The sequence below is a fragment of the Pantherophis guttatus genome, chromosome 2 (genome assembly GCF_059756535.1).
Source record: "Pantherophis guttatus breed Tessera chromosome 2, ASM5975653v1, whole genome shotgun sequence".
Taxonomy (NCBI): domain Eukaryota; kingdom Metazoa; phylum Chordata; class Lepidosauria; order Squamata; family Colubridae; genus Pantherophis; species Pantherophis guttatus.
Genome location: NC_142064.1, coordinates 18,778,508 through 18,833,326, shown reverse-complemented (window position 1 = coordinate 18,833,326; position 54,819 = coordinate 18,778,508). Strand labels below are relative to the sequence as shown.

Sequence of the window (54,819 nt, the reverse complement as noted above, 5' to 3'; positions counted from 1 at the left end):
AGTTTGCCACATGCAAAAGTTATTTAGATGGCTACGGTAGGATATACTCATTTACTTCCTCTGTCTATTCAAAGGAGCTACTGATACAAAATTGAGAATATATGCAAAAATTTGGTCATCAAAACATTCCCTAATCAGTTAACCTGTGCAGGTAAAGGTTTCCCTTGCGCATATGTGCTAGTTCCCGACTCTAGGGGGCAGTGCTCATCTCCATTTCAAAGCCAAAGAGCCAACGCTGTCCAAAGATGTCTCTGTGGTCATGTGGCCAGCATGATTAAATGCCAAAGGTGCACAGAATGTTGTTACCTTCCCACCAAAGGTGGTCCCTATTTTTCTACTTGCATTTTTTACATGTTTTAGAACTGCTAGGTTGGCAGAAGCTGGGACAAGTAACGGGAGCTCATCCCGTTACACGGCACTAGGGATTCGAACCGCTGAACTGCCGACCTTTCGATTGACAAGCTCGACGTCTTAGCCACTGAGCCACCGTGTCCCTATGCAGGTACCTGTAAATTGGCATAATTAGGCAAAATGGCCCAATACTGATCTGGACGTACCCTATGATACTTTGTTATGCATCCCGATTGGACTAATCAGCATATCTGCATGTGTTGCCCAAGCATCTGTGTGTGGGTGAGGGTCTATTCAGGGTTTTTTATTTGTGTAGCATATACATTTGAGGGTCTTACCTATGTAGATGCATGTATTGCCTCTGTGTGTTTCTGTTCTCCCCTGGTGTTGTGTTTGTGATTCCTTCCATGTGTATATGCTCCATTCTGGATCTTGGCAACATTTCAAACTGCTCCCGCATCTGCTTCTCCCATTAAGGTGCAAAAGAGGATTTCCTGCCCCGCCCCCCACAAGATTCCATTCTGCAAACCGCAACCAGATCCAACTTATTTTTTTACCGTGATCTTTATTTTGCTAGTTTATCCTGCCAGACAAAATTTCGTCTCTTTCCAATCTGGTTTTGAACAGATAAAAGCACAGAAGGATAACGCAGAAAGTATCTCAAAATCCTTTACACAATTTCTTTGCAACATTCTGTTGCCTTGGAAAGGATAAAGTGCCCTGCATTGTGTGCATGAAGAGGAAATAAAAACCCAAGTCAAGGAATTCTTCAAAACTCTTATATTTGGATTTTGGTGAATATCTTAAATTAAATTAAGAATGTTAAGAAAAATAGCAAATACAAGAAAAAGCCAGAACAAGAATTCATTTCTTTACTGGATATTTCCAAACCTAATTTTGGGGACAGGCCAATAATTATCAGTAAATACTGTAAATGGGATATGGATGAAGCTGCTTAAATAACTAAAGTTGACCTGATATCTGAAATAGAATTAAGAATAAGTATGATCTGGAAGATATGCTTGGTCCTGGGAGATGCCATCTGTTCTGGAATTTCTGATGAACAATTTGAGGACAGACAGGATCCAGCAGAAACAAAACCTAGAATATTTTGGCTGTTTGGGGTACTGGAAGAACTAAATCTGGACCAATCATGGAAAGACTTTGGAGAAGATTCCTTGAAATACTATGGCCAACCGAGAAAGCAAACAAATGGCTCATCAAACTAACTAATTCAGAATTTTCACCAAAGGCAGAAATGACCAGATTCAAATTAACCACACTTCAGACACATTATGCAAAGACCTAGTTCTCGTAAGAAAGCTGTAATGCTGGGAAAGGTGGAAAAAAGGAAGGAAGGGGGCAGATCTTATCTTACCGATTTTCTTACTCAACTGCCACCACCATCTCAGTGGCCTGCACACTGAACAGTAAATTGAGAGCAAAGGAAGTTGGTGCTCAGTATCCCTTAACTTCCTTTAATATCCACTTCTTTGGATTGAAAGATCATTCTGTGATGGCTCCTTTTCAGATTCCATAACAGGCAGTTTATCTTCTTCCTCCCAAAATGTTGCTTACACGTATGCCTGTTCTGTCCATCGGGATCACCTGATTTTCCGGACTATAGAGCTGCCATGGCACAATGGTGAGAGTGCAGTATTGCAGGCTATTTCTGCTGACTGCCAGCTGCCTGCAATTTGGCAGTTTGAATCTCACCAGGCTCAAGGTTGACTTAGCCTTCCATCCTTCTGAGGTGGGTAAAACGAGGACCCAAATTGTTGGGGGCAATAGGCTGACTCTGTAAAACCGCTTAGAGAGGGCTGTAAAGCACTGTAAAGCGGTATATAAGTCTAAGTGCTATTGCTATCTGCTATTCTCCCTCGCCTCATTGCCTGGTGAAGTGGAAGTCTGGTATCATAACTCCTGTAGGCCTCTCAATCAGCGCATTAAAATTTCTGTATTTTAAAGACTTCTGCTTAGTTTGTGCTTATTCTGACAATCAACGTGCTGAGTTATTAGGAAGTCATGTCCCACAGAAACCTAGTCTGCCTTTACCAAATTCTTTTTCGTCTTCCCCCTCACGAGGGATAATATCTGGGGATGTTGCAACTTTTATTTCTGGTTGTCTGAAAACATTTTTAACTCTTTTTCTCCCTCAGCCAAGGACTGTAAGCCCAACGCATGGCTCCAGACCAAGATGTCACCGGGCCTCAGAATTTCATCCCAGGGCAAGGCCATTGAAAATGCAGTTCCGGCCTACAAAATGAAGCTGGCTAAGGCTCATGAGATAGTTTTAAACTTCCCGAGAAGTCAGATTCGAGTTCATCTGTGGTCTCCACAGGAATATTGCTCAGGTCTGAATCGTATGAATGTGACCACTTTGATTGCCATGCAATTAATCTGTCTGGCACCATCCTGCAGTGGCATCTTGGCGACTGCCTCAGGCTTTCTATAAGAGAAGGACTTGATTGGACAAAGCCTGTGTAAGAATGCGGCTGATTAAGCTGAGATGGGCAGAATCCAGATGCTTCTGTGGCCAGTGATTGGGCGGAGGTAGCGCCATTAGGCAAAGGACAGCTCTGGAAGCAGCTGCACTTTCCAAATCCTTGGTGAATGCGCAATTTGGCAACCAGCGGTTTGCCAATGTTAACCGCCTTTCGTTCATCCACCGGGTCCTCGAGTCCCATGTATTCATAATGCAGGCAAACGGTGAATGTTAAATCTTCCTGTGATTTAAAGAGAGATACATTAACGTCGATAGCCTTTTACTGCCAGACATTCAACCCAACAGAATATAATGATTGCAATCAAAGGATCTCTGTATTCCTATCATGAAATTCACAACATGGAAACATTTAAAAAAAAGGATACTGGCCATCTAACACTCAACTCTGAAGCTAGCCTGACCGAGGTCATCTTGGAGGCTTTAGTACTGCCACAAGGATGCTGAGGGATAGGGAGAGGGGAATAGAGATAGCTGGGGTTTTGCAGCCAAAACAAAATAGTTTCCCCTGTGAACCAAGGACATTCCCACAAGTGGCTGAAGAGAGGAGGAGTGAAGTTTTCAAGCAACCGGACAACACCTTGCTTGGACCATGTGACTGATTGTTTGGGGAAAGGGGGGGGAGGACTTTTAATTAGGTGAAAACTGCGGAAACCTTTAGAGTTGGTTTTCACCAGCTTGTGCCAATGTGATACATCCAATAAACATGTTCTTGCAAATGGAAACTGCTTGCCTCACAGTTCTATTTGCTATGAGTATATTAATTGGAACCCTGACACTAACTTCTAATATTCTGTCATCACCATGTTACGCTAGATCAGGTGTCTCAAAACCTGGCAACTTTTAAGACTTGTGGACTTCGACTCCCAGAATTCCTCAACTCTGGGAGTTAAAAGTCCACAAGTCTTAAAGTTGCCAGGTTTGGAAAGCCCTGTTATAGATATTAGAGATAGATATGATGGTCTTATGCTGGCTTGCTCTCCACTAGAGAACATATGGAACCTGATTGGCAAAGGAATTAAACAGAACTAATTTGCATTGAGAGGTAGACATTGCATAAAAAATCAAATCAAGAACTAAATATATTTTGCCCCATCCAGTGTGACTCAAGGTAGATCAGTTTTCTCCAAAACGAAGCCCCTCCAGAGTACAGAATTAGAAACTCCAGTAGTCTCATTTTATAGAAGGAAAGTTGTGCTGGATCACCAGCCATTAGGGTGATTTGCAAATCAAATTACATTCTTTTTTTCTGCCAAGTCAGAACGCAGTTTCAATGGGCAATTTCTTCTTTCAAAATAGTACAGGGAGTCCTGGACTTATGACCCCAACTGCAAGCACAACTTCTGTCACTAGGCAATGAGGTCGTTAAGTGGGTCATTACATGACCACACCTGATTTTATGACTTCTTTTGCCACAATTGTTAAGTGAAACCAGCTTTCTCCAATGACTTTGTTGGAAGCTAGATGGGAAGGCTGAAAAAGCCAACCAGGACACTACAACTATAGTAAATACCTGTTGGTTGTCAAGTGCCTGGATAATGATCATGTGATTGTGGGGACTGCAACAATTTCAGCGCAAAGTCCATCATATATAATATTTTAAAGTTCCATTGTAACTGAACGTTGCTAAACGAATGGTTCTACATTGAGGACTATCTGTAATTATACTTCATTTCCGAATCATTTCTCGGCCCTACGCATATCTAAGACCTGTTACAGAAGCCAGTATCTCCTACTATTTCTTTTCCCAGCAACTTCCCCATACACTTTGTTTTACTTTTCCAGAGACCACTGACCCACCTCCAGTGAATGAAACCTGAAACATTTGCAATTTGGTAGCCTTCAATACCCCCTATTTTTCATTTTATGATCTTGTAATCCTTTTTATTGGGGTGGAGTTGGGGTGACTGAATGGACCTGAGCATTTACTGGCTGGATGCCCTTCCTGACACCTATGCGGAGTTCACAGCAGATGTTTTCACTTTGCTCCCTGATAGAGAAACATCTGTCGCTGCCTAGGATTGAACTCTCAACCTTCCAAGTGGGAGGCAAGCGTCTTCACCTCTAGGCCACCCTGCTGCTCCTTCAACATACATACACCGCTTTTAAAGTTGCAAGCCAAGGATAACCTTAGTAGGTCTAAACAGTAATTGAATGGCATTGCTGCCACTCAGGGAATGTAGAAATATAAGAAAGCAAACCAGATTTGCCTGCAAGTAATTACCTTTAGCTTCTGTAGTGAACTTATTCTAGTGTAGAGGCAGTGTTTGGGCAAATCTTTTGAAAGCAAATAGCTGCCAGTTTCCTCAGGAGTTCCTTTATTTGCTTCTTTAGGATCCACATCCAATTCCTGTGGACAGTTAAAACAATAAAATGAAAATGAGGAGGTGGTTAGATTTTGAGCCCCCCTTCTCCATTTCCATCCTTTATATGAGGGGTCAACTTTTAAGACTTCGCAGCATGGCTGGCTGTGGAATTCTGGGAGTTGAAGTCTGCAAGTCTTAAAAGTTGCCAAGTTTGGAGACCCCCCCGCTTTATATCACGCCAGTTGTGTTTCATGTTTAAAGCATGATATTTCTGTTTTGTACATATGGTCTTTCAAACAATAAATGTGCCATCTTCTGAGACTAACTTACAAGAGGAAAATCAGTGACGTAAGCGTTGCAAACGGTTATTTCAGTTGGCTTTGTTACGATTCTTGTGTAGATGATCATGACGTTGGAGAATTCTGCAGCAAAACCAAGCTGGATCCGAACCCCGCATTGAAACTGAAGGCACATACTTTCAGAAAGTTCTGAAAACAAGCACATTTTTGAAGGTGGTGATCCATACCTGTTTCTCTTTAAAAACAGCTCTGCAAACAGCATTGCTCTTCATGCCTATAAGTCATGATCTTCCCCGAATTTCAGAAGTTTATTTTAATAGTTCCCCAGTTGCAGATATAGGGAAGTGGTTTCCAACCACTGGAAGATGCTATCATGTATTTTTGTACCTTGCCCTGTAATCCACTGTTCTTTTTTCCTCCTAAAATATGGGCCCATGTTGAAAAAAACCACCTTGTTTTTTCATTTACTACCCTGTTTCCCCCAAAATAAGACATCCCCTGATAATAAGCCCAATCGGGCTTTTGAATGCATGACAATAAGGCTAAGAGCTTATTTCAGGGTTCAAAAAGTATAAGACAGGGTCTTATTTTTGGGGAAACACTGTTAACAGCATCCTATATCAACCTGTCACTCCCTTGAGCAGAAATGAACAATTATGGCCTCTTTACGACTTGTGGACTTCAACTCCCAGAATTCCTGAGCCAACAATTCTGGGAGTTGAAGTCCACAGGCTGTGAAGGGGCCATAGTTGCCCACCCTTGCCCTTGAGGGTCTCAGATTGTGAAAGGTTGCCTTGTAGGAATAAAAGTGATAATGAGTAAATCTGAAAATAATTAAGCAAGGTGGGGAAACCATAGCTAGGAACTATATTTAATAGTTTAAGGAAGGTGTAACATTAGAGGTGGGGTCAAATACAGGTATTTATTTATTATTTATTTATTTATTGGTTCGACTTATATGCCGCCCTTCTCCGGAGACTCAGGGCGGCTTACAATGCGTTAAGCAACAGCCTTCATACTTTTGTATATACCTGCTTAGTAGGGCTTTTGGCCCCCCCAAGCGGTGTTCTTTTTTATACAAAGTCAGCTTATTGCCCCCACAATCCGGGTCCTCATTTTACCTACCTCGGAAGGATGGAAGGCTGAGTCAACCTTGAGCCTGGTGAGATTCGAACATGCAGTAATTGCAGGCAGCTGGCAGCTAAGTGCTATTTAACAGCGCTTTACTTCACTGCTCCACCAGGTTCCTAGATAGTACTCAATTTACAATTGGTATCTTAGCAACCATTTGAAATTATGACAAACCTCCCCATTTAAAGGAACTTGTTCCAAAGTTGCAATGCTTCCCCCCCCCGCTTCGTGGTCACATGACCACATTTCAGGAGCTTGGCCTGTATTTAGGGCCAACTGCAGCATCCTGCAGTGATTTAATCACGATTTACATTTCTGCTGAAAATTGGCATTTAATTCCAGATTTTGGCAAAATGCCCCATAGCATTTTAAACACAGTTTAACAACTGTGGTGATTTGCTTAATGACCTCTGTAAAAAAGGTCATAAATCAGGCTGGTCAAATAGGTGACCTGCTTTATGACCGTGATAATGTACAACTACAAGGGGCAGGCTCCATTGTGGCCTTAAGTCAAGGACTTCCTATAAATACAAGTATTGTAGAGGTGGGGGTTATTTATTTTTATCTTTATTAAAGCTGCACCTGTTGCAGTTTTTCCATCACAAATGGACAGGAAGCCAAAATTCTTCCAGGAAGCTACCAAGGAGCCTTGGTAGTACAGTGGTCTAAAGCACCCTGTTATTAAGACCAGCTGCCTGCAATTACTGCAGGTTCGAATCTCGCCAGGCTCAAGGTTGACTCAGCCTTCCATCCTTTCTAAGATAGGTAAAATGAGGACCCAGATTGTGGGGGCAATAAGCTGACTTTGTATAAATATACAAAAGGATGAAGGCTATTGCTTAGCATATTGTAAGCCGCCCTGAGTCTCCAGAGAAGGGCGGCATATAAATCAAATTTAAAAAAAAAAAAAAATTCAGTACAACCAAAGAAAGTTTGGGTAGGTGGGGGACAATAAAACAATTGCCAGCTCCTAAGTTATGAGGTAATATTGACAAAGTACATTAAGCAAGGAAATAGTGATATATATATATATATATATTTCATTTCCTTTGCTCTTTCCCTCTATCTGTTATGACCTCTGTGCTATGAGAAACTAATACTTCAATACAAATAACTTAATTTTTTAAGTATGTATTTTAGGGACATAAGGGCTACAGATTTATTTACTTAATTTGTTTCCTGCTTTTATTATTCTTACAAATAAGGCAGCAAACTTATCTAATCAACCGTTCTCTCTTTATTTCCCCCACAACAATAACAACCCTGTGAGGCGAGTTGGACTGAGAGAGACTGGCCCAAGGTTATGGCTTTCTCATAGCTAAGCAAAAAGGTTACTTTCACATTTACTGTACCATGCGCTTTTGCCCACTGTAGATTTCGTGCCAAAGCTTCTGCTGAGGTTACAGTTTGCTGAATAGGATCAGTTAACGCTCTCTTTTCAGATAAACTGCTGCGAATCTCCAAAGCTTGCTTGCCTTTGGTAAGATGACACTTTCCCATATCTAAAAATAAAATACAAAACCCAGAAGCTTATTTTGATTAATAATTACCATGCCCTTTCTTCCCTCTAAAAACATTTCTTTGGTACAATAATTTCCATACTGCTAATTTCCTTAGGATTCTAGGTAATACACATTATAATGAAACAATATAAAATAGGTAACCCAGTTGCCTCAGTTCAGACATTTTAATAGATGATGGTCCCAGAATACAGCTTAGACATCAAATTGCTGTTTAAAATGGATTTCCCAACTTTTTCTTGAAGGTCAGAAGAGAGCTAGACCTACAGGTAATCCTCAATTTACGACCACAATTGAGCCCAAAATTTCTGCTGCTAAGCGAGACAGTTGTTCAGTGAGTTTTGTCCCATTTTACAACCTTTCTTGCCACAGCTGTAAAGTGAGTCATTCTGTCATTAAGTGAATCTTAATGTCAACCCCATTGACTTTGCTTCAGTAGTGGGTTGCCCCCAGTTCGGACCGGTTCTATAGAACCGGTAGTAAAACCAGTGGGAGGCTCCGCCCTCTGACCCCGACGTCATCAGGAAACTTCTGTGCATGCGCAGAAGCGCGCACAGCCCCGTTGCGAACCGGTAGTAAAGGTAAGTAGAATCCACCCCTGCTTTGCTTGTTGGAAGCTGGCTGGGAAGGTTGCAAATGGTGGTCACATGATCTCAGGCCATAAATAGATGCCAGTTGCCAAGCACCTGAATTTTACATGATTGTGGGGATGCTACAATGGTTGTTAATGCAAGTTCAAATCTCACCAGGCTCAAGGTTGACTCAGCCTTCCATCCTTTCTAAGGTAGGTAAAATGAGGAGCCAGTTTGTGGGGGCAATAAGCTGACTTTGTATAAATATACAAAAGGATGAAGGCTATTGCTTAACGCACTGTAAGCCGCCCTGAGTCTCCGGAGAAGGGCGGCATATAAATCAAATTAAAAAAAAAAAATTGTAAGCCGCCCTGAGTCTCCGGAAAAGGGCGGCATATAAATTGAACCAATAAATAAATAAATGTACAAAAATCGGTCATAAGTCACTTTTTCAGTGCTGTTGTAACTTCAAACAGTCACTAAACAAATGATTGTAAGTTGAGGACTTACACAATGTGGAGACTACCAAAAAAGTCCTTTAACCTGTTCCAGGATAGGTCTTTGAATATGACCGGAGACTGGATCAAAGCAGCCTCTTATCAGCACATTAGATTCATTAAAATATTTGTATTATGATTTAGATATAAAGGATGAACCGTTGAGTCATTTCTGCAAATAGAAACTCCAAGAGTCCAGTAGTAGAAATTTCCATAAAATGCAAAACCCAACCAGATTAGGAAGGCACCCACTCTTCAGGCCTAACTTTAGGCCAGGTGGAGGATAATTCTCAATAACTTTCAACCCTCTGAATCCAAAAGCTGCTAAGAAAGAAAGAAAGAGAGAGAGAGAGAGAGAATTATTCCACTGGATGGGGCTTGGATTCAGCAGGGTTTTGAGCTCAGCTGAGTTTATAAAGGAGAATATTTGTAGCTCCGGGTTGAAATGATGTTGGTGCTCTCTGAGCTTGGTTGGTTTTTTTGTTTTGTTTTTTGCAGCTATTTCGTTACCCAAACAAGGTAACATCTTCATGTTGCTGCTGATGTTACCTAGTCTGGGTAGTGAAATGCCTGCTAGAAAACAACCAAGCTCAGAAAGTCTCAAGGAACCTCAGCTGACCTTCGTTGCCATTTTGTCTACTTACGGCAGAGCCCTTTCTATTCTATTCTGAATGGCAGGGGTTTCTACGACTAGGGTATGAGATGAAGGCGGCCTTCCTCTTTATAACGGTAAACACTGACTGAGCATTTCTGTGTTTGTGGATGTGTCATGTTGCCTTGTCCTGGTGTTCTTTTTTCTATTCTCTGTTTAGTAGGCAGGCTTGGAGTTCCCAGGAAATCGACTATCAAAGAAATAACTGACAGCTGCCTAGCTTCCTATTTAACTCCCTACCTAATACCAATACCTGTTGCTTACGTACCTGGCTCCCTGCCGCGTGGCAACAGCCCTACCTGAGCTACTCGACGTGATAGCCACGGTGGCAGTAGATACACCCAGGCTTTTAGTCATGGGTGATTTCAACTTGCCATCCGTCGGTGAAACGTCTGAGGTGGCTCGGGAGTTCATGGCTTCCATGACGGCCATGGACCTGACCCAGTTAGTTCATGGCCCTACTCACAGGGGAGGTCACACTCTGGATCTGATTTTTGTCTCTGGCCAGTGGTTGAGTGGTCTTGTTATAGGGGATATAGACATGGAACCCTTGTCATGGTCTGACCACTCACTCCTTCGCCTAGATCTTCGAACCGCGACCCCTCGCCGCAGGGAGGTGGATCCAATTAGATGGATCCGCCCCAGGCGCCTGATGGATCCTGATAGGTTCCAGACGGAGCTTGGGCCATTTCCTGAGGATCTAGCACATGACTCGGCCGAGGACCTGGTAGCCGCCTGGGATCGGGCGGCTGGTGGGGCCTTGGACCGAGTTGTGCCTTTGCGGCCTCTGACCCGATGCCGATCCCGTGCGGCTCCTTGGTTCACTGAGGAGCTGAGGGAAATGAAGCGCCGGAAAAGACGCCTGGAGAGCGGTTGGAGGGCCAGTCTCGCTGAATCTGATCGAACACTGGTAAGGTCGCATATTAAGGCCTACCTAGTGGCGATAGAGACGGCAAAGTCTAACTACTTTTCCGCCTCTATTGCGTCATCAGGGAATCGTCCGGCTGCCCTGTTTAGGGTGACCCGCGCCCTGCTCCATCCAGGAGTGCGGGAGGATCCCTTAGAAGGCAGGGCGGAGGATTTCGGACAATACCTGTATGACAAAATCGCCCAGATCCGGGGGGATTTGGACTCTGACTGGGTAGATCAGGGCAGGGTGACGAGGAATAGTCTTGAGAATGTTATCTGGGAGGAGTTTGATGCTGTGACTCCTGATGATGTGGACAGGATTTTGGGGAGACTTAGTGCGGCCACATGTTTACTGGACCCGTGTCCCTCCTGGTTGGTACTGGCTTCCCGGGAGGTTACACGAGGCTGGCTCCAGGGTGTTATCAACGCTTCGTTGAGTGAGGGTTACTTCCCCACCGCCTTGAAAGAGGCGGTGGTGAGGCCTCTCCTCAAGAAGCCGTCCCTGGATCCGGCAATATTGGCCAACTATCGTCCTGTCTCCAACCTTCGCTTTATGGCGAAGGTTGTTGAGAGTGTGGTCGCACGACAGTTTCCGCAATTCCTGGAGGAAACATCTTATCTAGATCCGTTCCAGTCGGGTTTCAGGTCTGGGCACAGCACAGAAACGGCATTGGTCGCGTTGGTTGATGATTTCTGGAGGGCTCGGGACAGGGGTTGTTCCTCTGTTCTGGTCCTGTTAGACCTCTCAGCGGCTTTTGATACCATCGACCATGGTATCATGCTGCACCGGCTGGAAGAGTTGGGGGTGGGAGGCACCGTGTTGCGGTGGTTCTCCTCCTTTCTCTCCGACCGGTCGCAGTTTGTGTTGGCAGGGGGGCAGAGGTCGACCTCGAGGCCTCTCATTTGTGGAGTGCCGCAGGGATCGGTCCTCTCGCCCCTTCTGTTCAACATTTATGTGAAGCCGCTGGGTGAGATCATCCGTGGCTTTGGGGTGAGATACCACCAGTACGCTGATGACACCCAGCTGTACATCTCCACCCCAGGCCACCCCAACGATGCCCTTGAAGTGATGTCCCAGTGCCTGGAGGCTGTACGGGTCTGGATGGGGAGGAACAGGCTCAAGCTCAACCCTTCCAAGACTGAGTGGCTGTGGCTCCCGGCATCCCGATATAGTCAGTTGACTCCATCACTGACTATTGGGGGCGAGTCATTGGCCCCCACAGAGAGGGCTCGCAATCTGGGAGTCCTCCTGGATATGCAGCTGTCCTTGGAGGAACATCTGACGGCTGTAACCAGGGGGACCTTTTGTCAGGTTCGCCTGATTCGCCAGTTGCGGCCCTTTCTTGATCGGGATTCCCTGTGCACAGTCACTCATGCCCTCGTCACCTCTCGCCTTGACTACTGCAACGCTCTCTACATGGGGCTCCCCTTGAGGAGCACCCGGAGGCTCCAGCTGGTCCAGAACGCAGCAGCGCGGGTAGTGACGGGAGCAGCATGGCGCTCCCATGTAACACCGCTCCTGCGCGAGCTGCACTGGCTCCCAGTTGTCTTCCGGGTGCGCTTCAAGGTGTTGGTTATCACCTTTAAAGCGCTCCATGGCATAGGGCCTAGCTATCTGCGAGACCGCCTGCTGCTACCGACGACCTCCCAGCGACCCGTGCGCTCCCACAGAGAGGGCCTCCTCGGGGTGCCATCAGCCAAACAATGCAGGCTGGTGACCCCCAGGGGGAGGGCCTTCTCTGTGGGGGCACCTACCCTCTGGAATCAGCTCCCCCCAGAGATAAGGAGAATCCAAGACCTCAGTGCCTTCCGTCGCGCCCTTAAAACCCATTTATTTAAACAAGCCGGGCTGGCTTAAGATGAAATTTTTAACTGTTTTTAAATGTTTTAAACGTTTTTAATTGGTAAATGAGTTTTAATTGGGCCAAATTTATATATCTTTTAATTGTTTTTAATATTTGTTCTGCATGTTTTTTTAATCTGGCTGTACACCGCCCTGAGTCCTTGGGGAGAAGGGCGGTATAGAAATCCAATATAAAATAAATAAAATAAAATAAATACATTTAGTACCTAACTCCTTGATTTTCCGAGATTATCAGAGAAATTAGTTCTAGTAAAAGAAATGGCAACAAAATAGCAGCAGACTTCATAAACAGCAGTTGTGACCAGCTGCAGAATCTATATGAAAGAGCAAAGATCGAGGTATTTCCTTCTCCAATCCTTTCTTACTTTGCAAACAAACAAAAACCTAAAAACAACCTCTAAATAAATGAAGGCACATTAAACATTTTTCATAATGCTAGCAGCAAATTCTCTGACAGGCTTCCTTTTTGTTTATAAAAAGCTGCAAAAAGGGATGATTTTGAATAGAAAAATGACAGGTGCACACTTCACTAATTCTTTCCCTGCCAATAATGTTTCCACCAAAATTGCACCATTTCCCCAGGCTGTTTTACTCACAGGCTTCCAGATGCTTGTTTAAAATGTGTATCTGTATTCCAATATGGCAAAAATCCATTTGAGGGACAATTTTGAGCAAAAAAACCCTCCTCCAGGTTGATAAAGAAACAAGTAAGCTTATATAAACAAGGCATACCTAGCTTTTCACAATCTTAATCTCTTGGTGTTAGAACCAAATGAAATACCAAGTGAGGCCATGCAAAAGAATTGTTCTTATGGGTGACAATCGTAACTAGTGAGTCAGATATAGGAAAGAATTTATGAACTGATCAAAACCTAAATATAGGGTAATTTCCTGGAATGCATTCTTGTATATCAATAGTACTTAAGTTTCCAGTCCACAAAACCCTGCCAAATAAAGCCTTGCTTGTAATTTTCCTTCTAAGTAGAGTATATAAAATACTAGCTGAATACCCATGGTCCATTACGAAACTATGTGATGAGGCTTGATAAATCGACAGAGTTTGAAAATTAATGAGTAGTTATGATCGGCCTCTCCTCTCCCCTTCTCTCCTTCAGGCTGGCCCTATAGATCCTCTCCTCTCCCCTTCTCTCCCTCAGGCTTGCCCCATAGAAGCCTCTCCCCTTCTCTCCCTCAGGCTTGCCCCACAGAAACATCTCCTATCCTATCCCCTTCTTTCCCTCAGGCTTTCTAGCCCCTTCTCTCCATGAGGCTTGCCCCACAGAAGCCTGTCCTATGCTATCCCATTCTCTCCAGAGTTATTTTCAAGTTGGGAGGGGGAGTAGAATGTCTAACTAATTAGCATCAGAGCGTGGAAATAGGTAGGAAATACTAATGCTCTGATGGTCATTTTTAAAAATCCTTTCTTGGTGAGCACCTAGAAGCCGAGAGGAACATACATGGCAAATTTCAAGTTTGTAGGCTTTACGGTTCTGGAGATTTCGTGATTAATGCGTGAGTGGTTTTCGCTTTTATATATATAGATGGGTAGTCCTCACGTAACGATGGTAATTGGGACAGGCAACTTAGTCACTATCATAAAGTATGATGTCACATGAATGTGCCAGCTTACAATGGCATTTTTGGTATTTCTGATTGTGGTTAGGTTTATCTCATATGGTTGTTAAACATGTCGTATGGCAGTGATGGCTAACCTTTTTGCCATCGCGTGCCAGGAGGGGGGGCGGGGGAGGGTCACGCACACATGTGCCCACGTACATGCGCGTGCAACCCTCCCTCCCTGCTCCTGGCACATGATGGCCTGGTAGGCCCGTTTTTCTTTCTTACCTGGTTCCAGATCCTCTCTGTTTATCTAGGAAGGGCGAAAATAGCCTTTCTCACTCTCTCGAAGGCCCTCCAAAGGCCTGAAATGGCCCATTTCCCAACTCCCGGTGGGACAGGAAGTGACATTTTTTGCTGTCCCCAGCTTCCAGAGCCTCTCTAGGAGTCTCTAGGAGCCTCTCTAGGAGTCTCTGGAGGCTGGGGGACAGCAAAAAATTCACTTCCTGTCCCACTGGGAGTTGGGAAATGGGCCCTTTCAGCCTCCGTAGGGCCTCCAAGGGAGTGGGAAAGGCTGTTTTCGCCCTTCCCAGATAAATAGAGAGGATCTGGAGCCAGGTAAGAAAGAAAAACGGGCCTTCCCCATCCCCCCACCCCCAGGCCCTCCAGAGGCAGGAAACAGCCTGTTTCCCTACTTCTGGTGGGCCCAGAAGGCCCGAAAATCAGCTGGCTGGCACGCGCATGCGCCCCAGAGCTGAGTTGGTGTGCCCACTAATATGGCTTCGCGTGCCACCTGTGGCACGCATGCCATAGGTTTGCCATCATGGTCGTATGGTCACTATTTATGACTTTCCACCAGCTTCCCCATTGACTTTGCATGTCCAAAGTCGGCAGTGAAGTTTGCAAATGGCAATCATGTGACCGTGGGTTGCTGTGATGTCATAATTGCAATCCAGTTGCCAAACACCTGTGACCACATGACCACTGCAACAGCTGCAATAATGAGAACAAGTCATGGGCTGTGATATCTTTAAATTGTCACCGAACAAGCAATTGTTAAGCAAGGACTATTGTACAATTAATCCATAAACATCTCTTTTTATTTCTGGTAGGTTTTTCTCACCTTCTGCCACACCATCCAGCAGCACAGTAATTTTCTTGTCCTCTAATAAACGTTCCTTCAAAAACTTCATGAAAATCCCATTGGCCAATCCAGACTGCTGAATTTCAAAAGCTTCTGCCCCTTGGCACCTTGACAATACGTAGAGAGCATGTTAGCACCATAGATGGGAGAGGCATCTGTATCATGTAGCGTCTAAACTACAAAGGTTAAACTTCTGAGGTAGCGTTGCTTCAGATGGTACAGCAGGAATATTTCTAATTGTTCAAACTGATCAGACAGATGGAAAAGAATTCATCATGTCAAGAAGCCACAGGCCATCTAATTGACTCTTTCAATGGATGGATGGATGGATGGATGGACGGACGGATGGGCGGACTGATGGACTGAGTAAGTGACTGAGCAGGCCAGCTTCATTCTTCACAGTGACTTTGGCACACAGAGAAAGAGTCTTTGAAAAAACCTATCTACGCATAATAGTATTTCTTCCTGAGGTGGAAGCCAATGGTGAACCCTTCCCACATATATACTGTCTCATAAGACAAATTTGTAGCCATGGTGTCAGAGGACATAGCTGCCAAGTCTGAAAAAAGAGTCCTCCAAGTTCTGAGAGCCAACAGTTTCCATAAACAGGATCTTATCTGGATTCAAGCCCAGCTCTTGTCATAGATACATTATGCGGCCTTAAGAAATCTCCCTCCATTTGTCTTCTCTCAGGAAGAATAATAGCTGCTATTTAGAATTCAGGGGATTTCTCAGCATAGCTGAGACTTAATGTGTTCTTTTCTTCAACACAGGGAGAAAACAATGTAGGTAGTAAGATGTCTCGCACTAAACTAAATGCAATCTCCTCAGTCTTAAAAGCAAGTTTTTCATCAAGTGGCTAAAAAGATGCTAATATTCAGATCAAGAAATACAGTCAGTTATTTCTTTTGCAAGGAAGAGGTGAGACTTATGAGTTTAATATTTCAATATTTTATAATACTGAAAATCATGTCCATGACTCAGTGACAGAGGAATGAAAAATATCTCTTGATGCCCACTCAGTTTGAATAATGATCGTGAATAAAAACAGATTTTAACCTCTAACATGCATTATAAAGCATGGCTAAAGCCTAATCAGAATCTTATTCATGTAATACCCAAAGATAATAGAGATTATTATTAGTTAGAAATTAAAATAAGTTACCACACTTTTAAAAAAATAAATACTTTAATAGCTATTCTTACGTGGCATATCCAAAAACAATGTTAGCTGTAACCTTCAGGGCATCCAAGACGAGAACAGTATTGTCATATTCGTTCCTTCAATAAACACAAGAATCAAAATGATCAAAAAAGCCTGAATCAGAATAGAATATTCAAACAAGAATAGAACAATTAATGTTTTTATGACTCCTGCATGTTGTTATTTATTTCCAAATCTTTTTCTTTCACTCCCTTGTGAAAGAATCTGCCAATGGATACCTGGGCAGAAGTGTGAAGTACTTCCATCAGCTTGGTAAACAATTCATGCTGTTTTTTAATTAAAGGAGAGAATGAAGGCAAGTCTTGAAAAATAGGACTGGAATCTGAAATTCAGTCTTTTAAGCCATTTCATATATGCTACAATCTTTGGACATATTGACATATAGCAAGGACCCAAAACTCTCTTTAAGTCAGTGAAGAAAAGAGATTTACAATATTGGATAATCACATAATTAAACAAATGCCTCTGGATTGATTATACTATGCTGAAAATACTAGGAGACTGGCTTTTAGAAGCAATCTGATGATTCCAGTTTTCTTTAACAAACAGATTGTTGTCTTACTTAGTGCTTGCTTCACTTCTAGACCCTTATAAGCCCTTTTCCATTATACATTTATCATTCTTCTACATATCACAGCAGTTGGTTGAAATAGTGAGCTATATCACCATTTCATTGTCTGGTTAAAATACTGTTACAATCTATTTTTATTGAACTGGTGTCCTGGATGGCTTGGTGCAATCACTCATGTCTGCTTTACTACAGTATCTTCAATGTCCTTGAAGACACAGTTCAGAAGCTTCAACTAATTTAGAATACTGTTATTATGGTGTTCATTAAGTGGAGTCATATTATCCCTGAGCTGACTGTTTATATGTTTGGCTGACTGAATAGCACTGGTCTTCAGAACTTAACATAGTATAATAGGGTTGGAAGGGACCTTGGAGGTCTTCTAGTCCAACCTCCTGCTTGAGCAGCAGACCTTATACCATTTCAAACAAATGATTGTCCAGTCTCTTCTTGAAAGCCTCCAGTGATGGAGCATCCATAATTTCTGATGGGTGCCCGAGTAATCAGGAAATACTACTCAGTAGTTACTGGCTGAAATTATAGATTGAGCAACAGTGATTATGTGGTGGTGATGATCAGGGGTGGATACACAAATCAGAATTCTTTCTCTAATGATGCCATCATTGCTGAGCTGCTTGCCAGTGGTAGTTTGGCAAATATCTTCCATAGTTTAGTTTCATAAGATGCAAATCAACATTATCCTGAAAAGGGCAAAGCTAATTTTATATGTTACTAGAGCAATATGGCAGGAAATATATACTTAATGAATAGAGACATATTTGACTATTTTTGACAACTCTTGCAAAATGTTCATTCCTCTTCTGCTGGCTTTTCTAAACTTAACAATTAAGAAAAACTTTTAAAAACACCTCTAAATATAAATGTCTCTGCATTGCATAGAAACCAATGGGCTGAATTAATCATGACTGACTTAGATCCCACTATTTTCATTGGCTTATTCTAAAGATGAGTAAATGATAGTAAAGTTGCTCAGAAACAAATGGTTTGAGAACTGATTTACAGACTCTTTGAAAATGTTTGAGTTGGACTTAATTGTGTTAAGTTGTGAACAAAGAATAATCAATATATGCAACTTATCTTATGGACCACAAAAGAGAAGAGAGGTTGGCCTGTTTAGAATTTTGAAGACCAACTCCTTAGTGAAGAAAAACAGAGTTGTTGGATGGGTGATGCCACACAGGACAAGCACAGTTGCCTTTCCAGCTAATTCAATGTTGAGAAAAGTAAAGTCCTACACTTAGATAAGAAAAACTAAACGTACACATATAAACTGGGTGAAACCAGGCTTAAGAGCAGTGACTGTGAGAGGGATCTTGGAGTCTTAGTGGACAACCAGCTAAATATGAGCCAGCAGTGTGCAGCGGCAGCCAAAAAAGCCAATGCAATCCTAAATTGCATTAACAGAGGGACATAATCAAGATCAAGTGAGGTACTAATACCACTCTATATAAAGCCCTAGTAAGACCACACCTAGAATACTGCATCCAGTTTTGCTTACCACGCTATAAAAAGATGAGACTCTAGAAAAAGTGCAGAGAGAGAAACCAGGATGATTAGGGGACTGGAGAATAAAACATATGAAGAACGGTTACAGGAACTGGGCATAGCTAGTCTAGTGAAGAGAAGGACCAAGGGAGACGGGATAGCAGTGTTCCAATATTTGAGGGGCTGCCACAGAGAGGAGGGGGTCAAGCTATTTTCCAAAGCACCTGAAGGCCAGACAAAGAATAATGGATGGAAACTGAGCAAGGAGAGATTCAATCTAGAAATAAGGAGGGACTTTCTGACAGTGAGAGCAATCAACCAATGGAACAGAAGTTGCCTTCGGAAGTTGTGGGAGCTTCATCACTTGAGACTTTCAAGAAAAGATTGGACAGCCATTTGTCAGAAATTGTGTAGGGTTTCCTGCTTGAGTGGGAGGTTGGACTAGATGACCTATAAGGTCCCTTCCAACTCTGTTAATCTGTAATCTGCAAAAGTCTTCTAGTAATATGAAGAGAAGTTGATGGATCCCTGCAAGGGATTACTATAACAGCAGTGGTGGGATTCAGCCAGTTCGCACCACTTCGGGAGAACCGGTTGTTAACTTTCTGAGCAGTTTGGCAAACTGGTTGTTGGAACAAATCATTAGGGCAGAGAACCGGTTGTTAAATTACTTGAATTCCACCACTGTATAACAGGGATGTCCAACCTTGGCAATCGTAAGACTTGTGGACTTCATGGCTGGCTGGGGAATTCTGGGAGTTGAGGTCCACAAGTCTTAAAGTTGCCAAGGCTGGACACCACTTTGCTATAGGAAAATAAACCTCTGTTCTATAACACTGATTTTGAGCTTTTATCTGCTGGAAGGAAACATTCAATGTTCTTAAAGAGCTTTGGTTTGCATCTGGTAATCATGTTATGTCTACCATTTAACTTTGAAGGCAGATCAAGTCTCTTACACAACAGCAAAACATAACTGCCCAAGAAATACTTCTTTAAAGGGAAATATTTGTAGCTCAGGGTTGAAAGGAGGAGGTTCTTGTCTCAAGTCCAGAGTACACCAAGGACCCCTTCTTTTTATTCTGTATTATTTTGCATTTATTTTGAAAACCAAGTTTAAAAAAAAAAAAATTTCCCAAGAACTGGAAAATTGTGAAACCTGTATTCAGCTAGCTGATTTAACATGCTTCTTCCTGTAGAATCCATACAGCTACTTATCTTGGGCCCTGAATTATCGGGATTGAATTCTTCAGTGTTGAAAGCAATATCATACCTTTTTCTGCACATATCCAGTAAAAATACATTGAGGCCAGTATCCTTTTCTTGCATTAGTTTGAGGATATTTTGTACACATAGACAGTTTGCAGCTCGATAGGGATTTGGAGCATCAATAGGAACCATAAAACTATTACCATAATTTTCATAGCCATGCCCAGCATAATATAATAGACCTGGGGGGGTGAGAAAACCAAAACACATTTAACAATTATACTAAGCAAGATTGCTAAGCAAAACAATTCATTTAATTTCACTGCTAAATAAACAAGGAATCTAGGTCGAGATATTAGGATAAGATAGAATGCAGATAGAAAAGAAACCAGAACATTTCTTTTCGGGACTAATGGAAAAAGAACTGGAGAAAAAAATTGGAACTTTGTTACTATACATGTTGAGAGTAGCAAGATTATTATATGTACAAAAATGGGAAGACACTTTGATACCTACCATGGAAGAAATGGTTGCAGAAGTTGATGGAGTGGCAAAACTGACTACTCTGATTAAAGAAAAGAATATACCATATTTTTCTGAGTAAAAGACGCACCTTAGTTTTTGGGGAGGGAAATAGGGAGAAAAAAAATTCTACCTACCAGGTATTCATCTGGCTAGTTCCAGCACATTAGTTCGCTCACTGGTTTTGAGGTTGGGGCTGTGCTTCTAAAGTACAGCTGATTGTCGGAGGGAGCAGCAATTAGAAAAGCAGGCAAAGCACGGAAGATGCTTCGCTGGTGTTGGGGCTGAAAAACAGCTTCAAAAGTACAGCTGATCCTCGGAGGCAAAGCACAGAAGGGGTAAGAGAAGGCAGCAGCTGTTCCAGGTAGCCATTTTGGGCACTGCGCATTACTTTCAGAGTATAAGATGCACCCAAATTTTCAGCCTCTTTTAGGAGGGAAAAAAGTGTGTCTTATATTCTGAAAAATACGGTAAATACTTTTGTTTTCACATGGAAACTGCTTCTGAATTTCATGCTTGATGTGGAAAAGAATGTAACTTTGACTTTGGGTTTTACAGATAAGATTGATAGATCTTTATAAAAATGACTTGTTTATATTATTATGGAAAAACAAAAAGTTGTGACTTGAAGTTTTATTTTACTGCAACAGAGGGAGTCAATGTTTCTTTTTCTTTTCTTTTTCCTACCCTTCCTACTTCCGTTTCCTCTTTCCCCTCCTTCCTTAATGTTCCTCTATTTGCTTTCATATTTTGTATTTTATAATATTTAATAATTTAATAAAAAATGTTTGAGATATTAGGATAAGGACCTACTTCGGCTGGTTGCAAAGGATGTTGTGCTTTAATGCAGCCTTCTCAACCCAACATAGTGTTGCATGAGTTTAAGGATGTTTTGCATTGAGTCTCAATGCTCATAATGCTCATAACCATCACTGCCGGTGGTTGCTCTAACATCATCTTCCCTTGATTCCTTTCAGAGTGTGCAAGGAATGTTCACTCAATTAAACAAATAGCAAGTCAGAAAAATACAATGCAGAAGCAAACCACTTCCGTATTGCGGTCAAGAAATCCGCCTGCAAATATCTGTTAAGTGCCCAGGAGTCAAGCTTATTTTGACAAAAATGCTCCTTGAAAGGAAGTGGTATTGTATCTTTACTTTTTCCCCCCTGAACAATGTATCTTTACTTTTTTTCCCCTGAACACTTATTTTAATAAATGGAAGAGAAACTACTGAGTCTTTAAAAAAAAAAACCAAACCTTTAGCTATTAGCTGTACAAGATTTCACAGGTTTTAGAGAAGTTTACAATATTTGGCTATGCAAAACATTATTTTGTTAAATAATTTCTAGATAACACCATCATATGGATTCTGAATCAAACTGTTCATGATAAGAAACATGGTTCTCTTTCTGCCGTGTTTGGATTTTCATAGGTTGTGACCTAGAACTTTCAAAATATTTCATTAAAATATTAAAATATTTTCTTATATCTACCCGGCCCACCAGGACAGGAAGGCAGGACATGCTATGGGTTTCCTTGATTAGGGATTCCTTCCTACCATCAATGGGGCCATGAAAAAAGGCCTTCTCGGTGGTGGCTCCTTCTTTATGGAATATCATTCCCCCTGAGATATAGTTCCCCCATCCAGGGGTGGGCTTCAAAAATTTTAGCAAGGGGTTCTCTGCCCGGTTGCTGGGTGGGCATGGCCATGGTGGGCGTGGTCGGCCTCCTGCACCATGGCAGGGGGGGCATTTTTGCCCTCCCCGGGCTCTGGAGGGGTGAAAATGGCCTCCCCATGCTCCAGAGGCCCTCTGGCCCTACTTCCGGTAGGCTCGTTTTTCGCCCTACCTGAGCCTCCGTGTGCACCCTGCACTTACCTGCATCCAAAACGGGCCACATGTAGATTCCTGGGAGGGGCTAGGCAGGGCCAGCCAGGAGTGGGATTTGGGGGTTCTCCGAACTACACAGAATCTTAGCTAGAGGTTCTCCCGAACCCCTGCAAACCGCCAGCAGCCCATCCCTGCCCCCATCCTATTGCTTTTCTGAAAAGTCCTAAAAACATAGCTTTGTCAGTAGGCCCGGTACCCACTAATGGAGAGGGATCCGATCAAGTGGCTGATTTTATGGGTTGTTGCTGCCAAGGGAGGTGCGTGTGGGGTTTTTTTAAAATGAGTTTTATTATACCGTGACTTTTTAAAATTTTGTAAGCTGTCCGGAGTTACCTATGTACGGGTTGGGCGGGTATACAAATTCAATCTAAAAATAAATAAATAAAAACACACCCACAGTTAATGGATTCAAGCACGGCTGATCCTGATCGCGAAGCAACTGCAACATCCCATCGACAGCCGCGAGTGATCTGAATGTTCCTAACAAGCCGCTGCTAAAAAGGATTGTCAAAGAATGCTGCGGTCTGAAAAGCTGTGAGTGCTATTACAATAAATCTTCCTGTCAAGAGCGATTGTTGGCTCAGTCACATGAAGAGTGAAAGGCATTCTGAATGTCAGATCAGGAGGAACTAAGTGAATCAAGCATTGAGCCTCTGAGCAATGAAAAAGCTGCATATAGAACCACTTCACATTGTGTGCTAGCATCTATTGCGGAGACACGTCCAACTCGAACCAATGCGTGACTATATTTATGTACTATTAGAAGCTGGGCTCTTCCTATCCTGGCCTGGTGAAAAGTATTTGTAATGACAACTACGAAAAATAATATACTGGTGAGATTTCAGAGACGTGCATTTTTCAATCAGTTCGAAAAAGTAATAGGCGTGTAAAAGGAATATCGATGATTTGAGAGGTTGTAGCCCACGGCCTCTTCATTTAAAAGATTGAGCGATGGCAAAAAGAACATGAGAGAGAGGTGCACTGGGTAGAGCAGACTATGCTTGATTAAACAGCAAAAGACATTTTCACATGCGTACACAAAATGAATAGGAAAAAAAATTACAGACTGAAGGCCACGTTCCAACTTGAAAACAGTCCTAAACACTACATGACCTCATTTTGGCTGTTTGGCAACTGGTCCCAACAGCTGGTTGCACCATTCCATGGCCATGTGACTGTGATTTATGACATTTTTGCTTAATATCTGCCATAATAAAGTCATAAAATTAAGTCTGGTCACATGAGTGCCTTGATTTACAACATCATGTCTTGCAACAGAAATTTTGGGCTCCATTATGGTTGTAAGTCGAGGACTACCTGTATGTTTCAAGTAGTCCTCAACTTACAACCAACGTAACGTACATTTTTTATGTATTTTACAAAGTGATGCTTTTTGTTTACGTTATTAGAATCAGAGAATCACAGTGCTAGAAGAGGCTGTTTATGCTATCCAGTCCAATTTCCTCCTCATTGTAGAAACCCAAATTCGGCCAAATAAAGTAACCATGAAAGATACATTCTGGCAATCAAACTGAAACTCAGCTTGATTGGCCACCAAATCAAACTCTTACCATAGACACCTTTGTCCAGGAGCAGTAAGAACTCATCCACTGCATTCCTCATCTCAGGTTCGGTCAGATCCAGCAAGGAGACCACTTTAAAGTCCATCTGCCTCAGCAAGTTGGTCAGCTCGTAAACATCAACTAACGGAGCCTTGAGTTTGGGATGGTTATAGTAGCTCATGTTCCCCATCAGTAGTGCCACTTTATCTACTGCTACAAAGGGAGAAACCAAAGCATGTTTCTAAATAGATTTTCCATAGTATGCATGCAAGGAAATTAACATGCATGATAATTCATAGGAAGACTTCATGGTATCTTTTACATAAGTAACTCCCCATTAAAAAAATGTGTAACAGCACTAGCACTTAGACTTATATAGCATTTCGCAGTGCTTTACAACCCTTTCTAAGCGGTTTACAGAGTCAGCATATTGCCCCTAACAATCTGGGTCCTCATTTTACCGACCTCGGAAGGATGGAAGGCTGAGTCAACCTTGAGCCTGGTGACATTCAATCTGCCAAACTGTGGCAACTGGTGATCAGCAGAAGTAGCCTGCAGCCACCACAGCTAATGAATGCGTAATGAAGCGTATTTGGAGAGAAAGAGGCAAATCACATTAATATCAACTACAGAAGCAAGGGCAAACATTAGTCCAAAATTTGATTCAAGTTCAGGCTCACTTCCTGCCTTGTTTTAACAGAATAACAGAGTTGGAAAGGACCTTGGAGGTCTTCTAGTCCAACCCCCTACTCAGTCAGGAAACCCTACACCATTTCAGACAAATGGATATCCAATCTCTTCTTAAAAACTTCAAGTGTTGAAGCACCTACAACTTCTGGAGGCAAACTGATTAATTGTTCTAACTATCAGGAAAGTTTCTCCTTAGTTCTAGTTTGGTTCTCTCCTTGATTAGTTTCCCCCCATTGCTTCTTGTCCTGTCCTCAGGTGCTTTGGAGCAGCAGTCACCAACTGGTGGTCCGTGGACCACTGGTGGTCCATGAGAAAATTTTGGTGATCTGCAGAAAAATCTTTGCATTTTTGCATTTTTTATATTGCACTAAGTCAGGGATCCTCAAACTATGGGCTTTGGGCCGGATACGGCCTGCCAAAGCAATTAATCCCACTTGCTGATGGGATGGGGTCCTTCAGGCATTTAGCTTGGCTGCCTGTTTAGTAGCTCCAGCCCCTTCCTCCCTCCTTGGGAGTCCAGATTCTTCAATGAGCGGTGCACAAAACTTCAGCCGGGCTCCTCAAGAGAAAGAGTTTGCAAGGGGGGAGGCATCTAGCGCCCGGGCTGGCTACAAGACAAACATTCATTCTTGGTTGTATTTGAGATTCCTAGCTGCAATGGACAACAAAACTAGGGTTGACCCCGGGTGCTTCTCTTTGTTAACAGGCAGCCACACTAAGTGCCTGAAGGACCCCATCTCATCACTAATTCATATTAGTGGTCCAGAGGATTGAAAGTTATGAATTTAGTGGTCCCTGAGGTCTGAAAGGTTGGTGACCCCTGCTTTGGAGAATAGTTTGACTCCCTCTTCTTTATGGCAGCCCCTTAGATATTGGAACACTGATATCATGTCACTCCTAGTCCTTCTTTTTCATTAAACTAGACATACCCAATCCCAGCAACCATTTTTATATGTTTTAGCTTCCAGTCCTCTAATCATCTTTGTTGCTCTTCTCTGTACTCTTTCTAGAGTCTCAACATCTTTTTTACATCATGGTGACCAAAACTGGCTGCAGAATTCCAAATGTGGCCTTACCAAAGCATTAAAAAATGGTTTTGGTATAATAAAAATTAATCGTTTTTCTGAAACCATTGCAAACCAATTTCTTTGCATTGGACTTATATTTACTGTTTATCCTTGTAGCTTTAGGGATTGAACACATAGTTTATAGATGAAATACAATATATCAAGATCTATTTCAATGACAGCCATTTCACGGAGACAGAGTTACAAATGACCACACACTCTCAAGAGTTCAATTATCACTTGTTTGGGGTGGTTAATACAACACAGAGGGATTTAATACGGACCTTTTTTACGGATAGCATAGGATTTCATCCAAAGAGAAAGTATACATTAGCAAAATGGGCTGCAAACTGCCAGATGTAATACAAACAACAGACAGCATGAATTGTACTTCCAGTTGGGAATTTTGCATTTTGTTAAATGCTCTCTTGCTTTGCTATCTCATTGCTTGTCAAACTTGTGAATAGGAATTCCAGATTCTTGACTCATCTTTGAATAAGCTCAGCTTTCTTGAACAGTTTTTATAGTAATGGTGGGAGTATCACTTTTAAATCACATGTGCTATTACAATATGTAGATTTTATCCTTCTTTATTATTTATTTAGATCAAGGTTGTCAAACTCAAGGACCGGAGGCTGCATGCAGCCTGCGGGCTGCTTAGATCTGGCCCTGGGGCCACCTTGGAAACAGAGAAGGACCGGCCCACGGTGCCTCTGCCAGTGAAAATGGCCTCCCAATTGCCGTTTTCGGCTGGGATGGCCTCCTGCAACCCTCTGCTAGCAAGAAAGGAGCTTGGGAGGGCCTCATGTGGCCCGCCCAACCTCTGTTTTTGCTGGCAGAGGGTTGCAGAAGGCCATCCCAGCTGAAAACGGAGATTGGGAGTCTGTTTTCGCTGACAGAGCGCTCGGGCCACCATAGGTGCCCCCAATACGAATGACATCGAGTTGGCCATGCCCACCCTGGCCATGCCCACGCCAGCACCCCAAGGTCAAACACAACCGTGATGTGACCCTCAATGAAATTGAGTTTGACACCCCTGATTTAGATTTATAATTTACCTTTCTTTCAGGAATTTAAAGTAGCTTACAGGGATATCACTCCATAGCAGGACAACGAAAGAACTCTCATCCAATTTAAATTTTCTTTACACAAACTTGACACATACAATGGTGGGAGAAAGACTGATGGTACAAATTCCGAATTTGCAGGAGCAAATTCCAACATTGCATTTGTTTCATATAACTGCAATAGCCCAGCTAGTTTCCATTGCACTGAGGATGTTTATATAGCATCATACAAATAGTTTGCATTTTATTGTGCTAAGGAAACACACTGACCTTTTGTTGTTCACATCTATATTTAAATCCCTTGTATAAACAAATGTTCTTTGCCAAACAAATAATCAAATTCTAATGGAACCTTTCCCAGAATGAGCTTAAATACCTTTTCTGGAAAGCCAAATTTCAAACAAAGAATGAAGCAAGAAATTAAGCTTGTCTGAATTAATTACTTAATTTAACTAATTAGTAGTTCTGAAGTTACAAGAAAGCATTTTTTAAAAAATAAACTATTTTTAGACTTCAATAATTCTTGAGCAATGATGACGGGTATTGCCTATAAAGGAGCATGTATGGTTTAAAATTTAATTTAATTTTTGAAATTTAAATTAAATTAAATTTAAAATTTAATGGGCTGCTGCTGCAATTATATTAAACAAATGTAGTCAATGATGGAATTGGCTCCTGCAAATTCAGAATTTGTACCATCAGTCTTTCTCCCACTGGTGTACCCTTCTGGATCTGTCAACTTTGTGTAAAGAAAATTTAATTTGCATGAGAGTTCTTCCATTATGCTGCTATACAGTGTTACTCCTGTAAGGCTAGCTATCTTAAATTCCTGGAAGAAAGGCAGAATATAAATCTAAATAAATAATAGGGAAGCATAAATCTACATATCTAAATTTGTATACCTAGAATAGAACTTGTTTCCTTATCTTCTTACTGCTAAGCAAAGACAAAATTGGGAGGTAAGAGGAAGCTGCAGTCCAAATCATGGAACTGTGAAGATTTCTATGGTACCATAAAACATGAAATAAAGAGATTTGGGTTAGATAATATATAACATGGCTAGAATATGCAGACTGCATCAGACAGCAATCGCAAACTACAAATACAGGGTTTTCTTCTTTTAATTTACAGAATTCTTTTAATTCATGGTTAAATATTGAAAATACTGATTTTTTTTTTGTAAACTTGGCCAGAATCATATTGCCCTGTTTCTTTTTGCTTGTATAAATGAATAATCTGGTATTGAGAAGTGAATATTTAGAGAATGGGAGAATTTCTATAATTTGTTGAAAACAGGCTGAGGAAGGCTTTTGTCTTGGATCAATGTTTCTCAACTTGGGAATTTTAAAATATGTGAACTTCAACTCCCAGAATTCACAGCCATTCATATCTTAAGGCTGCTAAGGTTGGGAAACACTACCTTAGATATACATCATCTCTGTATTATAAAGGCTCGGAATTGCTGTATTAGTGAGATGGGCAGCATTTTAATAATAATAATAATAATAAAAAAATAAGGATTTGCCTGGTTGGAATGTAAAGTACTTACCAAACTGTCTCTCAGTTGGTTGTTCAAGATCTGTTTTGTAAAGAAAGAATGAAAAAAGTTTTGGATTCACCAATGTCAGAAAAATTTACAAATAATAACAATAGCAATAGCACCAGTGGTGGGTTGCTACTGGTTTGCTCTGGATCTTGCGAACCGGTAGTAGCAGCGGTGGGAGGCTCCGCCCTCCCACCCGGACGTCATCACGGGTGTTCTGCGCATGCACAGAAGCGCCGCGTGTGAACGCTCCCATTGCAAACTGGTATCGAAGGTAAGTGGAACCCACCCCTGTTTAGCACTTAGATTTATATACCTCTTTACAGTGCTTTACAGCCCTCTCTAAGCAATTTACAGAGTCAGCATATTGCCTCCAACAATCTGGGTCCTCAAATATTCTTCAGCTTGGATCACTCTTGCTCTTAACAAGGGAAATGTTTGGGTTTTAATTTTTAAAAAAGGAATATCCTGTTCCTTGGAGTTATCCCAGTTTTACTTCCTGATGGAATTCTGCTTAGGTGACTTTTAAAACTGAGCATTACTAGACTGATCTGTATTATAAATTCATAAGGTAATTGATATGTATTTTAGGCAGTCCTCAATTTACAACCAAAATTGGGACCAGAATTTCTGTTGCTAAGCCAGATTTGGTTTTTAAGTGAGTCATGCCCCATTATACGTCTTTTTTTGCCAGTCTTTTTTAAGAAAATCGCTTCATTAGTTAAGTGAATCACATGATTCTTAAGCAAATCCGGCTTCCCGCATTGACTTTGCTTGTCGAAAGCCAGCTGTGAAGATTGTATATGGCAATCATATGACCCTTGGATCAGTTGTGGGTTGCCCTCGGTTCGCACCGGTTCTATAGAACCAGTAGTAAAACCGGTGGGAGGCTCCGCCCACTGACCCTGATGTCATCAGAAGCTTCTGCGCATGCGCGATCCCGTTGCAAAACGGTAGTAAAAGTAAGTAGAACCCACCCCTGCCTCGGATGCTGCAACTATTGTAAATACAGGCTGGTTGCCAAGCACTCAAATTTTGATCATGTGACCATGGAGATGCTGCAATGAACATAAATGTGAGGATCACTCATAGATCATTTTTTTTTGGGTGCTGTTGTAACTTTGAATGGTTGCTAAACAAATGGTTGTAAGTCGAAGATTACCTATATGCAGGTTACAAAAATAAAATTTCAATCTTCCCTACTGAAGTAATTATAATTTTCTGGGCTTGTTAGAAGTAGCTGTCTGGGTATTTTTTAGCGATCTGCTAGAATTAGTATTTTAATGTAATTAGTACATTATATTAAATAATGGAATAAGTTTTGGAATTTCGTGCAATGTGAGTAAGATAAAATCTGTTCAGAAAAACCAAACAATGTTCCATTTATCAGAGCATTCAATGTAAACAGTCAAATAAAGATCCCATAATAACAATAGCAATAGCACTTAGACTTATATTACTGGTCCAATAGTGTTTTCCAGCCCTCTCTACGTGGTTTACAGAGTCAGCCTGTTGCCCCCAACAATCTGGGTCCTCATTTTACCAACCTCGGAAGGATGGAAAGCTGAGTCAACCTTCAACCAGTGAGAATTGAACTCCTGGCTGTGGGCAGAGTCAGCCTGCAATACTGCATTCTAGCCACAATCTGTGTCCAACATAATTTGTGAAGCTCTCTTTTGATATTTTTATCTAATGGTGGAGAGAAATATTCCTAATACTTAACATCTTGGAATTTTTACACTTCTGTTTCTAGAATGATGAAAGCAGGATTATGCTCCCAGAAATTAAAAATTGGATCCTAATACTACAATCTTGCTGTTCCCAAGTGTTCCTAAGCGAAGGAAACTCCTTGCAAAATCATTTACTTTCCTCTTATCAGTCATGAAAATATTCCAACAATGCTACCCACAGAGAACTGACTATGAAAATCAGAAATATCTTTCCAAGCTCATTATATAAACCTAATGTAGCTTTCAGTGATTCTAATTCCTGCTTTTGAGCTAGTAAAAGATTCTTGGCCATTGGAAACTGAAAACCAAAACATTTTTGTTTTTCGTTGTTCTATTATTACTACTGTGCAACTTACAATCTTAAGGACAAATACACACTCACAAAGACATTTCACGCAAAGAAAGTGGCTTAGAACCCAGAGCAATACTTGTCAAAATTCAAATATGTAAGAGAACTGACATGATTTTTAGAGAGGGAACAAAATACTTGGCATAATTCTTAATGGAAGTATCATTTGATAATTCTTTGGATTTAGCAAGCACCTGATTATATATCTGTGCTAGTTTTAGCATATCAATCAACAGTATGATTCATTTCATACTATCTTCACTTAGTATCTGAATCATCTTATCATGTATAAATAATACAGTAGTTGATATACATTAATAGCTGATACATATTTATGATGCCCCATGGTTAAAGAAGAAAGAGATATCTACCTATACATAGCCACCAGTGGTGGGATTCAAAAATTTTTTATTACCGGTTCTGTGGGTGTGGTGTGGCTTGGTGGGCGTAGCAGGAAAAGAATACTGCAAAATCTCCCTTCCCTTCCCACTCCAGGGGAAGGTTGCTTCAAAATTCCCATTTCCTCCCGATCAGCTGGGACTCGGGAGGTACAGAATAGATGGGGGCGGGGCCAGTCAGGGGTGGTATTTACCGGTTCTCTGAACTACTCAAAATTTCTGCTACAGGTTCTCCAGAACCTGTCAGAAGCTGCTGAATTTCATCTCTGGTAGCTGCTCAACATCAAGTCTTTAGCTACTGGAGGACGATTCTCATAATGAATTTAGGAGGTCAAAATAGATATGATTCAGCTCACCACATTAAATAAACCAACTTATTAAACTTATCTTGTAGCATTGGCTTTCCACCTAATATCTACTTTTAATTTTTATAGCAGGCCAGGGAAACATTTAAACTATTGTGTAGCATGAATAATTACATATATACTGTAAACATTGATTATAAATTCAATGATATATTTAAAAATTGAAAAAAATAATGAGCACCATCAATAACAATATTAATAGAAGCAAATTTCTATTAATGAGCAAAGATCCTAAAGATTTTATATATGTTGTCCAGTATATGAGCATACATAAAGAAAGAGCTGCAGTTTTTATGTTATCCCGTATAATAAACTTACCAGGTCTTGCAAGGATATTTAATTCATCTGAAAGAAACAAAGAAAAATTAACATACAGTTTAAATAAATATATGAAAAGGGATTTATGAGTTAACTAAAAATTAAAATTAAAAGCAGAAAGAAAACGATGTTTAATTATTGCTGTCTTCAATGCTTACAAAGTTAGTGACAAAGGAAAGGACTAACTTTGTACAATTAGTAGAAGATGTAAAGAAGAAATGAACAGCTCGTGCAAGGATATGGCATCACATTGGCATTCATACAGCACAACATTCCATTCCAGCTATAGATCCCAGAATCACCAAATTGTCATTATTTTAGGTTTTATCAGAAAGCTGTACAGTATTTGATTAACGTTACCTTCCGTGCATTCTACTGCAACAGATTTTCCACCTTGAGTTTCAAGAGAAAAGAATGCTACAGTGAAGCTTCTGATTTTATTCGTGACAGGCAAAGAATACACATAGGGGGTAGGTTATATTTACATTTCCAACAAGTCCAGAGCCAAGCATTACTGCATAATTCATACTTAAATGTGTGTCTGCCAAACTGAGAGAAAACTGGATCTATTTTTTTTTTATTTGCCTAAGGATCTAATAAAGGCAGATGCATATGAGGATATTTAAAATCCCAAACTTGGAAACCAGGACAGGTTTGAACAGAATATGTGTGTAGAGGGTTTTTTTTTTTTTTTTTTTTTTGGCAACAAATTCATAAAGGGCATACATAATGAAACATTGAAGGCATTTAAAATATTCCTTCTTCATTGTATACTTTTATTTTTTCTAAAATCATGGAGCCAACCTCATATTTATAATAGAACAGCGAAGTCAGTTATTCCTCTGCCACTGTTCAGAGATCTAAAGGGAGCTTACGCAAATCACGTTCTCTGCAAATCACGTAGACAAACACAGTGTAGAGGGCATGTGGAGTAACCCTAAATAGAATTGCTATCAGTGTAATAGGCAGATAAGAAGGCATCAGCCACGATCAAGAAAATAATGAGTAAATCTTTCAAACAGGCTCCTCCCTAATTCACATGAAGAAGGGAGAGAAGGGGAAATGTATACAGACTTGCAAGATTCTATTACTATAGCTTTACAATAATATTAGAACCAATCTACATGGCATTGGTTTCCTAGTCTGGTATACCTCGAAGGGCTGATACATATAATTTAGCATGTCTAGCTGAGAGCGATCAACAATGGACACAGAATATTGAGCAGGGGTCAAAATTTTTCACTACCGGTTCTGTGGGCGTGGCTTGGTAGGCGTGGCAGGGAAAGGATATTGCAAAATCTCCATTCCCACCCCACTCTGGGGTCAGCCAGAGATGGTGTTTGCCGGTTCTCCAAACTACTCAAAATTTCCGCTACCGGTTCTCCAGAACCTGTTAGAACCTGCTGGATTTCACCCCTGATACTGAGGCTTTCAACCAATAGTGACCACGGCACATTATAAACTTAAAAGGGCTTACAGAACAATAAACTGTTCATAATGCAAACAACTTGCAGTGTTTTACGGAAGGACAATATAATCTCAATTCTATAGCAGGTTTTGACTGTCTACCTACTAGAAATCCAGTCTCTTTCATGCAATTAGAAACTAAAAACGGAAATGAGGCCTGGTCGTAGCCTGACTTAAAATTAATCATATACATTTTATATAATCATTATATGTAGATGTGTTATACTACATATAGTGTTTTCCTTCACAGCGCATAATACATTTTAAAAAGTTAAGAAAAATGAAAATATTAAAAATGAAAATTTATGGGTATCTTATCCCAAAGGTGCTTTTCCAAAAGGCAATTGGACTGTCTTGGTTTTTCCTTGAAAATTTTTCGCTTCTCATCCAAGAAGCTTTCTTAGTTCTGTTACTGAAGTGGAGAAACTTCTTGGATGAGAACTGTAACCAAGTCCAGTTGGCTTTTGGAAAAGCACCACTGGGACAACCATGATCTGGATTATTGAGAATCTTCTGACATTATGCATAGCCTACTTATACACCCCCAGCAGAATGCAAATAGTGGGTAACATTACTGATATATATATATTCCTTTCCCACACAGCATGTATAAGCATCAGGAAATCAAGTGAATATGGTAGCAGGGTTAGAAATTTGATAAATAGCACAGAGATCTTATCATTTCCCCCCCCAGGACAATGATGGCTAACTTTTTTGCTGTCATGTGCCAAAAGCAGGGGGAGCGCGGGGGGAGTCATGCATGTGCGTGGCCACACCCATAATTCAATGCGCCACGCCCCCCTGCGCATGCGCATGTGGCCCTCCACGTTACCCTCGCTTTTGGCACGTGATGGCACAGTGGGCCTGGTAGGCCCGTTTTTTGTCCTCCCCAGGCTCCAGAGGCGAAAACGGCCTCCCCCCTGGAGGCCCTCTGGAGCTGAGCTAGGGCAACACTTGCATGCCCACCGATATGGCTCTGCCTGCCACCTGTGGCACGTGTGCCACAGGTTCAGCATCATGGCCCTAGGACATAAAGCTTATCCTATGTTGGTGGCAATCTTGACATTCAGAGGAACACAATAATTACATAGTTTGAACAAGATTTTCTGCAAGTGAAAAAAAATCTATAAAATAATGAGGAGCCTGAGTGGCATAGGAGGCTAATGCCTCCTAAGGCAGCATTTAACATCCAGCTGCCTGCAATTACTGCGAGTTCAATTCTCCCCAGGCTCAAGGTCAACTCAGCCTTCCATCCTTTCTAAGGTAGGTAAATTGAGGACCCAGTTTGTGGGGGCAATAAGCTGACTTTGTATAAATATACAAAAGTATGAAGGCTATTGCTTAACGCATTGTAAGCCGCCCTGAGTCTCCGGAGAAGGGCGGCATATAAATCAAATTAAAAAAAAAAATGACTGTTACAAGAATGTCAACTGCATTGGGGTCCAGCATCAACAAATAAGAACCTAACTAAGTTCAGACCTTAATTTTCCAAGGGATAATTTTTTAAGTTACTGTATATAGAAAACAAGTCCCGTAAAAACTGCCCTGTTAATTATAACCAATCCCATTAGTAATTTCTTACACTGAAGAACATAAGCAATGCCACATTGAACTACATACCACTTTACTGCTTAATTAAATTTACTATTAGACTCCTTACCTATAGTTACTTCCACTTTTCTGCTTTCTTCATTTTCTTGATTATTGTACACGCGACACCAATAGGTTCCTTGATGTTCAATGTCTACGCAGGATACCTTCAAGAGTACCACACATTTTCTAGTAAGGGCAGTCACCAAAGTTCATTCTTTTTATTACAGCAATACTATCGAATACATTTCAATAACGTTTGCATTCTGGCAACCTGAATCTGAAGCTACAAATTCTGTAGCCTAATTCACTGAGAAGAGAAACCTTTCAAATTGCAGACAAAGACTCATTTAAAAAAATCCTTCCTCAGAGAGAGAAAAAAAATGTGCTTACGGTTAGTCCTCGACATATAACCAAATTGAATGCAAAATGTCTATTGATAACAATAGACAGTTGTTAAGTGAATTGTGCCGCATTTAAAAATCTTTTTTACCACAGTTGTTAAGTGAATCACTGCAGTTGTTAAGTTAGTAACACCGTTGTTAAAGGAATCTGGCTTCCCCATTGACTTTCCTTATCAGAAGGTTACAAAAGGTGATCACATGACCCCAGAACATGGTAACTGGCCATGTGTTCAAATTCTGACCATGGGGATGCTGCAATGATTGTGTGGAAAAACAGTCATAAGTCACTTTTTTTAGTGCTCTTATAATTCAAACGGTCACTAAATGAATGGCTGTAAATTGAGGACTATCTATATATCGTAATAGAGATTGCTGGTGTCTATTTTTCCTTCTAATATTTACACTATGTTAAATATATTCAAATCTTTCCAAACTTTGATTCCATCTTTCTTGAACTGTCTTCCCACAAAAGAAAAAAGGTGCTCTCTGTGTTATACAAATTTAAGGGAAAATACAGGTAGTCCTTGATTTACGACCACAATTGAGCCCAACATTTCTATTACTAAGTGAGACATTTGTTAAGTGAATTTTGCCCTGTTTTATGACCTTTCTTGTCACAGTTGTTAAGTGAGTCACTGCAGCATTAGTAACATGTTGTTAAGTGAATCTGGTTTCCCCATTCTCTTAGCTTATCAGAAAGTCATAAAAGGTGATCACATGATCCTGGGACATGTGACCCTTGTCATAAATATGAACCAGTTGCCAAGTGTCTGAATTTTAATCACATGACCATGGGGATGCTGCAATAGTCGTAAGTGTGAAAAACGGTCTTAAGTCACTTTTTTCAATGGCGTTTTAACTTCGAACGGTCACTAAACAAACTGTAGTAAGTCAAGGACTACTTGTAATAACTTTCTACACTCAACATTAATGCCCAAGAATAATAGTATTCAATTATTGTTTGTAACTTATGATTAATTATTGTAACTATGACTATGACCTATTACTTGTTGTTTATATATACACTGTGAGTTTATGCACCAGAGATAAATTCCTTGGGTGTCTAATCTCACTTGGCCAATAAAGAATTGTATTGTATTGTATTTCATTGCATTGCATTGCATTGTATTGTATTGTGTTGTATTGTATTATTGTATTGTATTGTATTGTAATAGTAATTGTAATTGTGCTCAGAGAGCACAAAGGACCTTTTATAACTGGGAAATCTACCAAATTCTGCAGCATTATTCTGTTCTGTTCTGTTCTGTTCTGTTCTGTTCTGTTCTATTCTATTCTATTCTATTCTATTCTATTCTATTCTATTCTATTCTATTCTATTCTATTCCATTCCATTCCATTCCATTCCATTCCATTCCATTCCATTCCATTCTATTCTATTCTACTTTATTCTATTCCATTCCATTCCATTCCATTCCATTCTATTCCATTCCAAGCATTTCATAAAACCAATACTAACTTAATGGAGGTCATTGCGTTAAGGCTCATGCATAGTCTTGCGTCGACTTTGCAGTCATGCTAAATAATTAAAAGCCTTGGGTTTAGCCTCTCAGCCAGTAAATACTTTGGGATATAGGATACAAGCAATTAAACTCACTTCAGAGTGCAATATTCCACAGAGAACCATGCACCTATTATCAGCATGCAAATGGCAAAACGTTAGGGGGTTAATGAACATGTTATTTTATTTACTGAATTTCAGAGTTACTCTTGAAGAGTTTACTTCAAGGAGGCTTTGAATGTAAAACATGTCATCAATTCCTTATCAGTGTAGCTGAGGGGGGGAAAAAAAGCCTCACCACATAAGCCTTTTTCTCTCCATTAGGAAGCGGGGATTCTTCTTTGTACCACTGGTACTGTGGCATGGGATTTCCCGTGGCTTCACACTGAAGAATTAACATTTGTCCAACCATCAAGTTCTGAGATTGCGGTTGCAGGTAGATGTGTATTTTCTTTTCAGGCAACTCGAAGTAGCTTCCTTAAATGGAAGAGGTTTAAACATTTGTGAGATAAAAATCTTGTCCGCAAAGCAACAGAGATAGGCCAGATTTGCAGAGCAGAAGCAAGTCAGCAAAGAACGATAATTTCTTCGCCGACAACTGGGTCCTCCCCAGTGACTTCCTCATTTATTTGCTGCAGCTAATTTAAAGGAAGTGGATGGTTTTGAGAAGAAAGCAATAAACAGCGTGCACTTGTACCTTTAGAGCAAGGGTGTCAAACTCAATTTCATTGAGGGCCACATCAGGGTTGTGTTTGACCTTGGGCAGGTGGGGGGTGGCATGGCCAAGGTGCCGAGGATCACACATGGCCCTCCCAAGCTCCGTTTTCGGCTGCAACAGCCTCCTGCAGTGCTCTGCTGGTGAAAACAGAGCTCAGGAAGGCTGTGCAGAGGCACCACGGGCCAGTCCTTCGCTGTTTCCAGAATGGGCCCGCAGGCCAGATCTAAGCATCCCGCGAGCTGGATGCAGTCCGCAGGCCTTGAGTTTGACATCCCTGCTTTGGAGCAGGGGTGGGGGACGATGATCCCTTTATGACCTGTGGACTTCGACTCCCAGAATTCCTGAGCCTGCTTTAGAGAGTAAATTCAAAATACTAAATTTAAAAAGGTGCTGCAGATCGTTCTCAAATTACAATGGTTGTTTAATGACGATTCAAAGTTACTACACACCCCTCAAAAATACTTACAACCTGGTTTCGAGATTTGGATGTCTGCCCCCCCTGGTCACATGACTGCATTTTGGATGCAGCCCACATTCACAGCCATTTTCGGTACCTCGATTTATGGTGTTTTTGCCAGAAACTGGCATTTACTTCCAGTTTCTGGCAAAAAATCACCCTAGAGTGAACAATGGCTTTGCTTAAAAAAACTACATTCACTTTATGACTGCCACATTTGCTACTACTACCCTGTTTCCCCGAAAATAAGACATCCCCTAATAATAAACCCAATCGGGCTTTTGAGCGCATGCTCTAAAATAAGCCTCCCCCTCTAAATAAGCCCTCCCTGAAAATATTTAAACATAGAGCTGGAAATCAGATAAGATGGCAAGAGGAGCCCCATCTTGCTCCACATGCCCCAAAATAATAAGACCTCCCCAAAAATAAGGCCAAGAGCTTATTTTGGGCTTCAAAAAATGTAAGACAGTAATAGTAACAGTAACAGTAATATAGGAGTAATAGTTAAAATATTGTTTAAACATTGATAACAATTGTAATGATTTGAATGTTTGAATACATTTAACTAAACCTTTTTTTTATTTTTTATTTTATTTTTATTTATATTTTATAAGATTGTAATTTGTGGACATGTGTTGCAGTTTGTCAGCAGAAAAAAGGCCCAGAAACTTGTGAATGAGATTTCACAGAACCTAGGGCTGTAGAACAACTAAGTTTACGTAGGTAAAACCTGGCTAGAAAGAATATGCATATATATATATATATATATATATATATATATATATATATATATATATATATATATATATATATATATGTTTTCTGAGGTTTTCGTGGGTGTTTGTATTATATATATATATATATATATATATATATATATATATATATATATATATATATATATATATATATATATATATATATATATATATGAAGTGGTAGCTATCTATCATTTTCTAGGTAAGAAGTTACCTATTTGAATGTAAGATCTACAAGCAAACAAACAAGCTCAGAGAGTGCCAGGGACTCCCCGGTTCAATTCTGGGCTACAAATATTCTCTTTTACTGGAAAGCAATACACATACCTCAACCTTACATCTTTTGGAGTGGCTCCAAGTGTTATTGAGCTCAATTCAGGATGTAAATCTTATCAACAAAGCTTTAAATGGATTTAAATGCTTTCTTGAGGGATCAGAGAAGCGATTTGTTACTCAGTTTCCAGTGAGAGATAAAGACTTTCCTGATTCATTCAGCATTAAGTGGTTTTTAATATATGATCTAAAACATGTGTTTTTCAGAAAGTTAACTGAATTGCTTTACTGTGAATGCTTATACTGTGTTAAGATACTTCTGATTAAAATGTAATCTAGCAATACTTTTTAAAAGTCACTAAGAAACAAGCAATGAAAATTTTCCAGGTAAATACTGAGAAATAATACATTTTAGGCTTTAGCAAGTCTTTAAACTTTCATGAACTTGTGCCCTCGCTAAAAGTACATAAAAGCTGTAAAGCATTATCTCCAGGACAGATCACAGATGCTTTTAACTCTGCTGTTGTGGTCAAATATACCAGCATGAACACATTAAAAGTTTTCAGGAATCTATTGTCGTTATAACCTGACAAGAGATTTAAGAATTGTGTTTCCTGAAACTGCAGCCATAGAGAAAGGGGAAAATTCTGGGATGAAATGTAAAATTTGTTACTACCGGTTCTGTGGGCGTGGCTTGGTGGGGGGGGTTAATGTGACTGGGTGGGCGTGGCCAACTTTTTTTAAAAAAAAACTTTTCAAAGCATTTTTTCTAATGCTTTGAAAAGCCTCTGCCAATCAGGCAACTTAGCTGGGATCCTCAGAGAGGCATTTTAAAAAATACCTCTCTGCCGATCAGGCAACTCAGCTGGGAGTTGCCAGAGACTTTTCAAAACATTTTTTTAACCACCTCTTCGGCCAAGAGATTGCAGAAAAAAATGCTTTGAAAAGCCTCTGATGATCCCAGCTGAGCCGCGTGATCATCAGAGGCTTTTTTTTTTTTTACTTTTAAAAGCATTTTTTCTTTGGAAGAGGTTGTAGAAAAAATGCTTTTAAAAGTAAAAAAAAAGCCTCTGATGATCGTGCAGCTCAGCTGGGCATGGTGGGGGCAGGGGCGCAGGGATTTTCGCTACCGGTTCTCCGAACCACCCACCACCATCGCTACTGGATCGGTCCGAACCGGGAGCATTTCACCCCTGGGAAAATTCCATAATTAGAGATTCTATGACTTCGTAATCAATCACAACCATCCCTATGCCAAGAGAAAGAACTGCAGAAATCTAAAAACATTATTGTTACATTAAAATGAAAGAAGAAAATCAGTACGCCTCCTATTTACACCTTCTTGCCGTTTCTACCATGTAAAAAGTTTGTAACCCACCATCAGCATCTCTTTGGCTATCACAAACATCCAGCTGTGCCCATTGGCTGAATTCATAGGAAGAATCGCTGTTCACTCGACATATGTATAATCCCGCATCTTCTGCAGTTACTTGATTGAATATCAATTCTGGGGAATTCCCATATGGGACCTGAATTAGGATACAACAAAAACACATTGCACACATTGCCACAATAGGGAAGATTTTGGAAGGTGTAATACAATAGTATTTACCTATATTACACACAAAAGCTGGTTTTGCTGATTGTTGGTTTAAACTAGAGCCGAGGTGGTGCAGTGGTTAGAGTGTAGTACTGCAGCTACTTCAGCTGACTGCTAGTTCAGCAGATCAGCGGATCAAATCTCACCGGGTCAAGGTTGACTCAGCCTTCCATCCTTCTGAGGTGGGTAAAATGAGGACCCAGATTGTTGGGGGCAATATGCTATTTAGTATACTGTCTTTGGTGTAAGCCGCCCAGAGTCCTCGGAGAGTGGGCAGCATAGAAATATGACAAACAAACAAACAAACAAACATAGATTGATTGGCGAACTCAGCCATTGTTCTATGTTGAGCATTATTTTAAACCAATAGAATAGAGTTTCAGCAAAGATCAGTCTGGAGTTCAGGCCTATTCATTCCCTGTTTGAAACAGATTAACTACGAAAAATGAAATCTCAAGTCCTCAAGATTTTAAAATTTGATTGATTGATTGATTCAATTTCTATACCACCCGTCTCAATCCAACTTACTCTTGTTTTACCTTATCTAACAATTATATTGTTATGTTTTCTAATAATTTTCATTCTGAAAGACTCTCAGCATAAATATTATCAACACAACAATATTGTTAAAATGGATTAAAATGGAAGGCAAAGTAAAGGCTGCCTGATAAATTTGTAGATGAGCAGGGAGTTAGTCTCTCCAATTCAGGACCAAGACTAAGAACACAAAGAGGAGCTTCTAAGGCATTATTGAGATCTAATGTGTTGACTTTTCATTGACTGATTCATTAATTGACTGACTGATTGACCGACTGATTGAATCATTGATCGACTCATTCATTCATTCATTCATTCATTCATTCATTCATTCATTCATTCATTCATTCATTCAACTACCTTACAACAGTTACAACAGTAACTTTAGGCAGTTTACAAAGTCACAACCGTAACTCTAGGCAGTTTACAAAGCATGAATAATTTGTAAGGCAATGCAAGGCAAGAGAAATCAAGCAAATAACAGTAAGACTGCTAAAATCCACAAAACCAGTAATACACCAAAAGACATAGAATAGATCAACAAGTATAAGAGCCTTGGTGGCGCAGTGGACTAAACTGCTGCTGTTAAAGTAGCACTTAGCTGCCAGCTGCCTGCAATTACTGCGAGTTCAATTCTCACCAGGCTCAAGGTTGACTCAGCCTTCCATCCTTCCGAGGTAGGTAAAATGAGGACCCGGTTTGTGGGGGCAATAAGCTGATTTTATATAAAATGGAACACCACTCAGGGGGGCCAAAAAGCCCTACTAAGCAAGTATATACAAAAGTATGAAGGCTATTGCTTAATGCATTGAAGGCACCCTGAGTCTCCGGAGAAGGGCGGCATATATAAATCGAACTAATACATAAATAATAAATAAATAAATAAGTATGGTCACAAAATACTCTGCAGAAAAAGCCAGACTTGACGTGACCATGGGACACTGCAAACAGCCATAAACTCAGCCCATTTCCAAGCCCCCAAAGTGAGGTCATGTGACCATGGGGAGGGAGCTGATCATTGGAACTTCAAATCTGAGTTCCAATGTGCCACTCAGGTAGGCCTGTGGGAACTTTGATTAGTTGCAGGTCGAGAACTGCCTATAAAGATTGCATACTTAGAACTTAATATAATAATATATTTCCATGCACACATCATAATGTTAATTCAATTAATTAAATAAATACCTATGTTAGATGTGAAGTGTACTTTTGAGAATGGGAAAATTTCATACTATATAGACCCAGGTTAAAATAAAATCAAAATATTACACGAAGAGTACTTAAACTTCAACAATAGTAAAATTTCAAGTTCTGCCAAATGCAAGTGTTTACCAGTAATGGAATAATTTAATATCCACAGGTCCTTATTCAATGCTGCTTAATGTCATAGAAATGTTTTGTCCAAAAAGAAACCAGTTAAATTCATATTTTAGTTGCATACTATAAACACCCATTCAACATTTTTATGAGTGCTGCCAAGATCCCTGCAATATACTGATTTTCCCTGTGAAATTACTATTCCTCAAATATGAAAAACATGTTTCTTTTAAAAATCATGGGCACTGAAAAAATGGTATGTTGGCTTGAAGAAATGGGGTTATTTTACCATACATTTTATCCCACTTAAGTTTTCAAAATAACTTAAAAATAAGAACTTGGGAACTATTTTGTAATAGGCCTGTGGCCAGTATAGTATCATGATGTTAATCCTTCACAACTTGTGTGAGATAGATGGCTGAATAAACTGGTTTAAATAAAATAAACCCCTCAAATATAGACCAGACTAGGCAGGGGTGAAATCCAAATTTTTTCCCTACCGGTTCTGTGGGCGTGGCTTGGTGGGTGTGGCAGGGGAAGGATATTGCAAAATCTCCATTCCCACTCCAGGGGAAGGATACTGCAAAATCTCCATTCCCTCCCCTCCTGGGGGAAGGATATTGCAAAATCTCCATTCCCACTCCACTCTGGGGCCAGCCAGAGATGGTATTTGCCAGTTCTCCAAACTACTCAAAATTTCCGCTACCGGTTCTCCAGAACCTGTCAGAACCTGCTGGATTTCACCCCTGAGACTAGGAGGCTAAAGTCATGCAGTTTTATATTACTTTTATTGATGTAAATATACTACAGGTAGTCCTCAACTTACAATTGCAATTGCGCACAAAATTTCTGTTGTTAAGTGAGGCATTTGTTAAGTGAATTTTGCCCCATTTTCCAACCTTCTTGCCTGAGTTGTTAAGTGAATCACTGCAGTTGATAAGTTAGTAACCCAGTTGTTAAGTGACTCGGGCTTCCCCGTTGACTTTGCTCATCAGAAGGTCGCAAAAGGGATCACATGACCCTGGGACACAGCAAAAGTCATAAATATGAATCAGATGCCAATCATCTGAATTTTGATCACATGATCATGGGGTTGCTGAAAAGGTTGTAACTGAAAAATGGCCATAAGTCACTTTTTTTCACAGCCTTTGTAACTTTGAATGGTCACTAAATGAACTGTTGTAAATTGAGGACTACCTGTAGCAGAATCTTTCAGGTCTTAATAGGCTTTCATCCTCCCTCCCTTTATCCTCATGACACCTAGGGAAGCTTGCCTGAGATGTTTTTCTCAAGTTACAATTCTGCCCAGTGCACAATTGAGATGTGGTCACGAAGATAAAATCTGGAAACACTTCTGCATACAGCATGTCACACTCAGCTCACAAAAGAGAGGTGGGATAAACAGCATAAATAGAATAAAAACATTTTTTTAAAAAAAATTCTTATTCATTAAATTTGTTGCCATCTATCTTGCCCAAATAATAAATAAGATACAGGTAGTCCTCTACTTACAACCACAACTGAGCCTGAAATCTCAGCCATTGAGTGAAGCAGTCATTAAGCAAGATGCCGTGTGACTGCTTTGCTCAAAAAATGCAATCCAGGCTATCCCAGTTGTGATCGTTAAGTGGACCATTGTAGAGAGGGCCTGGATGAGAGAGAGAGAGAGAGAGACCAAGCTTCCCATCCAGTGGTGGGTTGCCCCCGGTTTGCACCAGTTCTATAGAACCGGTAGTAAAACCGGCGCGAGGCTCCGCCCACCTACCCCAACGTCATCAGAACGCTTCTGCGCATGCGCAGAAGAGTGTGCGTGTGCACGAGCAAAGCGAGCACCCACACGTGGCCCCGTTGCAAACCGGTAGTAAAGGTAAGTAGAACCCACCCCTGCTCCCACCACACCCAGAATGGGACAACTGTCCATAGCCAAGTCACCATGGCCAAGTCACCATGGCCAACTTGCTGCAGCCAAATCGCTGCAGGACAATTCAACACGAGATAACTCAAGACAGGGACAAGTAGAATTGCAGCTCTCCCCAGCTTTGAGGATGTCTAACTTGAGAAGGTTCAAACCTGACACAAGACTAGGCCCGCTGCAATTCTACTTGTCTCTCTCTTGAATTATGCTGCATTGAATTGTCCCATGGCGAGTTGGCCGCAGTGAGATGGCCGAGGCAAGTCGGCTGTGGTGAGTTGTCCATAGTGAGTTGTCATAGACCCCACCATACCAGGCAGGACCAGACCCTCTCCTGCCCCACCAGGAGGGAGAACAATCACAAGAATGCTGATTTGAAATCTGTCCCTCTAGCACAGGGTGTCAAACTCAAGCCCTGCGGGCCGGATCCGGCCCATGGGGTGCTTAGATCCAGCCCGCGGAGCCGGCCTAGAAATATCAAAGAATCAGCCCGTGGTGCCTCTGCAAGCCAAAACAGGCTGCGTGAGGCCGCCCACCCCCGTGGTCCATTTTCAGGTGACACCGTGCTGCAGGAGGCCGTGGAGGCCAAAAATGGGCCACAGGGGGGTTGCATGAGCCCCCCCTCCATGGCTCATTTTCAGCCAGCAGGGTGTTGCAGGAGGTGTCCGTCCCTTCTCCCCACCGCCCCGGCCCACAGAAGAGAACTACAATGCTGATTTGGCCCTCAAAGAAATCCAATTTGACACTCTAGCTCTAGTGTGCTTAGGAATTTCGTAAATCAAGGATTATCTTTACATAGAATACATAGGAGCCTAACATCCCCAAAAGCCTTATGTTGTAAGGAAAAGATGAATGAAAATTATATTCAATATGAGATTGGAAACCTTATATGGACCTTTTGTTCAATGAAAAAAAAGACTGAATTGATGATTTATGTGTTTGGGAATGAAAAAGGCTTAAAGAGGGAGGGGAAAATTAAAACGGCAAATACTTGATAAAAAGAAGGTTAAAAGTCACAATTCTATGCTTGCTTGTTTTTTTATTTTCCATGTCTTCTTTTTTTCCTTTCCTTTTATATTTAATTTTATATACTTTCAATACTTTTATTGTCCTGAAAAGTTTTAATAAAAACATTAGAAAAAGAACATTGCATTCAATACAGTCCAAAATTTTCTACATTTTAGAAGCTACCACTTACATTCTAGTATATTTATTTACCATTTTTTTCTCTTTAAACCACTGATAATATAGGAGAGGATATCCTGTTGCCCAGCAGCTTAGTTTCACCATCTGGCCAGATAAAACAACTTGGGATTCTGGTTCTACCATGATCTTTATACCTATGAAAAAGATAAGACCAATCTACATTTAACAAAAAGGAAGCTAATTATATAAACACACTGAAGTTTGCTTGCTTGCATATTTAATTGTGTGTTGGGTTTGTAAGACTGTCTAATCATTTAAAAAAAATCCTCAAGACAGCATACAGGACAAATTGAAAATACAATATAATAGTAAAGGGCTAAGGAAATCTGTAAGAGCTGGAAGATGTGATCTCAGAACCACTGAAGAAAATATTTCAGAGATCCTGGAGCAGAGGGGAACTGCCAAACTGGAAAAGAATTGATGTCATTCCAGTCATTCAAGAAGGGGAAAAAGTGGATCCAGGAAAGTACATTTTAACATCAATAGCTGGGAAAATCCTAGAAAAGATAATTAAGCAACAATGGAAGTGGTGTTAACGTCAATATCAAAAATTCCGGGTATCTTAGATAACACCTTATTCAACAAAAATAATATTTCATTAGACTTATTAGACTCCACTGCATTTATATGGAAAAGGCATCCTATTGTTTGAGATGCAATGAGATTAATGTTTCATTTAAGCATATGTTCATATAGTGTTCTATAATTGTTACATTTGGAAAGGAAGTTACTATATGCATCTACTCAACTATGAAATAAGATGCAGAATTTGTTGACGTTTACATTCTTTTGAACTATATTTATATCATTTGGAAATTGACTTTGGGACAAAGTAGGTGCTCCATTATTGAGCATTATAAAAAAATTAACTTTTTTTTTTTTTTTGCAATCTATGCAAAAAAAGAATCGATTTTATTAAGCAACTTATAAATGAATCACTTGTCTATGTAGATTCACTGTGGATTATCATGTCATATGAGTGTGACGTTTAATTCACAAAAAGCAATTTGACTCTTCACTGGCAGAATCCCGAAGACTCTTTCTAACAGGGAGGCAGGGCTTAAATAGATGTACACTAAACTGGAAGATGTACAGGTAGTCCTCAACTTACGACCGTAATTGAACCTTCAATTTTGGTCACAACTCGTGATGATCATAAAGTAAGTCATGACGGTGTGCTCCCTTTTACCACCTTTATTGTGGAAGTCGTAAATCAAATGCAGTGGTAGTTAAGGCGAACCCACTGTTTGCCACGGGGCATTTTTTTCTGGAAATTGGAAATAAACACTGGTTTCAGGAAAAAATAAACATGGTCATGTGACTGCAGGATGCTTCAAACAGCTGTAAAGGTGGTTTGGTTGCCGAGTGTCCAAAACGCAGTCAGTATTGTGGCCCACCAGCAGCCAACAGAGTTGGCAGCAGATTCGGACAGTGAGGAGGTTGGGGAGGAACGTGGGCCATTCCTGGCGACTGGGGAAGGCTCGGATGATGGCTCTGAGAAGGAGGCAGAGAGGGGGCCAAGGCCATCTGGTAATTCTTTGCTGCCTCCGGAGTCTCTGGAGTCTGACATCAGCGAGGCAGAAGAACAGCGGGAGCCTGTTCCCATTGTGCGCATGCGCAGAGCTGCCAGGAGACAGGAACAATTAAGGAAACAGGGTCGACTTGGGAGTAAGGCTTGGAGATGATTGGCCCCTCCCATAAGACATAAAAGAGAAGCGAACGGGATGTGAGCTTTTGCAGGAAGCAATTAGTTCATCTGTCTGATTCCAGATTTGAAAATTCTGTTTGTGACTCTGTGCCAAGCTTGGCCCTGCCCTGCATCTGGAAATTAGCTCTTTGGCAGCGTTCCACGTGAGATAGGTGGGTGTTGATAACCTTCCTCTGCAAGACTGTTTATCAAGCCTTGCGGACTGTAAATGAAAGTAATTCATTTAGCCATATGAATTAAAGAGGTTTGCCGGGACTAAGTCTGTGCTGTTTAATTTCTAAGGAAGCCTAGGTCAGAAAAGTCATGTGACTGCATTGTAAGCCACCCTGAGTCTCTGGAGAAGGGCGGCATATAAAAATAAATTAAAAAAAATAAAAATAAAAAAATGGGTGGTTCCATGTCAGAACTTCGAATAAACATCATGAATCCTTTTTTTGGGGGGTCCATTGTAACTCTGACTTGTTCCTAAGTGACTGGTCATAAGTTGACCACTGCCTGTCCAAGTCACAGAAAGGTTGTCATCTTTCCTTCCTTCCCTGACAGACTGCAAAGTCTTTTGGATTCGTTTAGTTATTAGATGGAAGCCAATATAATTGCATGTTTTAAGTCCAAGATGCAACTTGTAGTAACGTGATTATTAAGAGGTGGCCTAGGCTGAGAACTTAAAACTCACTTGGATTGAGCAACTGAAGTGCCTCGGTGTGTTGCAAGGACTGCAACAATTCTGTCAACTCCGAAACGGTACAGCCTCTTTCACCCATTAGCTGAAGGAGACTCCAGCTGGGACTTCCTTCAGGAGCCAGAACTTGCAGAGAACAATGCTCCAACTCAAGAGAACTGCAAAGAATGACAACAAATAACAATAGCAATAATACGTCTTTCTGTACATACAGTTAATTATGTGTGAGATCTAGATCAGTGTTTCTCAGAGTGGTAATTATAAGATGTGTGGACTTCAACTCCCAGAATTCTGGCTGGGGAATTCTAGAAGTAGAACTCCACACATCTTAAAGTTACTTAAGTTTGAGAAAAGACTGGTCTGGAGTAAAATTGCAACTTTAGCACCCAGAAAGAATACCATAGACAAGAAAGAGCAAGTTGGCCTTACATAATAGTCAACAGAATGAAGATCTGTAGGGAGTTGCCTTCTCCTCTCCTTGCCCAACCCAATTAACTCCTCCAATTGATGAAAAACAGTGCTAGGCCAAGACTTCCTGCAATGATCTAAGGGAGGCTAGAAAAAAAGCACCAGGAAAACACAGATCAAACCTTCTTAAAAAGCCCCCATTAGCTCACACAGGCATGTTGATTTAGGAAGTAGGTGCAAAATTTGAGAATCCTCAAGTGGATGATTTCGCTCATTGCATTTCAACAGATAATCTTTTATTTTATGTACACTGAGAGCATATGCACCAAGACAAATTCCTTGTGTGTCCAATCACACTTGGCCAATAAAAATTCTATTCTGTTCTGTTCTGTTCTGTTCTGTTCTGTTCTGTTCTGTTCTGTTCTATTCTATTCTATTCTATTCTATTCTATTCTATTCTATTCTATTCTATTCTATTCTATTCTATTCTATAAGAATCTCTGGGCAATAGAGAACATAGTGTAAGTGTAATACTATATCATCAATGAGTGTGAGAACACATCAATAAAAGCAAACACAGAGTAAAACCAGAAGCAATAGCTAAATGGTGGCTTAAATATATAGAGAGTTTTTAAGGCTGTCACTTGAAAAACTCTTTCAACAATAGCCATGTGCTCCAACTGATCTCTAGGAATCTCACTGGAAGATGATCTTAGATTATTTTGGTCTTTAGGCAAACAATAATAAAGTAACTACTCAGAATTAACCCAACACATTGTTCTTGGGCTTGATATCAGCCAGAGTGTAGAAATTTCCAATATAAAAAATAAACAATTTCTACATCTTGCACCCTCAGTCACCTGGCAGCTGCTAATTGCACCAGTTGTGATACCATATATCCATGATGGCGAACCTATGGCACGTGTGCCACAGGTGGCACGCAGAACCCGCTCTGCGGGCACGCCAGCTGTCGCTCCAGCCCAGCTCCACCACACATATGCGCGCGCCTCCCGCCGGCCAGCTGGATGTTGGGTCTCTGCTGAGCATGCGGGGGGGGAGGGTGTATGTGGCGGATGCGCATATGCATGTGTGGGGGGCGGGGTGCATGCATGGGGGGGCACTCGCATTGCATTTGGGGGCCTTGCACGGTGCCCCCGCGCCCCGTTTTTGCTTCTAGGCTGGTGCAGGAGGCCTTTCAGGCCCAAAATGGGGCGCCCCTTGCACCAACCTGGAAGCAAAAAATGGTTGAGGGGGGGAGCGGGGTGCATGCAGGAGGTCACGCGGGCATACGCGGGGGGCATCGTGTGTGCATGTGCGATGGCGAGGCACGCAGGGGGGATCACGCATGCATTGCACTATAGATGTGGGCGCATGAGCGCGCTATCGTGCACTCACGCTTTCGGCACTCAACGATAAAAAGGCTAGCCATCACCGTTGTATATGGATACCTTTTTAAAAAATAGTTTTTATTCGTTTATAATATAGCCTACAAATAAAATACAAAAGTAAATAGTAGGGAAAATAGGGAAGGGAAAGGGGAAGGGAAAAAGTGAAGGAAAGAATAGAATAGAATAGAATAGAATAGAATAGAATAGAATAGAATAGAATAGAATAGAATAGAATAGAATAGAATAGAATAGAATTCTTTATTGGCCAAGTGTAATTGGACACAGAAGGAATTTGTCTTCGGTGCATAAGCTCTCAGTGTAATAAAAGATATAAGTGATAAATCATGATCATAGTCCTCATAAATACATTCATCATGAATCATAAGATAAAGGGGAAAAAGAAAAAAAGGCATTGACTTCCGACTCCCTTTGGTGCAGTAGAATAAGGCATTAACATCAAACCTCAACTTTTTACTTTTACATAATTGTATTAACGAGCCATTCCTCTGGAAGACAAGAGTTTGGCGCTAGTTCCTAGTTCCTCCACTGGAGACAATGGATCCCCCTAGCCCTGTCCGGGCTACCACAGGTGCCCCCAACACATGTGACATTGAGCTGACCACAGCCATCCTGGTCACACACCCCCAGGTCAAACACATCCCTGATGAAGCCCTCAATGAAATTGAGTTTGACACCCCGATCTAGTCTGACCCTCTGGAATCTATAAAACCTTTCCAAACATTGAAACCATCCCTGAGAGACGGCTGCCTAGCTTCTTTTTAAAACCCTCCTGAAGTAGTGTTGTAAAGAACTTTTAGTGCAAGAAATCCTCAACTACATTTAGCAACTGGCGTCGACTGGCGGCCCCCAGGGGGATAGCCTTCTTTGTGGGGGCACCCGCCATCTGGAATGAGCTCCCCCCGGAGATACGGAGGATCCCGGACCTGCGCGCTTTCCGCCGTGCCATCAAAACATTTCTTTTCCAGCAGGCCGGCCTGGCCTAACCTCTCTTTTAAACTGTTTTTTAAAATTTTTAAATTTTAAATTTGTCTTATGAATATGGGGCGTTTTAAATTTCGTTTTCCGGGCCAATTATTTAATTGTATTTTAATGGTTTTTTTAACATTTGTATTATATGTATTTTATTTGGCTGTTCACCGCCCTGAGTCCTTCGGGAGTAGGGCGGTATACAAATTCTAAAAAATAATAAATAATAAAAAAATAAATAACTGTTCAAAGCCACAACAGCACTGAAAAAAGTTGACTTACGACTGATCCTCGCACTTGCAACTGTAGCAGCATCCCCAAAGTCAAAATTTGGGCACTTTGCAACCAGCATGTATTTTACGATGGTTGCAGCATCCTGAGATCATCACTTGGGATCTTCCCAACCAGCTTCCGACAAGCAAAGTCAATGGCGGAATCCGGATTGACTTCAACACTACCAGAGCCTTGGTAGTACAGTGGTTTAAAGCACCCTGTTATTAACACAGCTGCCTGCAATTACTGCAGGTTCGAATCTTACCAGGCTCAAGGTTGACTCAGCCTTCCATCCTTTCTAAGGTAGGTTAAATGAGGACCCAGTTTGTGGGGGCAATAAGCTGACTTTGTATAAATATACAAAAGTATGAAGGCTATTGCTTAACGCATTGTAAGCCACCCTGAGTCTCCGGAGAAGGGCGGCATATAAATCAAATAATAAAAAAAAAAAACACTGCATGATTCACTTAACAACTGCAATGATTCACTTAATAGCCATGCCAAAAAAAAAGGTCATAAAATTGGGTGTGATTCACTTAACAAGCACCTTGTTTGCTAACAATAGAAATTCTAATCCCAGTTGTGGTCATAAATCAAGGACTACCTGTATGAGAGACTTTTTCCTTCTAGTTAAGCAAAATAGAGATAATTGCAGCTTGCGCAATTTCTTATACTAGTTCCTCTAGCAAAGGTTGCTAGATTATCTTTTTTTATTTATTGCATTTTTATCCTGCCTTTATTATTTTATAAGTAATCCAAGGCAGTGAACATACATCTTCCTCGTCCTATTTTTCCCACAACCACAACAATCCTGTGAGGTGGGCTGGACTCAGAGTGCAAGACTGGCTCAAAAATCACCCAGCCAGCTTTCATGCATAAGAAGGAACTAGAACTCGATCTCTTGGCTCTTAGACCAGCATCTTAACTAAACTGACCAGTATGTAATCTAAACTGTCTTGTATACAGGCAAGTCTCAGTTCAATCCAGGGTGGATAAAAATCAATGATTTTTTTAAAAAAATAATAAAAAATCAGATTTTTTTGATTTAAATCGGATTTTTTTTATTTAAATCGAATTTATTTTAATAAAAAACTTTATTAACTATCGTTAGATAGTTTTCTATTTAAGATACATAAATAATTTAGTTTATTCAGCATGAAATGGAGCTTAGTTATGTAGCATGAGGCTGTATATTCTGCAACATTGGGACTATCGGTGAGTCAACAGTGGGTCAAAGGAGTAGCAGAGATGACAGTTGCTCTTTAAAAATTATGATTTAAATTGAGTTGATTTAAATCAAGCCTTTTTACTAGTGATTTAAATCTTGATTTAAATCAAACCACCCTGCCAGTATGTAATCCAAACTGATTTGTATACAGGCAAGTCTCACTTCAATCAGAATAAAGCTGGAGATCTTCTAGTCCAGGGGTCAGCAACCTGCGGCTCTGGAGCCGCATGTGGCTCTTTCACCCCTCTGCTGCGGCTCCCTGTCACTCAAAATATGCATCACAACAGCCAATGTGCAACACCCACTGGGATGTGATTTATTGAGCTTTTCAACCCCAGGTAGGCCAACCATGGATAAAAATCCAAGAAAAGAAAAGTTTCAGAAGAAAACAGAATGTTTAATTCAACTATCTATGCTAGTTTTGTGGCCGCTCAAGAAATAGTCAGGCACGGGAAGAGTTTTGTGGCTCCCAGTGTTTTCTTTTCTGTAGGAAACAGGTCCAAATGGCTCTTTGAGTGTTTAAGGTTGCAGACCCCTGTCCAGTCTCTTCTTAAAAACCTCCAGTGATGAAGCACCCACAACTTCTGAAGACAAAGCTGTTCCACTGGCTAATTGTCCTCACTGTTAGGAAGTTTCTCCTTAATTCCAGGTTGCTTCTCCTTGATTAGTTTCCATCCATTGCCTTCTGGTGCTTTGGAACATAAGTTGACCCCCTCTTCTTTGTGGCAGCCCCTCAAATACTGAAATACTGCTATCATGTCACCGCTAGTCTTAGTCTTCTGAGCACCTATGATTGACGCTTTCCTGGACCGCACTTGTTGACTGTTTTGGAAACCGCCTACAGCAGTTCCTTGACTTCTCACCAAGGAAGAGGAAGTAGTGCCAAAATTTACTAGAAGCCTATACAGAAATGTGGAAATCATTCTGACTGGGACCAACAGAAGTTCTCTGTAGGAAGCCCTCAGCCCAGGTGGAGCCAGGCTCTTCTGTTTCTAGCTCTGAGAGGCCTTCCACCCAGACCCAGGAGACAAGACACAACCAGGAGAACTAACAGATTAACAGAGTTGGAAGGGACCTTGCAGGTCATCTAGTCCAACCCCCTGCCTAAGCAGGAGACACTACAACTGCCTCTACCTAGGACCGAACTCACAATCTCCTGATTGGGAGGCAAGAGCTCCACTGGGTCTTGTCTAGCTGCCCTTCGTCTTTATCCCAGGATCTTCAGAATCTCTCAATTTGATGGGAGGTGCCATCCTGCAGCCGTGACTCCAATCAATCAATCAATCAATCAATAAAAATTTTTATTTCTATACCACCCTTCTCCCGAAGGACTCAGGGCGGTGTACAGCCTATTAAAAGCACAAAGACAGACATCAATTAAAAATAATTAAAATTATTAAATAATTTCGGCTCAGATTTAAAACCCCAAAAATTTAAAACACCCAATTTAAAATCATTACATTGATAGCCCGGCCTGGTGGAACAGCAGGGTCTTGAGGGCACAGCGAAATACACGGCGGTCGGAGATCTTACGCATTTCCGGGGGCAGTTCATTCCCAGGGCAGGGGCTCCCACAGAGAAGGCCTTCCCCCTGGGTGTCGCCAGCTGACATAACTTGGCCGAAGGCACCCTGAGGAGACCCTCTCTGTGGGAGCGGACTGGCCGGTGGGAGGCTATTGGTGGCAGAAGACGGTCTCGAAGGTACCCGGGTCCTATGCCATGGAGCGTTTTAAAGGTGGTGACCAACACCTTGAATCGCACCTGGAAGACCACTGGGAGCCAGTGCAGCTCACGCAGGAGGGGTGTCACGTGGGCACAACAATACAGGTAGTCCTCGGCTTACGACCACAACGGAGCCCCACATTTCTGTTGTTCAGAGAAACATCTGTCAAGCAAAACATCTGCTCCCTTTCGCCACTTTTCTCGCCACAGCTGTTAAGCGAGTCGCCGGGGCCGTGAAATGAGTCAAACTGTCGCTAAGTGAATCTAGCCTTTCCATTGACTCTGCTTGTCAGAAGAAGGTCGCAAAAGGGGACCTCAGGACACCGCAACCATCATAAATATGAATCGGTTGCCACGCGGCTGAATTTTGATCCCATGACTGAACACATAACATGGGGGATGCCCCAATGGTCGTTAAGCGTGAACACTGGGTCACTGTTTTTCAGGGCCACTGTAACTTTGAACGGTCACTAAACGAACCGTTGTAAGTCGAGCACTACCTGTATCCAGAGGCGCCTCCTTTCGCCTCCCAGCGGCCAGACTGCGCACTCCCCTCACCAAGAAAAGGATCACCGAAGGATCCCGGGCTCTCTTCAGGGCAGCTTCGGGGGATCCCTCTCTCCGTCCGCCTCCCGGGGATCCACCCTCCCTTTCTCCCTGCCCAGCTCTCTCTCTCTCTCTCTCTCTCACCTCAGCCGGACTCCGCCGCGGCTCCCGGCGAGCTGCGCCAAATCCCGCCAGCCCTTGCCCGGAGGTGCGCGATCCAATAAGTGGCTGAGACTCCTCAGCAGGCGCTCCGCCAGCCGGTGGATCAGCACCGGGGCAGCCGGCAGGGATGCCGCCGCCGCCGCCGCCGCCATCCCGGCAAGAACGAACTGAAGCCCGGCGGCCGGGGGTCCGGCACACACCCGGACGGCTCCGGCAGGCAGGGAAAGCGAAAGGAAAGGGGAAGTGCCGCCGCCCCTTCAGAGGCGGGGTCGGAGGCGAGGCGGACTGAGAGGCGCAGGCGGGGAATCTCCCGGGTAGCAGGAAGCCCAAGGGTGGCGGCGGCGGCGGCGGCGAAGAGTCCACGGGGGTGCGTGGGAGCCCCGGGCGCGCCTCAGAGGCAGAGAAACGTTCGGGACAGGCGGAGATTCGGCGATCTCGGCAGGCTTGGTTATTATTACTTGGATGGGAGACCACTAGGAAATCACCCAGGTTGCAGACTACGGCTGGGAAGTAACGCAAGCACAGCCTCCCAGGGGAAGGCAGCGCCGGAGCCTCAGCGGGCTTCTGACAATAAACGGCGTGGGAAAGAAAAAGGGGAATTTTCAGCTGTTTTCTTTCTGCAGAAATAAGACGAGCTTCCCGCTTGGGAC

The 54,819-nt window shown here is 41.5% G+C and overlaps 1 protein-coding gene across 2 annotated transcripts; it reads right to left on the bottom strand.

Moving 5' to 3' along the window:
- Positions 1-1,116: 1,116 nt before the first annotated feature.
- On the bottom strand, positions 1,117-54,422 carry MALT1 (MALT1 paracaspase). 2 transcript variants are annotated; one of them, XM_034442460.3, is made up of 17 exons: positions 54,152-54,422; positions 47,450-47,613; positions 45,081-45,202; positions 39,875-40,025; positions 36,589-36,767; positions 34,438-34,534; positions 31,671-31,703; positions 31,311-31,337; positions 28,157-28,186; positions 23,793-23,996; positions 19,875-20,052; positions 16,512-16,586; positions 15,285-15,412; positions 7,943-8,092; positions 5,491-5,648; positions 5,079-5,204; positions 1,117-3,077 (listed from the first exon to the last, which is right to left on the bottom strand). In XM_034442460.3, the coding sequence occupies exons 1-17, from the start codon at positions 54,319-54,321 to the stop codon at positions 2,625-2,627; spliced, it is 2,445 nt and encodes an 814-aa protein (XP_034298351.2). In that variant the 5' UTR covers positions 54,322-54,422; the 3' UTR covers positions 1,117-2,624. The 2 variants fall into 2 exon arrangements, with proteins under 2 accessions (XP_034298351.2, XP_034298352.2); XM_034442461.3 differs by lacking the exon at positions 31,671-31,703 and having other exon boundaries at positions 54,152-54,411.
- Between the last annotated feature and the right edge of the window lie 397 nt (positions 54,423-54,819).

Bases quoted from the DNA above. Each gene is read 5' to 3' on its own strand.
- MALT1 (XM_034442460.3), bottom strand. From the start codon at position 54,321: ATGGCGGCGGCGGCGGCGGCGGCATCCCTGCCGGCTGCCCCGGTGCTG. The intron at 5,649-7,942 runs GTACAGTAAATG...GCTTGTTTTCAG, and splicing joins ACAGTGGGCAAAAGCGCATG to AACTTTCTGAAAGTATGTGC. The intron at 3,078-5,078 runs GTAATTACTTGC...TTTAAATCACAG, and splicing joins GTTCACTACAGAAGCTAAAG to GAAGATTTAACATTCACCGT.